Here is a 68553-nt window from a genome sequence, read left to right on the forward strand (position 1 = left end):
AGCGGAGGGTATAGAATGAGAGAATTTCCCAACGATTGCATAGCCAAGCTTCTCTGTGAGGAAAGTTGTGTCTGAGCCAGAGAAATATATGGAGGGCAGGCCTGCAGATTCCCCCACAAGGCCTATCTTTTTGATATTTTCCGGCTCAAAGTATAAAGGTTCTTTCCCTCCATTCTTGATGATGTCCACCAGAAACTGCTTCCGATCTGCCCCATTTGTACCTTTAGATGCCCCTGTTTTACTGTTCTGCTGGGGGACTGGGGGTTTGTTACCTTGCTGCACAAAGGAGACCGGTCTGCTCCCCCCATTAGCCTCATTCCTTAGTTCATCTTTCCCCTTAAGCTTAGGCGGGGGAGGAACCTCCTTATTCCTAGCACTACCATTTTTAATCCTTAAAATGTCCTTGTTCAGAGGGGGAAACTCCTCATTAGTAAACATCTCATTCATCAGACCATCGTGTTGGTTTACCTCCTTCAGCTTTGCCCATCTTACACTTCCCTCACCCACCTCACTTCCTTGAGTGAAATTCCCTGCATCCAAACTCTCCTTTTGTAAAAGAAACGCCATGTTTTGCAGAGGTTGGGCCTCACAGAGGTCCAAGGCACTATCGATGTCAACCATAACCACCATAGATTCATTCCTCACTGAAATTAGGCCTTCCTCAACCCCCCCACATACTTCCTCAGTAGGCTCCAGACTATCGATCTCCCCACCCAGCTTGGTCTCACCTAAAACCTCCATAACCAAATCGGCACCTCCTATAACTCCCTCTCTCCCACCCACGCCTTCCGCTATCTCCCCTCCCGCCACCACCATGGCACCCTCCTCCACATCACTCACCTCTGGAAAAACCTCCACGCCCTTTGGCCCTTACCCATAGCACCCCTTTTTCCCTTGCTCAATTTTGAATCAGATCTTTCCAAACCCTTCGCCGACGAAGTACACAGAGCTTTTCCTTTCAAACCACCCTTTCTCATCTCCACCATTCTCATTAACGGCGACCTCGGGCAAGATTTTGCGAAGCGACCCCTCGCAAAAAGAGATCGCGAAGATTTCCTCCTTTCAGATCGCCTAATTTTGGGTTCAATCGACTCCCCATCCTCAATCGGACTCAGGGGAAATTGGGCCTCGTTTCCTGGGGGAGGATCCCCGAAAGACACAACTCCTCCCACCGGAACCTTATCCAACGCTCCAGACTCAGCCATCCCTCCGACCACTCCCAACCACACCAACAGCTTCCCAAAAAAACAGCACCAAAAACTCCCGCCAGAGACGACGGCAATGGAACAGTAAACGAAAGGAACAACGAAACCAACAAAGAAAAGTAACAATCGAAGGGAACTAGAGAAGCAAAGAATTAGGAGAAGACACTGTGTGAAAATCGCACACGGTAGGTGTGAAAATCCCCTCTCATTGCGTCTCCTCGACCTAAAATGATCTTAACATGACATTAAACACAAATCTTATAATATGACCTAAAACTGCTTAATTATGACCTTCCGTGTTTTTGGTTAATTATTGACCATTAGATCATCTAATCCTAGAGCCAAGATTTGGTCTGCATTTCAAAATGATCTTAACATGACATTAAACACAAATCTTATAATATGACCTAAAACTGCTTAATTATGACCTTCCGTGTTTTTGGTTAATTATTGACCATTAGATCATCTAATCCTAGAGCCAAGATTTGGTCTGCATTTCTTGATTTAAGCACTTACTTATTTTGATCATCTCCCTATATATATATATATGGGTCCCTATATATATATATATATGGGTCCCTATATATATATATATAGGGATGTATTAAGATGACAACTCTCTTTATTGTAACACCATACCACCATTTTAGGCCATTGGATCTGAAAATCGTGTGCTTGTCATGCTGCCACGTGTAAAAACACGGAGGTGTAAAATAAGAAATTTCTAATTTTACTTTACCAGATTACAGTGTTGTTCATTGAATATTGCAGTCTTACCACAACAATATTGTAGTTTACCACGACTGCAATATCTAATACAGTAGACTGCAAACCCGTGTTTTTTCATGAAACTTAATCCTAGGCGTCCATAAATGAGATCTAACGGACTATATTGGTGGTATGGTGTTATCCTATCTATGGTGGCACCATAGTGCACCCCTATATATATATATATATATATATATATATATATATATATATATATATATATATATATATATATATATTAGGGCTTTTAGATCTAGTTTTTTTATGGATGAGATACAGAAATTTATAAATTATTTTCGCCTTCATCACGAGCCTATTTTAATTCATCCGAAGGTAAATAAGTCATACTAACATGTTACGAAGATTTAACTTCGTTCCAGAATATATTACTTCATTCTAGTAGGTTTTTACTTCATTCTAGTAGGTTTTTACTTCATTCCAGTAGGTTTTTACTTCATTCCAGTACGTAAATGTGGTTTCGCCGTCGCGTGCCGTTCTTTCTCTCTACAATATCTATCACCAACGCCATGGCGCTAATATGGTTTAATAAACACATGGAATAATGTAATAAATTATTGGAATGAAGTATGTGTAGAAGCATTTGAAGTCCTACGGGAATGAAGTAAAAATCTTATCCAATGAAGTAATAACGTTTCTGAATGAAGTAATAAACTCACTTGAATAAATTGCATTTTTAAATGTTAATCAAGCAAAAACCCATGTCAATGAATTTGAATGAAGCATATGTTGAATCATTTCAAAACCTATTGGAAGCAAGTAAAAACATGTTGTAGTTTCAAGGTATTGCGTACAGAATGAAGTAGTAAACCTATATAATGAAGTAAAATGGGCTTGTAATGAAGCCGAAATTTTTTTCACAGCAGCACATCTCATCAAAAAAACTAGATGTAATGGCCCAGATTTGGTCTCTAGTTCGGTCTTTAAAATTGGTTCGACATTGATCACAACTCTCTATATATATATATATATATATAGGAAAATGATCAATACCAAAATGCATCTCAATACAAAATCCAGACCAAATCCTGTCCATGAGATTTTTCAATCTAATGGTCAATAATTAAAAAAAAACACAGTGGGTCATTATAAAGTAGTTTTAGGTCATATTATAAAATTTGGGTTTGAGGTCATGTTAAGATCATTTTATGTCATGCTTATTATAATCACATAAAAATAAGCTTACGATGACCTAAAAATGACATATGTATGCTTGGTTCTGTATTTTGTATTAAAAATGAGTTTTACATAGATCAAAACTCTCTCTCTCTCTATATATATATATAGGGGCATGTTAGGGTGCCACCACCCCTTAAAATAACACCATACCACCATTCCTAGCCAATCATTTGTACACGTGGACGAATAATAAGCTGTCACGTGGCAAAAAAAAAAATTCTGAAAAAAGACGGTCAACAATTTGTTGGTCTTTATCTAGCAATTTTTCTTGTCCAGCAATATCCGACACACTATACAACAATCTATTGATTGTTGTGTACTGTTTGTAATATTGTTGTGTAACGTTTATAATATTGTTGTATGAGTGGTGTCACGAAGTCACTTTAAGAGGGGTTGTCATTTTAACACAAACCTATGATAACCCATAATTATGGTGATAACCTAATAACCCTCATTTTATGGACGAAAAGTATCATTTTATAGAACAGAATATCATTTTATGGATTAAAAGTATCATTTTATGTATGCTGAAAAAATATCATTTTATCGTGTATAAATATCATTTTTACTAAAAAAATGATACTTTTGACCCATAAAATGATAGGGTTATTAGATTATCACATAAATATCAGTTATCATATAACGCATATATATATATATATATATATATATATATATATATATATATATATATTATAGTTAAACCTCCAATGGCAGCATAGCTCCGCCCCTCCCCTGCATACACCCTTCTTCCAATTGTTGAGGTGCTTGAATGCTTTGTGGGTTATCGTTTAGAAGGCCATCATGGTGCCCGTGATCATATCGGCTTCGCTGGAGCCGCTCTCGGCCGTCTGTTGTTCCTCGAGGAAAAACCCCTGGAACTTCTGTATGTCCTTGCTCTTCCAATCGCATAGCACAACATACTCTGGTTGCGCTCCACAATTCCCCGTCGGACGCTTGGCGTTGTAGATGTTGCAGATGTGCTCCTAGAACTGTTTCCCACTTCGGTTCGTGCTAACGGCAACATCTTCGGACACCGAAACATAGGCCTCGAACATCTTCTCAATCTCGGTCAGAGTGTAAGGGGTGTCGACATTGGGATCACCGCCACCGCCATCAAGGGGGTTGCCCTTTGGAAGTTGGGACAACGGTTGCGTCGAGCCGGAGCCGGATTCGGGCGCCCACCTGTATTACCATTGGTGGCATTTTGCATGTCCATTGGGTAAGGTGGTAGCCACCCGGAATTTCCGAGCCTTGGGAAAGAGTAAGGGCCGAAAAACCCATATCCGGCGAGGCGGGTGACGGACTCCAGAACCAATTATGGTTCCGACCGTTGGAGGAATAGGGTGGTTGGTCGGACATGTTTGCAAGAGAGAGTGTTTGAGAATTTGATAGAGAAAATGAGATTGAGGGAGTTGTTTGATGTGATTTATAGATGAAAAATGTGAATTTTGGTGTTTAAAAAAAATGAAAAAATAAATTTAAAGTAGGAAAAAATGGATATGTTTTATTGTTAAGTGAGATTTTTTTTTTTATTCAAATCTATTTTTCAAATTTTCCCAATTTTTTTTTTTTTACTTTCCAACAGTTATATTGAAGCCCAATTGCGGGTGCATGGTGGGGCTTCACAGCCCAACGTGGGCGCGCCATTTAGCCCAGGCGCGTGCATCCGTCAGTACAGTACAGGAGCTCTTTGCTAAGAGCAATATTGGGGGAATCAGATAGCTAAATTTGATCGATTCTCTCTCACTTTCCCTCTATTCATCGTCACCACCACCATTTTCACCCTCTCCAGACGTAGATACATTTTTTACAGTAACTATCATCCTAGGATTCACATCCTATCCCGGGATTAGAAATATCCATTCACCATTTTCAACACAAACACGTCGCATCGGACGGTGCTGGATCTGATACAAATCAGAAACTGAAGCAAGATGATTACGGATCTGGCGGCTCCGACCGCCCATGGGAATCTGGACGCACAAATTTCTCAGCTTATGCAGTGCAAACCCTTGTCTGAGCCCGAGGTTTTATTCTCTTCCTTTTCCTTTCGTTTGGTATTTATCGTTGACGTAAACCTATAAATCTGATAGATTCTATAAATTCTTGTCTTTGATGTGGTACTTCTCTCTTTTGTTATTATTGATTGGCCACACCACAGCTAATGTTTTGTTAGATAATTTTTTAAATAAAAATTCTTTTTTCTTCGAGGCATTTGATATATACTTAGGAGCTACTACCATTTTGAAAGGAATCTTGGAAAGAACAATCTTTAGAAGCTTGAGACGGCAAGTCAGTTCAATTTCTTTATAATTGGGTCTCAAATTGTAAGAGAATTTCCTTATAAGATTTGTTGTTTGATTGGGATGCTAATAATGGGGATAGGAGAATAAGATTCGACTTGTGTACCCGGATTTGGTACAGATCACTATTGCGTATGAGGGATAGAGAATTCTAATGATGATTTGGGTGAGTGAGAGAGAGAAAGCATATGGAGAAGATGCTCTCGAGTTGTGTGCATAAGTGGGAGTCTGGTTTTTAGGTACATTTAAGACTTAATCAGTTGAAGACTTGGAGTCCAATCTTGCACCGTACTACCAATGCACTACAATTGTATTTGCATTTATGAATTATGATATATATCCTCGGCACAGAAATCTTGTAATATAGGAGACTAGGAGGACTAAAATAGTAGTAATGGAGTAAAATCAGCTATTAGAGTGGAAACTTAAATGCAGCAATGAAACCTTCCATATGATTATCCTTAAGAAAATTTGTGAGGAATCAGTATGATGGTTGAACTTGAATCTATTATCAGACCACTGATGGGCAAGATATTGGGTTTGATATTTAATTTCATAAACCTGGGAGCTCTAAAAGAAATACCTAAAATTGAGTAGAGTCTGTCTTAGTGCTGTATGTGGTTTAGTATTCTACTATTGTGATTAGTGAAGAGAATCAATATGGAGTTACTGAACTTAAACAATGCTAGACTAGTTTTCAGTAAATTCAGTTGCTAGACGTAAAGTAAAATTATTCAGGTACTCAGTCTTAGTGTGTAAAAAATATCATATGAAGAAAGTGAGAGTTGGATCGTACTTATTATGTGACATCTACTATTTCTACTGTCTCAGTCTTGCATCTTGTTTGGTCACTATTATTCTTGCATCTTGTTATAGATTGAGACTTTCTATTCGTTTAAAATTGTAGGTTAGAACATTATGTGAGAAGGCTAAGGAGATACTAATGCAGGAAAGCAATGTCCAGGTATGTATTCTAGTTTATTTCGATTTGGCTTTACTATAGGTTGTTTTCTGTTGCTAATTATCGCTTCTAGGTTACATGGATGAATTCTGTTGTGCCCTGGCTTTTATATTAATCTCTTTCTTACTTGATGCAGCCTGTAAAAATTCCTGTGACAATTTGTGGTGATATTCATGGACAATTTCATGACCTTGCTGAACTATTCCGTATTGGAGGGAAGGTACTTATTGACTGGGACATTCATCTGCTTGGATTTATTGCAGGATTGGGCTCGAGGATGAGCTGTTTTATCATATATTAACAGCTCGAAATTGAATACAATCTTCACGTCATTAGTAGGTTTCTGTACTTCTATTTGATACTTGTGTGCCTCTAAAATCTGATACAGTAAATTTTTTAAAAATAAAGACTCTCTAGCCTGCATCTTTCTCTATTTCTGGTTCTCTGTAAGCCAATTACTGAGTTCTGAAGTTTCATAAAGTATTTCATCTAGCTTATCTGATTTCATGCTGACAATTGGTCTCAATATGTTTATGCTTTTAATTTCTGTGTGCTTCCTCAGTTTCTCATAGTACCGTGTTCTTTATTGGCAGTGTCCGGACACAAACTATTTATTTATGGGAGATTATGTTGATCGTGGGTACTATTCAGTTGAAACAGTTACTGTAAGTTCTATAAAATACATGACCTTGCCTTTATGGCATTACTGGCGTCTTGCTTTTGGATGACATGCTATGATAATGTATATAGCTGCTTTATAACTCATACCTCTCTCTGTTCTTTGTATTGTGATTATAATTTCTTTTCCTTTATCTACCCTTTTATTCCCTTTATGGGAAAGGGAGAGGCTGCAGTGGTGGAGAGAGTTGATCAATGTTGTGATAATACTCTAAAATTAAGATAATGTTTGCATCTAACCTTGCTTATTTTTACCCAAAAACTTTTAGTGAGAGAAGCTTATTAAATTATTTCCTGCAGCTACTAGTGGCTTTGAAAGTGCGTCATCCTCAACGTATCACAATTCTTAGAGGAAATCATGAAAGTAGACAGGTATTGATATTTTGCTTGATACAGAAATATATCCATCTTTTCTTGTTTTCAGATCCTTTTACTTTTAGATTATTGTGATTTAAAATGTAGGTTCATTTCTCTGCCATAAAAGTTTTGCACTAGTCCTTGTATCTTACGATAGTTTTAATTTACTTACCTGCAGATCACACAAGTCTATGGATTTTATGATGAATGTCTGAGGAAGTGAGTTTCTATTATATTCCTGTGCTATATGTTCTCAACTAGCTCTAGGATTTGATCTTGTGTGTGCTTGCATTTTCCTTTCTCCAAGTCTTTATACAATTATTCCTGTAACATAATGAGACATATTCCAAAATTATGCGTTTCTACTTTCTACAATACTTTAATGAGATCATTTTAAAATGTTTATATGTTTGCATTTGCTTAAAGTGTATCATTTTATGTTTTCCTGAATACTGTAAGCACAAATGCGATGATTATGTATAAGTAATATATATTGTAATTTATAAATGCGTGTGCCTTGGAAAAGTTTAATGTTGTGGAAATTAGGCTTTATATCATCATAAAAGTAAGTTATTTCATATATTTATGACAACTTGATTATCTAAAGGGCAGTGTGTTGCAGCAAAATGTGAGTTTTCTTTTGAGAGTATAGAGCTAAAAAAAACATAACTGTGTGAAACCCGTGGCCTCTGGTCATAGTTACCGCACTTTCTTGCTTTAAATAACATGAACGGCAAGTGCGTGATGATATATTATTTCGGTCATGTGTTGTTGGATATATCTTAAAGAGCCACTTTGGCTTGTCATATGCTCATCTAGTTTTCATTTGTTTTCTCTTGATTTGGCAAATGCTATGTACCATGAAAGTCCCTGTTTGATTGTAGGTATGGGAGTGCCAATGTTTGGAAGACATTCACTGACCTATTTGACTATTTTCCTTTGACTGCTTTGGTTAGTAGAGCTTCTTCCATATTATTGTTCAGTGCATTTGGTTAGGCACATGTTTAAATGAAAAAATGTTTCAGGTAAACTGCAATTATGTTTCACTTCATATTTATGAAATCATGTGCAGACCTGGTAAATGAAAGACCTATTGAATGATGGTCTCCAAATAGTATGTGATGAGTAAATGTGAGTTCAAGTCACGAAAATAATGATGCTGTATACAGATCTACTAGTTTTTTTTTTTTTTGGAAGGCTCAGAACTTTGAAATGCATTGATATGAAACTTATTATGTTGACCTAATCTTTTGAGTAGGTTGAATCAGAAATATTTTGTCTACATGGTGGATTATCCCCATCCATTGAAACCCTTAACAACATTAGAAACTTTGATCGTGTTCAAGAAGTTCCACATGAAGGTCCCATGTGTGATCTGTTGTGGTCTGATCCTGATGATCGATGTGGTTGGGGCATATCCCCACGTGGTGCTGGATATACTTTTGGTCAGGTACTTTCATCTACTGACTGTAAATTCTGTTCCTGGTTCCTTTTTTCAGCTGGTTAATTAGCTTCTTCAACAGGACATTTCGGAGCAATTCAACCACACTAACAATTTGAAGCTAATTGCTAGAGCTCATCAGCTGGTCATGGAGGGATATAACTGGGCACATGTAATACTGCAATTTTACATTGTATCTTTATCATCAGTAGTAAAGACTGGTTTTCTTAGATGATTTGCACCTGTGCCGCAGGAACAAAAAGTTGTCACAATTTTCAGTGCGCCTAATTATTGCTACCGCTGTGGTAATATGGCATCCATTTTGGAAGTTGATGATTGCAGGGAGCATACATTTATCCAGGTTCTACACGTATCCAATCTTGTCTTCTCCTTCTATACCGCTATCTTTCTGTTACCTTGTGATATCGTACTTGCAGTTTGAGCCAGCTCCAAGGAGAGGGGAACCCGATGTGACCCGGAGAACGCCTGATTATTTCTTGTAGAGCTGACTGTTGCCATGTCTTGTTATATGCACGACAGTGACAGGGGCATTTACCGAGATCTGAGTTTCAAAGAGGCTTGACAGTAATACACAAGGTCGTTTAGGGTCCCTAGCGTTGGGAAGTTGGGTTAGGGATGATGCTTCTGTTTGTTGTCCTTCGTAATTTTTCTTTTTCACTGTTCTACTTTTTTCTTTTAATGATTTTATTTTGTACGTTTTCCTTTGTATTCACGTTTAATCGTTGCCGTTCAGTAGAGACAATTACAGACAGACGTTCTGTATAACAGTACAAGAGGGGAGCTTTCTCTTAGTTTCTTTCTCATTTTTGTCTTCTCATTCTAAATAGAGAGAACTGACTTCTTATTTATTACAATTGCATTTATATGATATAGCCAGTCAGTTTAAAACCCGAGATTTTATCAATTCCACAAGTTAAAATAATATTGAGCCATTGTTATTTACATTGCAATTGAATTTGGTAAGATTGAATATTGAAAACCTGTGTTTTTATAATTAAGAACTTGGGTTTTGAATTGTTATGGTATTGAAAAAGTAATTCCTATAACTTGGGTTTATACTATTCAATTTGAATATACTCTCTTTGTCCAAAAAAAATAGACAAAGAGCGTGAATGCCACGAGTTTTAATATATAATAGGTAAACTAATCTAAAAAGGTATTGCATCTGATTTGAGCTTTCTTATGGTATCAGAAAGGTAAACGCATATTTCTCTTGAAGTATATTACGAAATTATTATTTTTAATTAATAGGTCTAATAGACTGACTAAGAGCATCCATAATAGAGGACGTCCGACTGGCAAGCGGCTTGTCCGTCGGGGACGTCCACTATTGGAGCGGGCGACGGACGAGAGGTTGTCCATGGTCAAGCGTGGACGTCCGTCGGGTTGTCCGTCCTCTCGTCCGCTATTATGGTAGGCGACGGAGTCTCGGCGGACTAGAGCATTTTTTAAATTTTTCTAAATTTTTTTTTTCAAAACTCTATATATACAGCTCGTTGCACTTTGATAGGGCCCGTTTCAAGCATGGTTTAATTGTGGTTATTACACTAATTGGGGCGTTGATGTTAGAAATAGTGGAAGATTTAACTGTGCAGGAATTGAAAAGCAATGAAATGGTAGTGTGCAATGATCGAGTGGTGCAGAAGGCAAAAATGACCCAAAATTGGGATGAACTGATCAAGTGAACAAAATGACCATCCCGAGTAGCTGTGTAAACTGATCAAGGGAGCGATTGGACCATGCCAAGTAGCGGTACAAACTGATCAAGAGAGTCCGATACACACTGGAAGTTACAAAAGGATGAGTCAGATGAGAGAAAAGGAGTGTCCTTTTCAGCAAGAGCATTAATGCCAAATCATGAGGATCTTGCTATAGAGATTGGTGCCAAGCTGCCCTATATATAGAGGAATAAAATGGAAAGAAAGAGAGGACTTATTTCAAATCATCTACGATCAGGAGAAAACTCATCTTCATACACCACGTAATTAGCAAGCATGGAGCAAGGAGGTTAGACAGTAGTTGGAGACAAGTTCTACTGCAACAACACTCTCTTCTTCCTCATCTTGGAGGGAGAGAGCTTAGTTTAAAGAGAAACTTTTGTTCGTTCATGATTTTTCTAAGTTCCGAAGAGTTGATACACTCGATATCTTTTTTTCGTTTTAGCTTTATGGGATACATTTCTGAATCTGCTGTTATTTTAAGATCTGCTGTTATTTTAAGTTTTCCTTTAGTTAACTCTTGTTACAAGTTTATTTCGGCGATTTGATCTTTGAATCTAAAGTTTCGATTGTTGTTTAAATCTGAATTGTTGGAGATTTGTTGATTGAAATGAAGTTTATGATGGAAGTTTGTTTGGATCTGGAGTTTTCGAAGATGGCATTTGTTATGTTTATACTTGGTTATGTTTGAATGTTTCTAATTATTTAGATCTAGGTTTGCAGTATTACGATCATTATTCGTTGTTTAAGATTTAGTTGTTCCTATTTAGATTTACGTCGATCTAAGCTTTACACATGTCAGCTTGCATGAAATTAGAATAGACACCGTTGATCTGCTTTCTTTTCGTTTAAATTGAATGGATCAAGTTTTGATTTGTTTGATTCCCTATTTTGCGCTACATGCTCTGTTTAGATCTACCATAGTAGTTTAGCTAGTCTATTTTGGTTGTTTGGAGAAGAAGAAGATCGGAGTTAGTTAGCATAGCCATCTCTGTCACCTTTTGCTTGTTTCAGCATTATTTGCGGCACTTTTCTCGAGTCATTGGTCCCATTTCACTTTATGCAGGGTACCTTTCGTCGTTAAGTTTAGTTGATCAGTTGGGGATAGGAATGGTTCAGTCAGTTTAAGCCTAGTCTAGTTTAGTTGATCAGTTAAATAGAAGTCAGTCTTAGTCGTTCAGTCCAGTACAGTAAACTTAACCCACTTTCAAAGCGTGGCAGCAGCCGATTTCCAAAACGTCCCAAACACAAGTAAAACACCTTCATCTCTATGGGATCTGACCCTTACTTCCCTTTACTAATTAATAGTATTGTGGGTTAAGGTCTTGAAAGTCGTTCTCGTTCTCGTTTGCACACCCGACGACAAGTAGATTGTTTAGGAGTTGTCTTGATCAGTTGATCAGCATCTTCTCGATCAGTCTGCTTATATTTGCTTTTCATACTAGAGCAAAAGAGAGACACGAACTAAAACTTCCACACTTCATTTCATTTGCACCACTTATATTAACGAGTTTCTCTTCGCTCTCTACATTTCTCATTTGATCGGTAGATCCAAAAATGGCTAGTAGTAGTGGTGGGGATGCTGACGTAAGGCGGCGAATTAACGAAGAGTTGCGGGCTTATACGTCCGCGGTGATAAATCGGTTGATACAACTGCACTTGCAGCAGTTGGTAGTACCTTGCCCCATCCATAATCGAGCTGTAATACCCCGGGATCACATTGTTGTCCACCAACGGTTGTTTGACGACTACTTCGCTAGCAGCCACGGTTTAGGGAGAACTTTTTTCGGCTGCGTTTTAGGATGCACCGAGATCTATTTATGAATATCATGAACGCTTTAGAGCGTCGATACAAGTATTTCAGTAGCAGCATGGCTTAAGGTTTAGGGCTCCCTCCGTCCCTCTACTACAGAGGGACGGAGGGAGTACTATCTTAATTTTTTTATTTAATAATATTATTATTGCACTTTCTTCGTCCGTATTCGTGTCGAATTTTTAATTCTGTATTTGTGAATTTGTTTATTGTGCTAGGCTATTGGGATGTCCTAGTGCTAGTCCACTATTGTGCAGTGAGATGTCCTAGTGATGTGACAAGGCAGTGGGATGTTTTGGGGATGTACTAGTGCTTGTCCGCCGGGATGTCAACACTATTGTGGATGCTCTAAGTTTTTTTTGAAGGGGGCAAGAACTTGGGTTGGAAAAACCCTTCATCTTCTTTTATTTATTTTTTCATTCCCCTAAATGATGCATATGTGTTATCATGTTTTCGCATATTGAGATGCAGGTCGTCACGAAGAAGGTACTCCCTCAGTAGTCACCAAGGAAGTCGGACTTCTCACCTCTTAGAAGCAAGAATATCATTGTCTCACCCAATCTTCTAATTAAGCCAGTGAATCGTACGAAACTATCAAATGATACTACTAGTAGCTTTCTTGGTGATTTCAGGTTCCCCAAAAAGGTCTGAACTAAGAATCTTGTGTGACGATCTGCAGTCCGTGCATTAGAAGTTCACATTCGAAGGCTTGTATATTCTCTCTGTCTACATGCTTCAGCACCTGTGTGAAATTCTTGCATGCTACCTTGTTTTGAGGACATGCAGCTAAAATGCAAAGGGTGGGGCAGAATTTCTGCCATCGTTCATGTCAAGTTTAATGTTTTTTAATCCCCTTCATTTTTATATGCTGAATATTTACTCCCATGAAAAGCCATTTTGATATTGAGCGGGCAAAAGGTCTATTTTGTGCAATCATCACATGAACTCCTATTAGGTGCCACGGAATGAAATTCTAGCTTTACATAGTTTCATTCATCTAAATGTAAAGTTTTATGTTTTCTAGTCTGCTGACATTTTTTGCAGCATGTTCATAGAGCTGTGTGAGTTAGCAGATAAAGATACATCTGGTCCATTAGTAGAACAATTTTTGAGCGTTCATGAGAGCATCAAAAAGGCCTTTGGGGTTGTTAGAACCCTTATAAATATCAGGTCTTTTGATGCAAATGATAGTACTGATTCAGCTTTAAGGTTCTGAATCATAAATTTTCTTCAAGCTGCAGTTGAGACAGATATTTCCAACTTCTCTTTATACGGAAAACGAGGCGAAAAGGGCATAGAAAACAATTGTGAGAAAACTGACACGGTGAAATGTTCCATCAAAACCAAGCAAAGCCCTCTCATTTTCACGTTCCTGGTTCTTAGATTACTTGGAAGTTTCCGTAAATTGTGGTATTGGATTGAGGAGGGAAGGGACATCTCAGATGGCACGAGTAAACCAGTGGTTGATGGTGCGTTGAAAAAGAGATAAAGGTGATGAGAGGATAGAGATGCTGAGAAAAGAGTTATATCTGTTTCTTCTTGACAATGTTGATTAAGAAGCTCACTGCTTAATATAAAGCTGACCTAACCAAGTTACGGCTGCATCTGTTGCTGCACTGGTTCGCATTTAGTTTAGATCAGCTATTTGTCCAGGTTTTACTTTCTGGACTCCAATGATCTACTTTTAACTCTGCTGATTATTTCTAATCTTAACTTAGCTTGAGGAGTAGAGAAAAGAATTGTATAGATTGTTGTTCTTTCTCCAACAAGAGTAAAATTTAGCCTTTTTATGAAAGTATTAAACCTGTCTCTCTTTCTCTGTTATTATACTGTAATTACATTATACTGCTGCAGAGAAAGTGGTAACAAAGTATATTGTTCAGCACAAATGACTCCTAGAACTAGAAGAATGGACACTGTAGTAGAAGAGTTCTAACTTTTGTGAGTAGGTAGATATGCAGACACTGAGTCTTCGTTTCTGGATGATGTTGATTTCGCCTTGGCCAAGGCTTTCATCCCCTTGCAGGAGTTCATATGTGATTGCAGTTTCTCCGGTTTAAATGTCTTCCCACATTGCCTGCCATCAAAACATAAATCTCTATATGATCAAAGCATGCAAATATTTCAGCAGGAGGAAACGTACGAGCAGTTAGGCCCGTAGAGTGGCCAAGCAACATGAGGCTTCTCCTTGGCAGGCGCAGGATCCCTCACCCCGTCGGCTGAGTTACCTGAGCACGTCTTCAAGAGTGGCTTATACCACTGGCTGGCCATCACCACGACTGAGTCATTTGTATCTACGCCACCACAGCTGATGAAATTCCGGAATAGACCACCAGAACGGCTCTTTCTGTGATGGGGTTTATCGGATGTGGCAGCTGTTTTACGAATGCCCTTGATGCTGATTATCTCGAGTTTGTTAGTCTTCCTCTTCTTTTGGTTCGATACAGCTTCCCGGTTGGATCTGTGAGAGCTCTCTTCTAGTATGTGGTTCACTGAATCATCTGCTGAGGTGGATGTTTGTGATCCAACGCTTGGTGTTTCTGATGAGGCATAGTTGGAGCTGTCTGATGAATGGATGTCAGTGGCAGTGGGTGATGCTATCTGCATATCTTTTGATGAATCTTGAAGTGGTTTTTGCCTATGTGTTGAGATTTCTATCAAACAGCCAAGAATCAAGATCAATGATTCCTAGAAAATAAACATTTATATATGGAGTAGTTTTACCTATGTTGTGATTAGTGGAGAGAATTTCAGAGCCTTTGATGACATATTCATTGTCTGAGATGGGAGTAACTAGGTCGTCATCTAGTATGTCTTGCCATACGTAGCCTGCCTTGTATGTCCTGCAACAAAATCAGAGAGATTTTTTAAGTTGTCACATGGATGTAAGTAATAAAGTAAATGTTTGCCTACCTCTTGTAAGACCAAGCAAATGATTCTGGCATGTCTTTTCCTCGCAATTCTCCCAACCATCTCTTGATGTCTAGTTCATATAATTTCATTTAATTATTTATATAGTGAGAGAAAAATAAATAAATACATACGTACCTCTGAGTCGAACACCATTATTGGAGAGATGATGGATTCGAATAAGATGAGGATGTTCGTTGCAACCGTTTCGACTTAGAAAGTATAGTATTTGAAGTCGCCTCACTTGTGCACCACCTTTTGCCTCCATTATTCTCCTAATAATTCGATCATTTTATTTTATCAAATACTCAATTATTCAAACATTTAGGACGAAATGTAAGCTGAAAAATAAATGAGATGTATGGAGGAGAAGAAGAAGAAGATATGAATGATAGTGATAGAGATGGAAAATCTCATACCTTCTGACTATTCGTCCATTGTGAAAATCCGTATATTCCATCTGGCCAAAATTTCCAAACCGAATGAACTTAAAACTCAAAATATTCTCACAATCAATCACCTGCAATTACTTAAACGTTTTCTAATATACTCCTGTTCCTGTATAAACATAAAAACTTACAGCTGCTGATCCTTTTCTTGAAGCGGGGTCAAAATCAAAATTTGATTAAGAAAGAATTCAACTTCTTTGTCTTCCCTAAAACACACAAATACGAGTGAAAGGAATGAATTCATTTATGCAAGTGAAAAAGAGAAAGTCATTACCTAGGATATTCAGATGATGCTAAGATATTACCAAAAACAAGGCCAGATACGTGCGTGCCGTTTCAGCTGTGAGGAATATATATAGTGGTGAATGATACAAAATACCTGTCTCTTATTATACTATGGGCCATGGAATATTTATGGTCTGATGTTGTTCGGGTCAAATAGATCGGTTCAAGTGTATAAATCCACATTTCATTTACATACACTTGGAAAATATTAATTCTGACATTTGTTTTGTTGATTTGGACTATTTCATCAAACCAAGCTGATCCTAAATTGGTTAAGCATGCATACAAGAGGTTATATTCACTACTTTAATTTAAACTATATGAAATGAAAATTATGAAATAATATAGGTTATTGTTTGTTTACTAGTATATAGTATGCAGTTGGGTGGTCGACCATAATTGTGAACATACCATCTACCATAACCACAATTTTGAATCCATACAGTTTTTGGTTTGGTTGGAAATTTAGTTTATTAGTAATATATAATGAGATTGGGTGATAGTAACATAATAACAGCTGCCTCTGCAGAAAAGAATGAAAAAAAAAAAAGAAAAAAAAGAATTAAGGAATAGGAGAAGGTGATCGGCCATTATTAGAGCAGATATGCAGATCCATTATTTTAATTAAATTAAGTATGTAATTGTATATTTGTTTAATTAGGTTGAAGTTTGGTTGTGATTGTTCTATTTCGTCGCTGGTTCGTTGCCCATTACATTATTGTTCCCAAAACATAATTTTTAACTCTTCTTTACATGTACTCCACAAACACGAATCCTGACTTCTTGGATGGTTACTAATTTTAAGATAGTTATAACTTGGAATATATAAGTTGATTTATAGTAGGATTATAAAAATACAAGAAACTCAAAGCCACCATATAAGTAAAACGAAGAAACCCTCACCATTTTTGTAGATTTCTTTAAATAGTATTTCTCCATAATCAAACAGAATTTACAAAAAATGTAGGTTGGTTACCAAACATGTTTACGGTAATTACCAGATAGTTTGAGCATAAAGTCAAGCTAAAACAAATTATGGAGTAGATAGAGTGTTTTTTAAGAGTTTAATTATAAGCTTTTGAATAATATCTATCAAAATGAGTTTTAAATTATATTGATTATATTCTGCAAACAAAATCAATAAACGCATCGAGATTCTTTATTTTTCATATCAGATATAATAGGTCTATTACTTTTAGATTATTTTATACTAGTACTCCACTATTTAAAAATAAACAAAATGTTTTGAATAAGCCCAACCTTTGAGTGGGCTATCATTCCCATTTGGGCTATAAAGCCTCCTAGTATGTCCTCTAATTTGGTCTAGAAAGCCCAATTTGCATGATTAACTTTAGAGGGTTAAAATTGTTTTAAACCTTATTTTTTTAATTGCAATTTAAACAGAAAACTAGTGTCACACCTCAACCAGTTTTAATTTTTTTCACTAATTTAAAACTTTTAATTAAATAAATTTGTAACTAAAATAATACGATTACTCCGGAATACTACTGAATTTCTGTAGGACATTATATTATATAGTTGTACATTTTATTTTAAAATTTTAATTAAATGATTTAAATAAAATTAACATAATATATGGTCGTTCAAATTAAATAAAAAAAAATGAAGACTGCTATCGATACGATATGATTAAATTACATCACTAAAGTATCACAGACAGTCTAAAGGTAAAGTAAACGACGACATAAATACAGCAAGCTACTCTGAAATAATAAAATGATTCATTACCAGGAGAAGTTGACAAGTCAACCATATTACATGAATTGATAAACAGAACCCACAATAAGAACAGTTCAGCTGTTATATATCCAGCAACTATTTACCCCCTTCTATAGACAGGAACTCTGCTACATGGCCTACAACTGGCCTTCTGCCACAACAAACTTGAACTACGATACTATACAACAAGGAATGTGAAACGATGTTGCTTCTGATTGCATGAACTCGGTTTACTTAGTTTCGTCATGTTGGGCTATAACGTAAATGTTTCTCATAAAAGTCTATGAGCTGCATCATATTTGGAGAAAGAATAACAGAGATTGGTTATGCTTTCAGAGATATAAGGTTCATAGATGATCAAGTGCATGATTTCTCAAAGAAAATATACAGGAAAACTTACCAAAAGTGGATTGTTAGCTTTCAAAAATTTGTTATCCACTATAACTTTGGTTCCATCAGACCTGCACCAGAATGAAATCATTGTAGCAGAAGAAACGTTCACAAAGTTTGCCTACATATGGGAAGAACAAAAAGGTAGTACAAAATTTAATCCAAAACATTGCAGACTAACTTTGCGCTTGCAACCCCCATTTATCATCATATGGACCATATCGTTAGGTTATTGAAAGGATTTTGAACAATTATGAATGTAAAAAAGCCAATAGCAATGGCCCCACTGAGGAAATAATTTAAGAAAACTTTATTGGTCATACAAGTCCATGTAAGTCAAGATATGGGTGTCTTGAGGTTGTGTGCCTCTCAGACTAAAATTACATTAGAAGACATAAATAATCAAATTATGTTTAGGGCATTGGTACTTCTATAGATTATAACATGGGAAGGAACAACACATAGAATTGTATGGTCAAGAGAATAACAAATGCATAAAACTAAAATGAACACTTGTGAAAAATAGTGGTGAAGGCCGTGACTTCATAGCTATTTCCCTTTTTAAATTATAATACTATCATCTTTAGTGTATATGGTATACTTGAATAAGATAAAAAACAAAATTATGCAATTTATTAAAAGAAATGAAGTGGCAATCGGCACTGAATCACAAACCTTATGGCCTCGAAGGCTACCAGGACTTCTTGGGCATTGTTAGATATGGAAGCCTTATAGCTTATGGGCTTGACAATTTCAGTGATGGAGCACATGCTTTTGGAATCTTCATGTTTACTCTTGCAACTCATATTGTTTCCAAGAAACTCTGGCTGTTGAACAAGTGAAGCACATGCCAAGATTTCATTTGATGCATTATCCATGGAGCAGAATTCTGGATCTTTCTTGAACCTCTTGACAAAACCAGATTTCCTCTTTTTAGCTCCAGTGAAACGACCTAAATGGACTGAATCGATCTTACTCAATCCATTCGCCAAGGTATCTCCTCCTGCTAGTTGGACTTCTTGGGATGTTTTAGCAACTCTATCAGTGTCTTCTGAACTTACCACCATCGCTCCTTTCAGTTCACACAGTTTCAAATCCAACTCATTTAGCTCATTATCTTCATCTCTTGTAGCAGAACCCATTTTCACACCATTCTCATTCACTCTGTTGGAGGTTTTTACACTTTTTGTGACACTGATATTATTCGCATCAATCCCATTTGTACAACTCAAGTCATTTAGCGTGGAAAAGGAGATTGGCTCCTCTGGAATCCTGATTACATGAGAGGGCATATTATAAGTAGCAGCTGCTGCAGGAGAATTCTGCTGCTGCTGATGTTGTTGTTGATGATGATTATGATGATTCAGTTTTTTCTTGGTTTGAACGTTTGATACACCAGCCTTGCGCTTTCTCTTGCGTGTCCACCTACTTTTCCCAGATTTCAGACTACAGCAGATATTACAAGACAATGATTCGAAGCCAGAAAGAGGAAGGGGCAAAGAAAAGCACTAGTCAGGAACTCACAAATTACTGAATATTACTACTGATTAACAAACAAAGTAGCTAGAACTAAAAAGATAATAGAAGAATTTAGGAAAAACTATAGAAAATAGAACCTTTCTTCAAATGCATCAATAATATCAGAACACTGCAATAAATTCTCCACCGGCTCCCACGTATTCGCCGCCTCCGACCAGCCTCGCCTATTCAAAAACACCCAATTAACCGATTTATATAGAATTGAATGCATTTAAAGTTCCAAATCACTCACCATTTAATAAGATACTGCAATTGACCCTGCAATTTTGCCGCATTCCAATTAATCACTCAAATCCACTTCAAAATGTACTCTAAATTGAAAAGTAATTCACCTTCCGAACTCGTTTCCTGCGTACGGCTTCCATCTCGTAGAATCCATCGGCGAGCTTCGTCCGCACGCCCTCAATTTGAGCGTTTTCGTCCTGTTCGGAATCCTCTTCGTCCTCAACAGCATCCCCCGCATCTTCGCGCCTCCCGCTGTCCTCTGAACTTTTTTGGCGGTCCTCATCGCCGGCGTCGTTGAGGGCGGTTGGGAGCTCGGGCTGAACGGGGTCAGAATTGGTATTTCTCTTTTTCCCTCCTTTCATCTTTCTCTCTCGCAACAGAGCGAATTTCTCTCTCTAGAGTCGTGCTGAGGGTTTTACAATTTTACAAGCCTATTTTCGATCTTCATTACTCAATCAACTTTATCTCAATGGAGAAATTTATTTATTTTCTAGTAAAGTCACTGCTAATAAATCAATTTTTAGAGTGTTTTCAAAAAGATAAAAATGTGGAGATGAAGAAAGAGTTTTTTTTTTTTTTAGATTAATCAATCACTTCATAAATACTCCTTTGCTACTTATACGGTTGCTAGTGCGCTGCTCATCGACAACCCGATGTGGTGCTCCTTACCCAGATTTATCCGCCCCATCACCGCCGTATCACCTTCATCACTTACTATTTTATGCCACCACGGAGTTTCGGCGGCACCGGAAAAACTAGAATATAGCACCCAACTCGTCACACGGGAATACGCTGACCTAAATCTCTCCAACAAAGATTGCCAGGTTGCTCAAATTAGTGGAAAAATCAAAATTTGAATGAAATGCTAACATCTGTTCGATTGAGTTTTGCAGGAGGTTGGCCATGTTAGGGTCCGGCAGCATGTTAATCCTCTCAGTTTTTCCAAAATGGTAAATTATGTTGGTGCATTTTTATAATTTTACACTTTGTGTGTGTGTGAGAGAGAGAGATCCATATTTGTGTTTTGCGTAGGTACCGGTGGAACTCCCAGATTGGAATGCTGTTTATAAAGATGCTAAGCTTCCATTGATGGTGGATATTGGTAGCGGTAAGAGCTTATTTATTTCATGATATCCAAATTGTTATTTTGTTTATCTTATGCTTAGGCCATCTCCAACCATTTACGCCAAACTCAAACCCATTTTTGAGTATACGTCACACCAAAAAGTAGTTTTACTCCAACCATTTACACCATCTTTAAGTTTACACCATTTTTGAGTATTTGTCTAACAAAATTTTGGAGTAAACACCATATTTGGTGTTATTCCATTGAAAACCCCAAAAATGGGTTTGAGTTTGGTGTGCGGTTGGAGAAATTATCTACACCAAAAATGAGTTTTGGTATACGATTGGGGATGGTCTTAGGGATGGAAGCATGCAGTTCACTGGTAGTGTTTACAACTAAGTAATTTTAACCATATCTCTATTAATTTACACTTTTTCTTGTTTAACATTTTTGTGTTTCTGATCAAGAACATGATTGGATATTATGATACAGGAGCAGATGAAATCATGCGAAATTTGCATTTCTAAACTCTTATAGTGCTATCTTGTCACTAGGAACCTAATCTCACAGATTAGGTAAAAATTTCAGGTAGTGGGAGATTTCTCCTATGGCTTGCCAAAAGAAACTGCGGATTGAAGAATTATCTAGGATTGGAAATACGTCCTAAAGTATGCTATACATTCCTTTGAGCATATATCTAATTGCACTTTTTTACTTCGTGGAACCCAAACAACTTTAGAAATCTATTCCTACCTGACTACTTATTTTTCTGCAGTTGGCCAAACGTGCTGAGCATTGGGTACATGAACTAGGGCTGAACAATATGTAAGGATAACTTTACTTTATCTTGCTTTGGGAAGTCCTTAGAATTAGAATAATGGTTGACATGTTTGTGAATGCAGCCACTTTATGCATGCCAATGCAGCGGTCTCCTTCAAACAATTTATATCCACATATCCAGGTCCCTTGGTTTTAGTTTCTATATTGGTGAGTGTTTCTCATATCCAGGTCCCTCAGTTTTAGTATCTATATTACCCCCATTTTATGATTGTAGCTAGCTGTATTTTCTTATGTCGGAGAGTTATTTGCTTCATGTATGCAGTGTCCAGATCCTCACTTTAAGAAAAAGCATCATAAAAGAAGGGTTGTGCAGAAGCCTCTAGTCGATTCCATTGTAAAAGGCTTAGTTCCTGGAGGACAGGTAAGGGATTGCTCAGTGTTCTTTTCTGACCTGATACAATCTGATTAGGTCTTCTTCAATATATGCCATACTTGACACCATTTCCTGTTCTTTTTTTTCCTCAATACAAACCCAATTGTAAGATAACCGAGTGTAAAATTCGTTTCCAACTGGACAGTCATACACAACCCACTTTTGAAATGTCTTTAAAATGACAAGACATTTAGAACCTGCGGTATTCCAGCATGCGTACATAACTATTAAGTGTCATCTTCATTTTTTCTGTTGAGCAGATATTCATACAATCAGACGTCCAGGAAGTAGCAGTTGACATGAGGAAATATTTTGATGCTGAATTTGACAAGCTTGTGCATATTAACCATGTTGATCCTAATATTCTTTGCGACAATGATGGGTGGTTGTTGAGCAATCCAATGGGCATAAGGACAGAGAGAGAGATCCATGCAGAACTCGAAGGCGCAAGTATTTACAGAAGAATGTATCAGAAACAATGGTAACCAGCTGAAGAATCTTTAGACTAACCAGACCTCAGAACATGAGACCTGCACTCATTTCTGCTTGGAGTTGGAAGAAGTGGTTGATTTGTCAAGGAATGGAAACACGGCCTGGTGCAACAGTCTCCTTTCGCCGTTTCAGAGTTTCCCCGTGTCAGGATTTTGCAGTTGCTCCTCTACCCCCCACATCAATCTCTGTTTACATTCTCATTGTGAAAATATCATTCATTTTCTTTCCTAGTATTAATATATTCCATTTAGAAAGTTTGATGTTGACTATAAAGCACTTTCTTTTTTCATTGATGAAGTGATATAAATTGAAGAATTCATAATATTCATCTCTTTTTATATGAGTTACCCTTAAATCATTTTTTTATTTGTCCTTAATCACGAACAAATATAACAGTTCAAACTAATACAAAAAATAGCAAATATTACTACAACTTGAAAATGCATTAATGTACACAGTGATAGCCACCGGACACTAATCCAATGATGTATAACTTTCTACGAGCCTCGTTCTATCAGCCGGTGTACCACCATGTAAAAATGTTACAACAAACAAGCATACAACTAGAATACATTAACTTGTACACTTCATACATTCACTAGTGTTTTCGCTCCCATTTTCCTTCACGTCTACCATCGCGTTCTTTCCTGTCAATTATCTGGCGCGATTTGCTGCCCCTGGATCCATGCCTCTGACTAGATCCAAAACTAATGGGCTGCCCCTCCATGTCTGGATCCCCAACACTACCTGTATCACCTGAATCCTTGCTTCCATCAAAATTTTCTTCATAACTGCTGCCACATTCGTCTGTTCTTTCACGCGATTGCAGAATGGTGGGAAGTTGTCCCAAGAATGAACCCCTGCCAGGTAGAGCTGTTGTGGTGGTAGCATCAGCACCACGACTACTTGCTCTTAAGCTACCTTCGCCCCCATCCCTGCTTGCTTCTCTTTCACGATACCTATCCCGTGTTCTACTGGTTAAAAGCAATAAAGGTCACTTCACGAGAAAAAAGTCCTACAATTATCATGAATCTTACGTGGCTAAATATGCTCGATAGAATTTTTATCTTTTCAAGATTACTGTTCATTCATGAGTTACCAACACTCAGAAGGATCACTTTTTTTCCAGTTCCCTTTCATGAGCCTCAAAAATTATGTTTGGGGTTTTTCTACCATACTATCAATCTCTCTGCAGAACCATGGCTACTTTTTAGGGATAACAATATGAGAGACACCATGATAATTAATTTCAGCAACCTTAAATCGTAGCAAAAATAAGTATGTTACTCTCTCCGTCCACAAAAAATAGTCTCATTTGGATGCCATGGGTTTTAATGATAAATTGGTAAAGTAGGAGACAGGAGGAGAATAAATGAATAAAGTATGAGAGAGAGGAGAAAAAGTGGATAAAGTGTGAAAGAAAGTTTCCATTTTTGAAATGAGACTATTTTTTGTGGACATCCCAAAATGGCAAAATGAGACTATTTTTCGTGGACGGAGGGAATAAGAAACAAAACTTATAAATCTTTTCAATAGAATAAAACTCACCTAGTTTGACTGGAAGATGAAAATTCTCGTCTTGAAGGTCGGACTCCAGATTCTATTTGCTCAAGTTCCCGCTGGAGATCTCTCTACAAAAAAATTCATCTCTGTTAGTTAAGGAGCGACATGATTAGATAAATGAAATTTGAGAAACACGGATATCAAGTGCGGAGAGGAGCTCAAGTTGAACTCTCCCATTTATCAAAGCATATATAACTCAGGAGCAGGGATACAGACCAAAAGTTTGTCAGGATTCAAACTCATTATTGAATTATAAAAGCAAAGAAAATCTCAAAGAGAGAGAACAAAAGGGAAAAAAAAATTAAGTTAGATAACATAGAAAAGCATAATACATTCTAGGTCAGGATTGAAAGGCTGATAAAGCAGAAGGCTCCAACAATCAGAATTTGTGCCTAGCAATGCACGGATGAAGATTCATAAGCAAGCAGTTCTCATGAATTTCATAAAATCTACTACCTTCGTCCAAAGGTAGATGTCACATTTGGGAATGACACATGAATTTAGGTAGATGTCACAATTGTTTACTGGAGTGATAATGAAGAGAAAGTGTGATTGAATGTATTAATAGTTACTTTTGTCCAAAAGAGGAAATGTAACATGGGACAACAAAAGAAAAGAAAGTGAGACATCTACCTTAGGAAGGAGGGAGTACAAATTAGCTTATGATTATATATTCTAGTAATCATGGTGCAGTACGATAAGGCATTCTATTAAGTTATCAGTTACTCATGATCCAAGGATGATTTGCAGAAAAGTTGGCAACTGGGATGAGGCATGCAAATGTGACTCCTGAATCATAAACTTCTTATTCATTAAGAAAAATGAAAGCACGACCATCTTGCAACCAGTTACTATAGTAATCCTTGCCTGAGCCTGCTTTTCTTTCTCCATTTCAAGATTGTTCCGTAATTCTCTAGTTTTTGCTCGTTCAAGTTCAAGCAACTGCTGCCTCTCGAGCTCCTTTTCTACCTCTTCTGCTCTCTCTCTGATAATCCATAATGCAGATTTGTCACTACAAATAATATTCACATACTATATATATATAGGGGTGCATTAGGGTGCATCCTTTCTTAAAATGACAACGTACTTCCAACCTCGTGCTGCCACATGGCATGTAATATGCAAGATTGTTCCATAATAAATCTAGTCGGATTGCATTAACAGATAGTTTAGTTTTGCATTAAACATAAATTGTCTATAATGCAAAATAAATTGTGTTATGTCCATAAGGCAAAATAAACAGTATGTCTATATTTATAACGCAAATTAAACAGTATATGTCTATAATGCAAAACTAAATTATCTATGATGCAATTTGTCTACATCTATAATGCAATATGTGGAAATCCATGTTCAACGTCCATTAATGTATATTGCATTTGTAGCGTTTATAATTTTGCATGTTTAAGTGCCACATGGCACCACGAGGTTGGAACTTGGAAGTAGGTTGTCACTTTAATATTAGTTGTCATTTAAGTACATCCCTATATATAGAGAGAGAGGTGTGATCCGTTGTTAACTCTGTTAACTCATCAATGCGGTGTATTAAAAATGTCAATACGATAATATTGAAATGTACATAAATTTAGTTGACATTTTAATACATTGTGTTGACATTGATATTTAAAATGTCAACACACTAACACAGTATATTAAAATGTCAACCCAAATTTGTATTAACATTTTAATGAGATCGTGGTGACATTTTTAATAATTGCGTTGACGAGTTAGCAATTTAAGAAAAGTTAGCATTATAACACACTCATATAAATATAGGGGTGTGTTAACATCAAAACCAATCTTACATGTAAAACGTCATTAATGTACATTAAACGGCATAAAATGTACTCTACATGGTTTGACGTTTTGACAAAAGATAGGGTTTTGATATGAATGCCCCTATATATATATATATGACAATAAACCAGAAAAAAGGTGAAACCTATCAAGCTTCTGAATGAGTTCTGCTTCTCGTAAAGTTGCCTCTTCTAAAAATTGTTGACGGGCACGCCTCAAAAGAAGCTTTTGTTGCCTGCGAGCGACTATTTCATCCCTGAGTTTTGCCTTTTCTCTGGTGAAAGAGTCCAGAAAGGGCAGTAATAAGTACTTGATTATTCAAAATATTGATGTGGTTATACTCCTGTTTCTATTCTATTCTTTGGTAAAATTAAGTACTTAACATGAAAAAATATTAACAAAATAAAATATAAAATGTGTTGACAAAAATACATTATTTATTAATTTCATATAATTCCACATATTCAAATGGAAATGTATGCATATTAATATATATCTCATTAAACACTAATGTAAGAAGACCAGATATGAACAAGCATTAATAGCACTTACATAGATTTAATTCCTTCTTTAATTTGTTGCAATCGAAGATCATCCTTTGAATAGGCTGCAAGGAACAGAAATGAGTATAAAAATTAATTAATCTAAAGTTGCACAAATAACATCTCACAGAATTAGTTGGTAGTACACTATCAAGTGGAAAAACTACTATTTGCCTCATATATATTAATGACAAGATAAATCTCTTTCTGCAGATCTGCTCCTAAATAGCTAGTATTAGTAGTAATATTGCAGTAAGAGAAAACTACATCAGGGGCAACTAGTATTACTGGACATAAATGGAAATTGGCGCCAATCTTTGAGTTTGAAGGTTGAATCAGGTAGTGGGTGCTCCTTTTGCAGAAATTCCATTTCCATTTGAGCTTCTTCCAGCTCCTACAAGAATAATAAGAAATTACTATGTGGTATAATTTACTAAAATAAGCAATGGTTAGGGTTCAAAGGCTGACCATGAGCCTCTGTTCAGCATCCTTTGAGAAGAAGTCCAAGTACGATTTGGCAGAGGTTAAATTGCCAATAACCTGGAATTAATGAAAGATAAGTGGACGCCAAACCATAGTGAAGTGCAGTACGAACGTAAACAACAAGTCAACTTATGTTTCATTTGAAAATTTCAATATTCATTATCAATTATTTGAAAGCTGCACAAGTTTCTTAATATGTTTGAAAAAATAATTTTAGGGAGAAAATAAGAAATTCTGTAAAATTAATTTTAGGGAGAAAATAAGAAATTCTGTAGTTTCAATTAAGAGCAATTAGCAAAATGACACATAAAGTTGCAAATAATGTTCAGTTTCATGTATTTGCCTTTCAAATTGGCAAATTTGTTTTCCAGACAAAAGATTAACTTTCATATAAAGTAGTGAATCCTTGATGAATACCATAAGAATGGAATCGCGGGTAGTTAAAAAGTCAGGAAGTTGCTGCTTTGGAGGAGTTGAAGAAAGCACTTCCCTCAAGACCTACATCCAAGTAGAAAAATGAAGGGAACGAAAAAAAAAATATTAAGTACATTGGTAAGTTCTAACTGATACAGAATTGAAGAAGAAACGTAGAATAAAGAAAGAAGATTCAGATACTGATAATTCAATTGAAGGCTATTGCATTTGGACCGTATTTTACCATCTCAAATTGTAAGCCCTGTTGGATATTATAATGCGTATCAGACTGCAATACCTGTTTAGCCTGTTCCCCGTCGCTTTTAAGACTGCATAGTGCTTCACAAGCCTTTTTCTCTAGGCTGGTGCAATACCTATCTACAATTAATAAGAAAAATGGAGTACTTTTAGATATATGTCTGACAGCATTAGATTAGCTATTTTTGTTGATAAGATGTGTGAGGATTACCAATTTTAGACATTCCAAGAGCTTCAATACTTCTCCAAATACTTTCTGGAATCAGTGAAATATCTTCAGATGGACAATAAAGAAAAACACTGGCTATGAGCGCCAAAGAGAATTGTGTAAGTGGGCCATAACGTGTTGGTTGTGAAAGAGCCGTCAAACACTGAAGAATGTTGTCAGCAGATGCAAGAAACGATTGCAGTTTAGACCTTGCAGAAAATGGTATGAAGTTGATAAGAAGTGCAGTTGCATTTGTTCTCAGGAGCAGTGATGTATCAGAAGATGCCATCAAGGCTACGTTGTCCCATGTGGCTGCAACTAAAGAAGATAAAATCTGCTCATTAGCAGAAATGGGTGAAACAGGTGTAGCTATAACAGACTCGATTGTTGATGATAGAATTAACTTTCCACCATCAACATCCTGGCCCACAAGTCTGCCCAAGTGCTTTAGTGCAATATATCGTTGTTCCGGCTCAGGATGCACAAGCATGGCACAGAAAAGATCAACCAGAGGGACTTCATTCTGACAGACCTTATAGATACCTCTTGCTAACAACAATTGTATCAGTTTGTCAGTTAATATTCTCCAAGAGATGTTTGGAGCACTGTTAGAAAAGTTCTTAACCGCTAAGCATATGTCACTTATCACATTATCCAAACAAAAGTGCTGGGGCACTCCCAGGAGAGAGTCGAGTAACAGAGATGCGACCTCCCAACAATGCTTATCCTGAAGCAGTAAGATCTTTTTAGATAGTCCTTCAAGACTTGTCCTCCAAATATCTTGCACATCATCAAAAAGTTTGCTCGGATGGAGATCCTCTACTCCTGAAGAGACAGAAACTCTATCAGCAATCAACCATAAGCACCTTGAGTATATCAAACACTCAGCACATGTGGAGGTCAGTTTCTTGGACAGTTTATTATGTAGTCTCCAGCACTGTTCCAAGGTCGGACTGAGTTTCGAAATAATGGCCTCTATTTCTTTTGGTAATGTCTTTACTTCTTCCAAAGTCAATCGACAAACCTTTTGACTGACATCAGCAACTGGTTTATCTTGATGCTCTCCAGATACATCAGTAGGAGAGGGGGAATAGCATATATCATTGAGAAACCAGGAGGAGAACTCAGGAAAACCATTAACAAAGCTAATGCTAGCATCGGAATCTGGAGAAACTTGAAGTGGAATAATACCCCAGACTTTAGAAGTAGCAATTAGTAGGTCTCTGCAGTTCTCCATGAGAACCTGATATGCGCAAATATAATCAAGCAAAGAATTTGTTCCATCAGATGAGGCAAAATCGGCCCATAACAGGGCGGACTGTAAGAGTTCTGCTTTCCTCTGGAAGGACAAATTACCAAAAACAGAAGCTAGAACATATATTGTTAGTGCCTGGCATTTTCCTTTTTCCACAGAAGTGCCTAGATCCTCGCCAGTAGACTTTATAAATTTAAATAGCTCACTGAAGCATAAAGATTCAAAATTCTGGCATGATTCATCTACTAATGAATCTTCCCCAGTAGGCACCTTATTAAGGGAGTATGCTATAATGGGCTTTAACAAATGCAATATCGATTCAAGAAATGATACGTCGCAGTATGATGTCTGACAAAGGGATACAAACACTTGCACCACTCTCGGTATCTCTGGAACCATTGCTTCCATATGCTCAACTACAATGGTTTCAAGAATGTAAAGGACAACAGCTTTTGCGTTCTTGGCAACAAAACCTTTGTAATAATCAGGCTTGTCTTTGGATAAGGCCTGGGTATTCTTACTCTGCACAAAGGGACTTAAGCATAAATCAGAAAACCAACACATTAGATCTGGCACCATATAGGTAGAAAGAAATTTCATTTGCAGGCCAACTGCCTCCAAAATAGTTTCACCAAAACCTATAAAGTCTTCCTTCAAATTAGGAAAATATTTGCTGATAACAGGATACAAGACATGAAAAGATTGCCATCTATCTTCACATCCTAGACCCTTGCTTCCATCCTCACAATTTATATCTGGGTGAATACTCAATTTCTCAATCTGCTTGCCCACATTTTTCTGATCAGCGATGTTATCAACTACAGAGAGGTCATCCGAGAATATGGATAAAAGATATGTTAACTCTGGCAAATCAGAAACTAGGAAGAGACGGTCATCAAGATATTGCTTGGAATTGCGTGCAACTGCCATCCATCCAAAATACCTAACAATCGGGAAAGGAGAAGAAGAAAAGGCCGGTACTTTCTGCAGCCAAACCAAACTAGGAACAAGATTCGAGAACCGAAAACCATTTCTGACATTAACTGGTAGTACAGATCTTTCATCATTGCCACTTGAACCAATGACCAAGTTTTGAAGGAGAATCCAGCAGCGTTGCACCTCATGCAGCTTTATATTGGGTAACTGTGGGTCGCCTTCCTTTGATTGGTAACAAAAGGATGTCAAATGCATGTTCAAGGATTCAGCAAACTTTAATATCACATCAACCACAAACTCAGGTGCACAGAATAATCTAGTTGCAGAATGCAACAGAAAAAGAAGGCACCACATTAGAATCTCCTGCCTTGGATGCTGCTCCTGATGTGAGTCTATCTGCAAATGATGTATCAAGAAATCGCACAGTAGTGCTTGATTCTGCCTAACCAAGGTAATCGCATCTGCTGAGAGATTATCCTGCAGGAACAAATTAACAGCATCCTCGCCCCCTTCAACAGACAATCCCAAAGTTTCGCCCTCTGATGCCACTTTGCGGTACTTCCTGTCTAAGTCAGCTGCCTCAATCAGGATTTCAAGAACAACTCTGTCCCTTCTCCTTTCAATATCTGCAACAAGTTTCAAATCATTATCTTTTTGTCCAAAAAATTTCTCCATATCTGCTGCTCCGTGATTATTAGAATTTCCATGGTAGATATTGCTCACACTGGATAAATTGTCCTTGAGATAGACCATAAAGTAGGGATTTATATAACATTCTGCAGCAAGAAGCAAAGCATCTATGGCAACGTCATGACTCTCCTGAGTAAACTTTTTCTGGGAGATCAAGTTCAGAGCTAAACGCCTAAACTCAGAGGCCCTTAGCTCACAACCTCTATAATTTGCGAGTTGTGAATAATCAGCCAGCAAATTACTGAATTCAATACCCTGGTCAGCATCAAGTGCAGCATCATTTCGAAACTGGTTGACTGAATTTTTAAGACTGGCGTTGTTGACCTCTAAACTTACATTCAGATGGTTAGAATCTGAAATATTTTTGTCTGTGCTGGATGGAACATGAATGAGGGACATTCTATTCAGTTCTGGTGGAGCAAAGAGAAGATTGACATCCTCCAATACATCCACTTTCCCGGTAATGTCAGTAATATCGACCTTTGTATCAGTAGTCTCTTGGCTATTTGACCGAGAAGAGATTACCCCATGATGAGAAGAAAGAGGTAGAGAAGCTAATGACTGTGGCTCCACCTTCCCAGGAGAAGGGAACTTGCGATTGTCAATATCAGGAGGTAACTGCATCTGAGGATCCAAAACTGATAGAAGTACACTGCACACAGAGCACCTCAAGGTGTTATCAATGTTTAATTGCAGAAAGAGATCAGTAGCAGAAAGGCGGAGCATGAGTAATACCATAAACATCCAAGTTTCACAAAACAAAGGCTTAGCATAAAATATACTTATGACTTACTAAACTACAGCAATATTATAGTAGAAGATGCTATAATCCTCATGTGAATTACGAGCAACACTAATGAGCTTATCTCAGTGAACATCACAAGCAAGGAAAACTTATAGTCCCTTGAGTCCTTGGCATTATTAAGTTACAAAAAAACTGTATTCCTGTTATATATTGCTCTTATTCAAACCAACTTCCTGCTGAACATATGGCATGTTCAAATAAGGGTGCCTATCAAATTATGCAGGGGCCAAACTGAAACCAGGGAGAAGATAACCCCCCATGAGTTCCTTCTATAACTGGAAACAGTTCGGAATATTTATGATTACTTGAGATGTGTCAACACGAAACAGTCAACTGGATCACAAAATAAAGGGTGCCTATCAAATTAGTATGCAGGGGCCATACTGAAACCAGGGAGAAGACAACCCCCCATGAGTTCCTTCTATAACTGGAAACAGTATGGAATATTTATGATTACTTGAGATGTGTCAACACGAAACAGTCAACCTAATCATAAAATAAAGAGTGCCTATCAAATTAGTATGCAGGGGCCATACTGAAACCACGGAGAAGATAACCCCCCATGAGTTCCTTCTATAACTGGAAACAGTTTGGAATATTTATGATTACTTGAGATGTGTCAACATGTAACAGTCAACTAGATCACAAAATGGTCGCAAGTCGCAACCTCTAAAAAGAAAGCAGATAGAAGAGATCTCTAAGCAAAAACTCATAATCATTAAATAATAATTAATAAAGGTGCCAATTTTCACAAAAATGAAAGCCCTGCATACCAAATGTATATTAATTCTTATATGCTATTACCTAGGAGCAACAGATACACGTCTCCATTCAGCCTCAAGAGACGGAAGTACCGCAGACTTCCTTACCGCTGTGCGAATGACATTTATTGCAGTAGCACAATTCTTTTCTTGATTTTCACTAAAAATGGAAGATACATTTCCAAAGGCTATCATGCCCTTCAAGGGGGTTAAGGAAGGATCCAGATAAGGTTCGAGCATCTCCACCAAGAAAAGTAACTGGTATTTAGCTTCCTGAAACATGTCATTATTAAGAAACCAGTGAAAGAATCATTTAGTGAGAATTTTTTTCTTTGGGAACAGAATCGGATACGGACAAACTTAAAGCAATTTCAACACTTTGTACATTAACATGTTGCTAAAAGCACTACCTTATATTTTGCCATAATATCATCCATGTTTCCAGATAGCATCAGGACAATATACTTGAGGGCAGCACGTCCACGGGAGAATGAAACATGAGTGCCCTGTAAATGATAACAGTCAGGCCTTAGTTAGCCTAAAGCATCGCAGGTCCACATCAAGAGAGATGGTTGTATTAAATGGACCATCCAAATGGGAACAGATAAGTTACACCAATTCATCGACTGCTCTAATGGCCAAACCTAGTACTCATCTCTAGCAATATGAAACAGGCCAAGAAAAGGTACACTGATGACACCAATAAAACAGCTTACTGTAGATATATGCTACTTTGTAATAAGACACCAGAAAACAGATGATAGATTTATATATTCCAGTTCACGTTTCTTTCCCAGTCCCAGGTCAGAATAACCAATCAGAAATACGAAAGGAGAAACAAAAGTCTGTCTTTAGCTTGAACCCTCTCTGGTAGCTCCAATTTCCAACAAAGATATTAAGTACACAGAATTGGAAGGAAAATATTTAATATCATCTGCAACAATAATAGCATAATAGATCATGTTCTTTTATACTATTTCCTCAGAGAAACAGAAGGACTACTCCACTGAAAAGACAAGAAAATAAACTATAGTCATCCAAGAAAAATGGAATACCTGGATCACACCCAGAAGGTCCTCCAAGAGCTCAATGGTCAAGTCCACCTTCAATCAAGAACATTACAACAAATTAAAAAAATGGTAACCCAGACAAAATATATGTGGTCCATTCTATTATGACAATACGCATAACCTTTGCAATCACTTGAGCAGTCCATGGTGCCAACACACCACAGCACAGATCAATAAGAACACACGCTGCTTTAGCCTGCAATTGGAGATAGTTGGTTTAATATTATGAACTAAATGCAGAAGCAAATGGAGTTGCTATGGGATATGAATTTTGTCTCCTACAATCCTCTCTGCTACATAAAAACATATAATGTTAATTATGTTATGCTACATCGATGTGTTTAGTTGATCAACCTATCACACATATGAAACTAATTGGCATAAAGCCGTAGTAAACGTGATCTTATCATCAGACTTGAGAAAGAAGAATAATAATATGAATACGATTGCTGTTAAATTGTTAAGTTTCAAAAGTTAACCAACTCCTGAACAGGCAGCAAGTACAACTTCTATGCTTGGTCCACCTGCAAATATATCAAACACAACCTAGCCTAAATTATGAAAGTCTTAATGAGTGCACAAGCTATGGAAATGAGTATTTCATACAACTGGGTGGGGAAGAAGGTGGTCACAGCAAAGAATATGCTTAGTAACTGTTCCTTTTTAACAGAAATTATCATCAATTATATTCAAATCATAAGAAGTAGCATAACCAACATGTGATGGTGAGAAAGATGCTAAATAGCCAGCACAAGCCCGAAGTAAAGGACAGTAGATCGCTGAAGATGAAGTTGCCACAATCTGCCATTACAATTATATAGATTAAAAACTGAGTGCACTTTGAAAAATGTTTCAGCAGAACATTGCACATAGAACGCATGATACCTGAGAAAGTGCATTTTGTACAAATGGTTGTTTCCAAAGAGAGAACTTGTCATCAATCTGATAAGGACTGCTTGAATTAGGTCGAAGTGCTGTAGCAAATCAGAAGGGATAGAAGAATTGAGAAATGCCATTGAGAATTAAAACATCCTTCCAAATAACAGATTTATTAAAGTTTTAAGCAATTACAGTTTAATATTGTATACATTCGATAATAATATCCATTTAAGACTTGAAGTGTAATTCTGAAACCTGAGTTGGAGTAAGTCTAAAACATAGCATCAACATGTATATCATAAGTCCAAAACATAGCATCAACATGTATCTCCAAAATCCAAACGTGAATAAGTTCATCTTTATTTGCAAATGGTTGAATTGTACCAATTTAGATGAGAATAGACTTGAGAAAGAGACCTTTATTTCAGTCTTCTTTCAGTTATTTATGTGGGTTTGTACTTTGTATAAAAGTTAAATGAAACTCTGATAAGCATATAAGCTAGGGAGCCCTAACTTAACCCAAAGCCATGGTGAAAGGTGAAGGATTGACTCCCACTTATACGCCATTCCACACTTTCATGTGGAACCGATGTGGGATTCGTATCAAACTGGTAGTATTATATTTGAATTTGACATAAAATCAAAACCAAAGAACTGGCTATCTTATTTCAACTGAATCAAACTTACTCATATTAATATTCTGATACAAAGAGCCAAGTCACAAATCGAGTTTTAACTAAATAGGGCTGCTTTTCCACTACAAACACAGTGATTTATATCGCCATACACATCTACATAAACATCAATCAGCCAAAGGCCTAGAATTTCTGTGATAATCTGTTACCATTCTTTAAAACCCAAATCATAAAGCATTCAGAAGTCTACAATGTAAGTAGATCTAATTACATGTTACAGGAGGAAATAGTATGGTTAAACAACAAGGACCTGTAAATGGATGCAGAAGTAGCTAAAATAACTAACTAAGCATCAGTGCAAAGAGATAAGGATGATTGAAAAAGTAGTCATAGACTGGCAAAATTCTTGAAATGGTACTATTTAAGAGCTAGATTCCCGAAATGGGATAGTACCATATTGAGAACTTTCCCTCATAGCCTTCACCCTGACAAAATCTATAGAACTTTTTTGATATTTTTATTTAAGAGTGAAACAATCTATATCTTATTTGGAAAAACAGAATATTACAGGAGAACAATGTTATAGTTTTGATGTCAGAACTTAACATTCTACGAAAAGGGCTGCGTTAATTCAAGGCTCATTAATTCTAGATAGAAGAGTGGTAGTAGCAGTAGGACCTGGAAGCAAGGCTTGAATTAGTGGTAATGCCAGCCAAAGATCTGAAGTATTTTCAGCAAGCTTACTACAATGTGATGGCTGAAACAAGAACAAACCATTGCTAATTACATTTTGATAGAAATTCACTACTTCAGGTTCAATGCCAAACAGACCAGATCAGGCTTCATGTAGCAAACCTGGGAAGTGGAAGCATAAAGAACATGCATTAGTCCTTCTTCAACAGCTGCAGAATCTAACACGTTTAGGTATGTGAGGTCCCAAGAATCAAATGGAATTTGAAATTCCTCCCCGAACAAATTCGAGTAATCAGGTAATGAAATAGGATCACGATGATCAGATTTAGGACTCTCATCATGAACAGAAGATGTAATCTCCGAAGCTAGACCAGATGCAGATAATTCGTGCATCAGTATAGGCTCCATAAACTTCAAAAGAATTCTTGATACCTGTTAACATCATGGGCCTCAGAAGCAAACCTATACAAAAACCAGGATATACATAAGGAAGTAGCACGCATTTCTCACCGTCCTGCAGACATTCCCCAGGTTCAAATCTTTATAAGCCTTTCTGAGTAGTAAAAGGACTGCATCAGCACGGAAAACCAAGTGCATAGATATAGGTAGGGAAGCAGACAATGTAGTCCTTGATCTCCTTGGCTGAGCATGGAAGAACAGAAAAATTGCAATTAGCCATAAACATTGAATCAAATGTAATAAGGTGCCAATATGGAACATTTCAAGTACAAATTGGTAGGAGCATTTATACTACGAATTTCAGAAGAACATTTTCTCATCCTTTTTTTCCACTAAGTAATGATTTGATTTCAGGAAACCCTTAATGCTTTAATAATTAATAGTATACACAAGCCATAATTCTTATCTTCTTTTTTTCTTTTCTTATTTTTTTGGGGGGGTGGGGGTGGGGGATTATACTGTGGTAGTGTGGTCATCACAGTACAAAAGTCTCGATGCTTCCAAAATCCAATCAATGACAAACACGCCAACACTCTTGTTACAGTCTTTAACATCTACAATGTTGAAAATAAAATTAAAAAGCTAACAGAGTCAGAGCAGACGCTTAAGAATATCACTGTCATCGTCAGCTTAAAACTAACCGTTTTGCAAAGTAAAAGAAGTAAAATTATCTGAATTGTTTTACCCCTTGTAATATATAAAATGGATTATGCAAAGAATGTCGGCATCAATCTGTCTATGGGGAGCAATTTCACAATCTCACCAGACACACATACAGAACTTAAACCAGAACTGAATCACAAAAAGAAATGGATTGCTGATCAGGAAAAGATCAGAGAACTTGTATAGCTCAACTACAACTATGAACAAGATGTTCATCTTTTTACATTATTCTGATGTATCCGAAGTAATTGAACTGAAAAGAACCTCCATTTCATGCGAAGCAAATTTCAAAATGAGTACCAGACACAGAAAGAAAAAACACAAGGAAACACAATTACCAATAAGAACATTAGTAACAGGAATCACACATACTCTCAAAGAGCTGACAGCATCACAAACATATAATATAGGATGACTATTGCAGTACCTCAAAGTTTGAGGAAACCGTCAGTGCAGTAGATGACATATTGGTCTTAGAAGCTTCATGGTCAGGAAAATTAGGAGCCAGCCTTGCATTCTCTCTGTCATGTTACGACAAACACTCTTTAGGTTTAATGTTTAATGCTGAACAGCTTATAAAATTTTCTGGTAATAATTCGATGTAAAGAGTGGTATCATTTGAGGTTCGAGACACTTAAAGCTGGCAAGTCATTAAGTAAGTTGATTCAGCATGGTATTTTAAGGCCAAGAAAACATGAAAACAAATACCCTTAAGAAAGACTGAACAAAAAGATCCTAACATAGCTCGTAGAAGAGACAGGACTACATAGAAATCCGGAGGGAGTTGGACAACCTCTTAGAAATCGAAATCATATACTTTAACATAGAAAGGATAGATCAGTCCGCAATTAGCACTTTTAGCAGCCTCAAGTCTACCTTTCAATATGCTATGGCACAGGATGGAAACTCAGATGAGTGACTAATTGGTACTTTGAATTCACAACAAATGTTATGACCACGAGGGATTTCTTTTCCAGTAAATTAGCAAGAAGCCTTGCAAACCATACCTTTTAGCAAAACATAGGATAAGATGACTTCTTTTCATATAGCCAATCTCTTATTCCTCCTATTAAGGATATCTCGCTATGTGTTCCTCTCTTAACTTCACTCAACACAAACAGAAAGATTCTAACCCAACCAGTTCACAACATGGGCTTCCCTAGTAAGTAACTACTTAAGTAGATGTGGATGCATAGATATTTCCCTATTCGCAATTAATGGCTATACATTGTAAGTAGCTTTACGGGGCATGTACACTGTTAAGCACCAACTCAAACTTGCAGGATACAAATTTAGGAAATTAAAACCACTGAAACCTATAGCAATAATTGAAATTTCGTGCTCAATGTAAATCAAGTATGTTCTCAACCTAGGACCCTATCCTGCTCCTTTAGCAACCCACCCAGCATAGACCATGATCCTAGTGTCAGAAAAGTCACTATGCTTCTTGAACAAGGCATTCTATTCATTCAGCAACACATTGCAAATTGAAGATCAGATTAATATGTAAGGGATAATGACCAGATGAAACAGTAAAGTACGTGAACTACCAAATACCAATTGTCAACCTACTTCTCAAGCAGTACGCACTTGTGGCAGAATTGATACACAGAGAACCCTCATGATATATAAATGATGTTGGTTAAAACCTTTAGTGAGAAAAGCACCAGCATGTTAAGGGAAGCTCAGTGCGGAACTTCGCACCTATATGCTAGGTTCATGTACCTTTCGCTTGAAATCCGAAGGATAGGATAAAATGGACCGGCAAGCATAGCCAGAAAACGCATAGTAGGTTCTGCAGCTTCTGCAAAGCTATTAAGATCAGCCTGCAAATATTAATCCATATGTGCAATAAAACTTCAGTTACATGTAGACTACAACACATACTTTTCACTAGATAAACTGGTCCGAATCTATACCTCAAGGTGAGGAAGAAATCTTGCCAACCGGCTTGTAACGTCTTGAAGCAACTACAAACGAACAGTTAGAAAAGAGAACAATAACAGAATTATGAATAATGCATTAGCCATGTAAGTCAATGTTAGCTAATTCACCTGGAGATGCATATCCACAGCATCTTGTTTGTGTGATATAATGTACGGTAACAAGTAGTTAGCAACAGGTTGGAACTCTGGCTCTAAACCAGGAACCGAAATCCCAATTAGCTGCAATTGAAAGGGCACTCGGGTTGTTATATTATAAACATAAAATTTTAGCAGCATGGGTTTCAAATCTTCGGTCATAATTAACATTGATCTGTACTGTAATGGAAAAAAGTGCATTGACAAATATGGCTAATAATGTGAAAAAAAAATCGAATTGCACACAGAACAGAAAATTAACTGAACATATCTGCCTTAAATGCTTAGACAGTTACATGTTACAGCTCAATCATGATCACCTAGAAGCAAGAACAAGGAGTACAAATTCAATGATTACCTGAACAAAAAACAAAGCAATTGGGTTTCCACGCATACAAGATATCCGCACAAAGCGGCAAGGCGTGTAATTCATTGGGTACATCATGTCACGCCGAGGAGCTTCACAGCGGGGACGAACCTTAACAAAGGTCTCTGGCTGTCGAGTGAACATGTAAATTGGGTGAAAAAATTATCCACTTCAAAGTCACTAAGAAAATATATCACTCTAAGACTACATGAGAAAAGTAAACTGTGAGTCCAAGGGCATAAGATATGAGGATTGACAAAACTTCAGATGCCAGGCAAAAGAATCGAAGATGACAAGTAAAAAACAAAGGATAAAAGAGCTAATGTGTAAAACAGTATCTAATATGTTCAAACAATCAAAATAGGTAAATTAGTCAGTCATTGCCATTCCCCCAATGGGCCACTACCATGCAAAGTTCATGGCAACTAAACCAGATATGGTTCATGGCAACTTGTGCTCTGATTAAAACTGAAGAGAAGATGAGATGTCTGTAACAGGAAATACAATCCTAAAAAGCCCATGAAATTGCCTTTTCCCAATAGTAAGTGTGACCAGATAAAATATAGCACAAAATATAATCTTCCATTTATATTGAAAGAGAATTAAATAACTCGTCCTAGATATGGTTCCAAATACAAAATCACAAACAAAAGAAAGAAAAATTACAAAAATAATCATTAACATGTCTAGTCTTCTCTCTACAGGTGGTGGGGTGGGAGGAGGGGGTAAGGATATAATGTGATCCATGAAACCGACTAACTTTGGCACAATAATTTACATGAAGTAAAGTCCCCATCATTCTTCTTCGTGCCTAATAAGTTTTAACAAAAGAGAAAAGATGCGACGAGGAAAAGATGTGACGGTGAAAAGATCAGATTTTGTACACGATCAAATAAGAAGATTATATACAGATACTTGGCATACAGAAATTCTCAAAACTCATGTTAAACAAACCTTATAACGTAACCCAGCTGAAATTTCCCATTCCAGAACTGACTTATTATATATCCGTATGTGTGAGAGCAGACATGGTTCCTGTGAAGGAGAAACACGAAAGCATTAGACAACAATTGCAAGTGTAACATATTAGCATTAAAATTTCCAGGTTGTTAGCTGAATTAAGCAGTGAGTGAAGTATATAACCAATTAAAATTCAAAATTTTAACACCCTTTTTGCAAATACAAGATATAAAATACAGTATGTGGCAGCATCCCAAATTAAGCACAGCCTCAAGATTCTCTCACACCAACTACTTGAATCAATAAACTAAGCACAATCAACTGAATTCAAAACAAGAATGCAACACTAGAATTCAATGGGGGGGGAAAGAAGAAAAAATTCGCATGAGCAAAACATACATCGAGCTCAAGCAAGATCCACTCTTTGGTGTTAGTGGCGGTCGACCAATGGTTGCGGAGGTCTGTATCGAGCAGGTGAGCAGCCTTCTGTGCAGGTGATTCTCTAGACATCGCCTTCACTTTGTAAACCAATGGCTTCACCCTTGGCTCCAACTCTACCTCCATCTCTCTCTCTCTCTCTCTCTAGATGTAAGAGTAAATATATGTATGTGAGAGAAAGTCGGTATATGATTCGGCGCTGCGGATTCTTGGGGGTTTTTACAGTGGGAGAGAAACTTGTCGTAGTCACCCCTTGAAATTCAATTTTCAGAATTTGAGAAATCAAGATTGTTAAGACCGTGTTTGGATGTTGAACTAGCACATAGTACTATTACAATATTAATTTATACTCCCTATTCAGTCCTTTTAATCATTATTATTAGTACTGCATTTTAAGTACTTTATGTCATTAATTTTAGCGTATGCATCTCTTTTATTTTGTTGTAGCATTAGATGATTAATAGTACTACTACTGATTTACGAGTCAAGTCTCTTCCAAAGATATTTAAATGATTCGGTAAGATTTTAAGGGTTAAACCATTCAATTCGCATCTTCAGTTTAATAATACTATAAACTGTAAAGAGTTGATAAATGTGTAGTACTACTATGCTACGAATATGGTCATAGGATAATGATAAAATGCAAACTTATATATTATACAAATTCAAAACTTGTCGATACAGTTTTAACACTGTTTTAATACAATATCAACACAGTATAAAATTTCAAGGTTTTAATGTGTTTCAAGGTTTTAATGTGATGCCTTTTTGTGATTTGTTGATATTTTTCAATGGTCCAAATCATGGTTTTGAATTTGTACAATATTTAGAGTTTTTATTTTGATCACATTCCTATGAGGATATATATATACATGTGCAAAGTTGCAAATCCATCTACCATCAAAGATGAGTAGCTAGGATACAGATTACCAAAAGATTTTACCAACAGATAATCACAACAACAAAAATCTAAATAAAAACATGAAATGCCAATATGGTTGAATCTAGTCAATTTCTATGGTCGACTCCGATGTCATACCATCGCCGTGAGCAGGGGCGGATCCAGAAATATAAATTAACGGAGGCAAATTTATATATAAGGAAAATTTAAGAATTGGAGAAGGGGCAAATATAAAGAAATTTCAAAAAAATTGCAAAATTAAATTAAAAATAGCATATGTTAAAATATTTGAGGAGGGGCATTTGCCCCACCTTTTGATAAGGTGGATCCGCCCCTGGCCGTGAGTATCAGGTACATTTGCCTCCAATTCAGGCGGCAAATACTCGATATTCCTGAGGATGATGACTTTGGGCCTAAAACTCTCCGTGCTGGGCTCCATCACATCAAATATCCAAGCATCACCAAGTTCCAGTTTGTTATCAGCTACAAACATCGGCGGGTCCAGGTGGGGTCGAGTGGGGTCGGCCGACCCCACCATCGCCCCCGGACTACTGCCGGAAAGTTTGCCTTCGACCCTACATCGTCCATCCCATCGCCCCTTTACCCAACACAGAGAATTGATGGCGAGGTGAGCAAGAGATGAGGAGGAACTACGCTGTGGCAGCCGTGTTTGAAATCCGGCAGCGGCATCGCGGCATCGCGGCAATGGAAGCGGCGACCAAGAAGGCGAGAATGAAAGAGGGAGAGAGGCCTTTTCAGATTTGTTTTCAGACCAAGAAGGCGAGAATGAGGAGAGAGGGATTACTGCGTCTGGGGAGGAGTGAAAGTCCTCTAAACATTGTTTATTTCCAATAAATTTAAATAGAAGAAAATAGGTGTCACCATTAAAAATTGACACATTCCTAGTGCTTCAAATTTTATAAATAAACTTTAAAATTTTACTATATTTCTTTATTTGTAGTATTTCAAATTAATCAAGCAAAAATGTATTGATATTGGCCTAACTTCACTTTTAAACAATTTTAACTATTTAATCAATTTTGTATATAAAATACTTTATTGATATTTCCACTAATTAATTTATTTAAATTAAACACGTACTTGAATAATGATACTAATATATAGTGATATTTCTTTATTTTTTTCTAAATTTTTTACAATATAATTTAATATTTCAACCTTATTATACATATTTGAATTATTTTAAAAAATTATAATTTTCTAAACTTTTATATTATAGATAATTATGTCATTTCCGAATATAAATACTTAAATTAAAAATATTTTTAAAAATTAATTATTTTACTATTATACTTAATTTTTTTTCGACCCCATGATATTCAACTCCTGGATCCGCCATTGGCTACAAAGCTTCTCCACCCACTAGCCTCAAACCTATGTTGCTTCGCTTTTCCATTGTATGACGTGTTCCACTTCTTGTCACCGTGTGTGAGAATCATAGGCACAACTCGACAAGGAAAAATGGGAACTATATATGATGGCACTTTCTGTTGGAAGCGAAAATTATACACCATACTAAAAAGCAATATGCATCCTATAATGGTTTATAGTTGGGGAAGTGTGTTTTGTATCAATAGTCAATTGCAATACGAAGATCTCACCAAATCAAGAATTGAGTTAATTATAAACAACGGTAATCCAAGATCAAAAAGTCATAGTTGTAACTTGTAATGTATCTAGGTTATACTATGAGCATTGCAAAAAGTTCACAGTTTGCAATTGTTTGAGAATACATCCAAATGGGATGAATGTGTATGGCAACGAGAATATAATGGAAAACGAGCAAGTACCATGTTATAGGGGGAATGGATATGTGAGTTTGTCATGATAACATGGAAAAATGGCTTATCCTCCGAGAGACAGCGAAGTCCATCATCGACTTCTACTTCAGCGGCTATGGGACTTGGGATAAGTCCAGCTTGACAAGTTTCTTCATTCGCTAGGATAACCGGAACAAAGTTGTAAAATTGATCGTCTATTTACTTCCCTGTATGGACTAAAACAAAAAAGATGAATCAAATTTAAGATTCTTCATTCAACTTACCACGACATAGAGTTAGAGGAAACCAACTCCATTATTAACAGCCCCACAACCTAAATTGGAATGATAGCATGATATTTGTACACATTGATTGCACAATCAAGGTGATCATACTCCAAATTTGAAGTTTTGTAAGAAGTAATCCTAATTCTAAACATATAACTTGTCGCATTGTTGTTATCCTTGATCTTACAACTATCAACTTTAGTTGGGAAACAATTAATGAAAGAAGATGAAGATCTATAGACTATATTTTTAAATAATTAGCACTCCTTGTATCCATTACAAATCCAAAATCAGAATAATTACAATAATTATGATGGCGGTGATGGTGTTGGTTTACCTCCTCCTTCACGAGAGTTGGGCGAGCATCTTGTTTGGAAGTGTTACCGTTTGTATACTAGAAATCACGTTTTGAGTGATTGAATACTGTAAAACTCTTATTTTATTTTCCAAGGAATAAAACAGATTATTTTTTCATAATGTTGTTATGCTTTACATTTAATGGTTGTTTTGCATGTTTAAATGTATAAGTAAACTTAACAAAGTCTAAATCTTTGTTTTAGTAGACCGGTTGTGGGCGTCGTCCACTTTAAGATAACACGGTCAATCCTAAACAAAGAATAAGAAGAATTTCACGACCTATATGGAATATCCATCGTGAAAGATTGCAATGTCAGTCCGCATATTTCTAAGCCTTACCGAAATAAGATGACATTGGTGTGGTAAAGCACCGAACGGATCTAAAAGCAAGACGCGTCTTTATGCTATCTACTGAAAGACGAGGTCTTGATAAATATTTGTTTCTTAATCAATGTAGGTAGGGATGTCAATGTAGCCCGCAACCCGTGGACCGGCCCGAATAGCCCGCCAAATTTACAAGGTTAGGGCCGAAAATTTATAGCCCGATAAAATTACAGCCCGATTAGCCCGCACCCGATTAACCCGCAACCCGTTAGGGACAGACCTGAAAACCTGATGGGCTGGCTCGGAAACCTGATAAAATTTCTATCGTTCTATTTGTTTGATTCTAATTCGACACTTCATTGGTTATTTTATAACATAGATTACTGAAAAAATAACTTTCAATGTTATATATTAAATATATAAATTATTTATTAAATTTTTACTAACATAATAATAGATATATAAATTAGATACTTCAAATTCACTAAAAAATATATTTAAATTTCTAAAACATGCTTTAAAATTTCTTGTTGTTTATGTTTTATTTTGCATAAATCTCAAATATTAGTATCTAATCATGTTTTTGTTTGAGTTTATGCATATATCTCAAATTTATCATAATTAAATATTTTACATTTTATAAATATAATTAATTTTTACCATTATTTATTGGATTGATCGCATGTTAATTTTATGGGCAGCAACCCGATTAGCCCGCTGGACTAGCCCGAAATCCGAGCTTTTAGGGTTAGGGTTGAACTTTTATAACCCGAAAAAATCACAGCCCGAGTAGCCCGCACCCGATTGACCCACAACCCGAATAGGGTTGGCCCGATTGACATCCCTAAATATAGGTTAGCATTGAGCATACGGTATTGATTATGCACTACTTTAACTTATCAAATGGTGCGGGTTTTTCGTAACCCAATAATCATGATATATTGGGTAGTGGTGATTAATATCTAGCGGTGCTAGGATTGCTATTATGTTGAATCGTGCGCGGGGTGAGTCTCGTTTGATAATGTCCTCAAGAGGAGCGCGAAACAAGGTTTTATTATTCGGAACCTAGCTAGTTGGAGTTTGATTACTCTAAGAATAATAAATAAGCGTTTCATGCTAAGTCCACTCTTGGAATTAATAAGATGTTAATTAATTAAGTCCATAGCAGACATTAATTAATTAATGGACATTTTTATCTTAAGTGCGGGAAATAAAAGTTAAAACGGAAACCCAAATTACTTATAATTTCGGATTTGGATGGGGAGAGTTCAATATTACTTCTGTAGTGGCTGCTCGTAATATTCCAATTAAAGCTTGTATTAAATTGTAGGTTCAATTTAATTAGTAAAAAGTGAATTGGGTGAGCCCATATCCAAAACCTTTCATAGATCCTTGTTTGGCCCCAGAAGGAACTTAATATAAATAGGAGAATAAATGAGACAGAAAATACACATTATTATTTACCAAAATTTTTGATCACTCCTTCATAAATGAAATTTCCGCCCAATCTCTCCTCCGTGGATTTGAATTTCTATCTCTTTTATTTAAGTCCTAGTATTCCGGTAAGATCAGCCCACACTGATATTGGAGTACAGTTCGGGAATCAGAGAGAAGATCTGTGGTCTAGTATTCAAAGCGTCATGTGGAGAAGTCGCTAGCCATCGTCGATTATTTGGAGAATCAACAAGGTATTATTTCTGCTCCGTAGAAAAGCATGTTTTAGGTTTCAATTATACTTAGCATGATTAATTCAAGTTATGAGCATGATACATGTGATGATTACGCGAATAGAATTTGTATAAATAATCTGCTAAATAGATCTGATTATTATTTGATTTATTTGTTTGAATTAATCGAACGCTTCCGCTGTCAGTTCCTTCAGGAAGGAGCCATCATACAGTGTTGCAGCCGTCTCGTCGCATGGAGGTTCGCGCGAGGGAGAGAGAGTTGGCAAACTAGCACGCCACGCGCTCCCCCCACGTGGCGGGCTTTCATTGGGCGGTGAATATATATGATTTATGCATGAATATCACCAACTATTCAAGCAGCAAGATTTATACCTTTGGAGTCTTGAATTTTCGTTTTCATTTCTTATGGAATCTTGATTCTGATCGATTATTTTAAGAAAAATAAAACCCAATATTGAACAATGTTACTATTTGACTCTAAAAATCGATCGTACAATAGCAGAAAATCCAATCAAGCTTCAAAATTATCTGCTTCCCCCTCCCACTACCTGCAAATTTCGCAGTTTCGTGCTGACGTTGGCATGGCGGCGAAGCAAATGGAACAAGTGCAGAAGAAATTGACGATGTTGAATTACCCGAGAGCCAATGCACCGGCGCAGTCACTCCTCTTTGCCGGCATGGAACGCTACGCCCTTCTCGAATGGCTCTTTCTCTTTTTCAAGTAGCGATACTTCGCCTATTTGGATTTTATCATTGTTCGAATAATTGAATGAACAATTACATAAAGCTGCTCTCTACGATGATTAACCGAGAAAGATGGTGAAGGAGCATAAACTGTAGAGCGGAAACGTACCTTGATCCATAATGAATTGAAAGGTGGAATTGCTTTGCAGCGGCTATGGATCTTCCAAACGATCAGAGACGTCCTTCACAGTAGTCTGCCGAGAGAATACATAGATTTCGAACTGACGACTGGGGACCATAACCCTAGTTTATATTTATATTAAATATAAACCCTTTTATTTTCTATTCGGTCTCTCATTCACTTATTTTCATAACAATTAAATACACTTTTAACTCAAACCTTAATCTTTATTGAATCACTGGACAATTGAAAGATCTATACACATACACCCCAAAATTCCAACAACTATGCCATCATTTTGTTTCAATTTCGATGATGGATATTTTGCAGATTACTGGGTGATAATTCTCCATTTTCGCAGCAGAATCTACAGGGAGATGCTGTGGATCGAGATGAAGAGACCTCCAGGATACACTGTAAATCCCCTTTTTTCTTTGTTCCATTTTTCAGCATTGTTATTGAAGGCCACCCTTTTTATTTTAAAGTTTTCTTTTTCTTTTTATTTTGAGAATAATTTGGTGTAGGCTTTGTCTGCATTGTGTTCAGATTGACAACTTGACAGAATTTTTATATGTGCTGCAATATCTGCAGCTGTTGGTGTATATTTTGATTATAATTTTGAATGGAACATGTAAATTATACTTCAACTACATTTCTTTTCATTTTGTTTTGTTTCTGTATTGCAGATTTGACAGAGATTGCAAAGTTTTTGGGTGTTACCACTACTATTGACACTAGAGCCATCCAATTGAGTTCGAATTACGTAAAGTTCATTTTCTAAGTCTTTGTTAAGTCCTATTTCTTCAAGTCCCCAAAAGCCCCATCCATTGTACACTGTTTAACCACAACGCTACAACTACAATGATTGTTCAGTTTATGTTTATTTTATTTCTGCATTTGTGCATTTGGGTGAATGGAAAAGAGAAAATATATTGATGAAGCATTCCCTTAGCTACTTACAAACCAACTATTTATGCTCAAAATTTAAATTCTCCAGTCTCGTGTTCTATTTGTTATAAATATGTGAAATTACAATAAACAAGTGTTTCTTCTTTCGTTTTTGTGTTCTCTTCAACTGACATTGAAATAATTTTACTGGCATGGGTTGCCTGGCTATGAAGTTTTCAACTTTCAATTGCTTCTAAAAATGTTTAGGATAGATGCATGCTATCTATACATATTTCTAGCTAGTGATAACTTTTATTGCAGGGTCGAGGAAGTTACGAAGATCGTACTGAAATGTTGCGTCTTATTGTGGATCTTGTGGAGGCAAGCATCTATGCTGATAATCCCGAGTGGAGGTGTTTATGTCTAGATTCCATGTTGTCATTATGAGTATATTCTTTTTTTTTTAAATGATCATTAGATGGTATATTTATCCTGCTAATGTTTAGTGTCGTCATTTTGTTCAGTGTAGATGAGCAAGTAGCTAAAGATATTCAGCTTATCGATGCTATAGCTGAGAAACAAGCTCAAATTTTCTCTGAAGAATGCAAGTTGTTTCCAGCAGATGTGCAGATCCAATCAATATATCCACTGTAAGAAGTAATTATTTTCTAGATTAGTGTCATAACCCTTCGTTTCACTCTTTTCAGATTCCCTTTGTTGCTAATAAGAAGTAATACTGGTTTGAATTCCATTTAGCCTTTTAGAAATGAATCTACTTTGTTGGTCGTACTTATTAATATGCTGTTGCTTCTGGAATGATTGGCATTCTTCTTACTCGTCTTCTTATTATAAATTGTTTATGTTAGCAAAGTATTATTATCTACCTGGGGTTTTCATTATCAGACTTGGACTCGGTGTTTTCCATTTATCTTATGTTCCCTAAATCAAACACTACTTGTAGGGCAGATATATCTGATTTGGAGAAACAACTTTCAGATCAAACAAACAGACTTCTAAACCTTCAAGAGATGGTTGATGATCTAGCTTCTAAGGTGCTTATCAAGTTTCTATACTCTAATTTCATTAACAATGCAAGCTTCATTTGATTTTGGCATTAGCTTCATCTCTTTTCTCTGCATCAATATTATCATTTTGTATGGGGTTACCCTCTGTAGCATCCATATAATCCAGATGAAGATTACATGGACGCTGAAGCAAAACTACGGGAACATCTGGAATCTTTCCTTGAAACTGCTAGATAGCTCAACACCATTTACACCAAGGTTTTGTTTTTCATTAATCTTCTCTGAGTTGCCTCTTGGTGTACTGCTCAATGATCAATTTTGTACTATTAATCTGTTTACATCCCTATTTATGTTTGTAAACTTGATATAACTATTTTACTATCTGCATGAAATACGTCCTTGGACACATATGATGGAGGTTCCTCAACTTCATGGTTTTGGACCCGCTGCAAATAGATTGTTGGAGGCATACAAAATGCTTTTGAAGGTACCTAATACAAATATAATTGTATCCCACAAAGCAAAGTTTCTCATAGCTTACAAATTTAAAATTTCAGTGGTTGTCACAATTTATGATTTCTCTTTTGGGACAGTTGAAAAACTTTGGCTTAGTACTAGTAGTTTATGAGTCCAAGTTTGCCAGTTTTTAGATTTACAACCTCAACTTTTAGATATCCTGAGAAACATGTTTGATGGGTGAGCCCAGTCAGATTTCAGATGCTGGAATTTAAATCGCAAATAAATAAAAACATTTAAGATGGGGATCATAAGCTAGTATATTAAGTATTAACCCTTAAACTTTAATGTGTGAAATATTTAAAGGCATACTTGTCTCTTTATTGTGACAGTTCTTGGGAAACTTGAAGAACCTTCGAGATTCACATGCAGCAGTAGCTGTTGGATCATCTGAAACAGTTGCCGGTGATCCATCTTCAGTAATGAGAATAATTTCAGAGTGTGAAACTGCACTGGCGTTCCTGAATACAGATCTTGGAATCCTGTCTGCATCCATTGCTCGTGAGAAGGGCGAAGATGCGTCTTCGTAAATTTAGATAGGAGTTGTTGGTCAATGCTTTAATGTGTATCTCATTCTTTAGTTCATTGTGTGTTATGGTACTCTCTCTCTCTCTCTCATTGTATTGTATTGTGTTGTGTTGGGAAACTTAATCAATTAGTCCCTTGTAACATACTGAATTATGATATCTACATTGACTAGCTAGAGCTATGAATTGAATTGAAAATTTATGGCTAAGCTGCATTATTTGATAGTATCTCATAGTACTCCATAAAGCTTCCTTCTTCATTGTAAATCAAGAGCATAGAATATTTTATATTGGTCTAATAATATTATCACACCAAGTACATTGTTCCATCACTAAAGAGTTACAAATTGAATAATCTTGGTAGTGTAGAGCTTTTGAGACATTATAACCATTTTCTACCAATTAGAATACACCCTTAAGGAGTTACAAGTTGAGTAATATTGGTTGACTTTAGAGACATTATAACCATTTCTATGAATTCAAGAGTAACAAATTGAATAATATTGGAGTTGAGCCATGTGGCCCATTTAAAGAAGTAGACCACATGCCTCTTAATGCGGAGAGCACCGCGCCAGGCTGGCTTCACATAGCAGCGTTAAACTTCCCGCTCTCTGCAGTGGAAGGATTATGGACCGGTGCTATTCAGCCCGGTAAAGTTGAGTTGGTTGGCCCAATTGAACTTTCACCTTTTTTCCAAAATATATTAATAACTACCTTTCCTAATTTGATGTCCTTTCGATTTTTTCTGAATAAATAAACACTACTCCATTTTTAACAGTGTATGCCCTAATCCACTCGACAATCTTAGAATTTCGACGTCCCTGGATTTGAAATTTCTCCAAATTAAATGCACAGTCTGTCAATTGAGGCAATCATATCATAACTCATATTTATGTGATAACCCTATCATTTTATGGGTCAAAAGTATCATTTTTACTAAAAATGATATTTATACACGATAAAATGATATTTTTTCAGCATGCATAAAATGATACTTTTATTCCATAAAATGATATTTTGTTCCATAAAATGATATTTTTCGTCCATAAAATGAGGGTTATTAGGTTATCACCATAAATATGGGTTATGATATGATCACATCCCTATATATATATATATATATATATATATATATATATATATATTAACTTAGAGTTATGATCAATGCCGAACCCTTCTTAAAAACCGAACTAGAGACCAAATTAGGACCCTCCATCTTCTTAATCTTGTGTTTAGAATTAATTTACCATTATTTTATTATTTTATCCCTAAAAAACTTGTTGAAGGGTATTTTGGAAAATCATTTATTCACAAACATAAAATACTAAAATATGTGTTTCCTCAATTTTTCTCTCAATTCTTCGATCGCCGATCTCTTATTCAATCTTCATCGATCTCCTTCTCGCAATCACCTTCATCTTCATCCATCTCCTTCTCGCAATCACCTTCATCTTCATCAATCTCCTTCTTGCAATCACCTTCAATCTTCATTGATCTCCATCGCATGACAATTGTGTTGCCTCAATTCACGATCGCCGGACAATGGCCTCAATCGCGATCTGCTTCAATCGCGACCTGCCTCAGTTTTCGCAATCTTCTAAATCTCATTGATAAGGCTAATTTCATGCATCGGTTATGTGGTGAAAAATCACCTTTTTACTGGGTCTAACACAAGTTTTAAGCCAGGTATGTGAAGGAATCACTAGGTCTAGGAAGAGCTGAAGGCAACGGACCAGCGAAGAAAAGCGAAGGAAAGTGAGCAGAATTAAAGAGAAAAATGGCTGGACGAAGAGAGTCAAAACCTGAGGGTAACGAAGACTAATCACACCCTGCTGGACCCACTTCCACGCCTATATAAAGAGGAGCATGCAGCACACGAAACATACATGATTTGCTCTCAGCTCACACACTCACACACACTTGGGAAAAGGGGGATTCTGGGGTAGTTAGAGGTTTCATCTTCGGAGAAAGTTAGTGGTAACACCGTCCTCACGAAGGGCGAAGATACAATCAGTTTACATTCAGTTTTTACACTGTTATTTCGTCGAACTTCAACGTTTCTGAAGTCGAGTGGTTGTTTGCTACTTACCGTTGTCTATGCATTTCGTTTACGTCATGATGGTGTTTATTTTGTGTTGAATTACGTTGATTATGTGTTTTGAGGTTTATTTCAGAAGTTAAATGTTATGCTCTGTTTGGATGTTTCTGTGCTTGATCTGGGAAATAGGTTGTGGATTTGTGATGTTGTTGTTAATATGTGGTGAATCAGCGAATCTGTAGTTATGGATATAATTTTGGAAGAAGTTTGTTTCGGATGCTTGGATCTGGAGTGGATTTAGCATCCGGAGTGTGGATCTGAAAAGGGGAAACCAAGTTTTGCATGGATTTTGAACTTTCTGCTTTCTTTTTACTTTACTTCGTCTAGTAGCCGTAGATCTGCTTTAGTTTTAATTGTTTTTTCGATTTCGTCGCCTTAATTTCTGTTGCTTCGCTTTGAATTACGTTCTCACTCTGTTTTACTGGAAGTTTCATGCTATTTGTTGGAGAAGATGATGTCGCTGTTAGTTAGTTGACATACTTGGATTTTACATGGTTTTAGAGGGTGGTTATGTATGAATTTGATCATATTTTGTCTATTATTGGACGTGTTTATATCTACTTCTCTATTATGTTGGTATGTTGACCATTTTGTTAAGAATGTGTAGAAAAAGGTACCAAATATGTGGATGTGCAGCAGCTTTGGTTTGAGACAATATTTATTGGAGATTTTGAAGTCCAATCAGCCCCTAATGCATACCAATCTCTTCGTCTTCGAAAGAGCTTCGCGTGGGTATCTCGCACGCCTCAATCGGAGTTCGGTAGAAGAAGTTATGGCCGTTATACGATCACTGCGCTGTCCAGAAATTCCCACCCGGCCGGGTGGCGTAATTATGCCTGCGAGATTCCAGAGAGTACCAAAGAAGTCCCACCCGGCCGGGTGAATTTCCAGTGGATTAATTCCACCCGGCCGGGTCCGTCATTTTGGCGTTTTTTAGAGCTGAAACGCAATTTTTTGAAGAGAAAATAAGAAGGAAGAATTAGGTCAATTCTATTCATTCTCGACAAGCGACAAAACACACGCTCTCTCTTTGTGAAGAACTCTTGGAAGAAGATTGAAGATTCAAGCTTCAATTCCTCCGCCAATTGCGATTCGCATCATGATTTCCACTGTTTTTCCTTGTTTCTATTTGTTTTCTACCATGAACATGAGTAGCTAAACATCTTTTATGTAGAATTCTTGGTGAAGATGCATTGATTTATAGTTTTAATCCAATTGACTTCGTTTTTATCTTGCTCTTGCAATTGTTTGAATTATTCTTGTGCTTTTTCCTAACAATTGCTTGATCACCAATTGGGAGTGTAGGGTTTCTTAGAATAATCGGGAGATGAAATATTTAACCTTGAAAGAAGAATTATTCACACCTTAATTCAATAAAACTCGGGAGAGTTGAGGTTTTGAGTGAGATCTTTAATCTAATCGAACTATTAGGAGTTAGGTCTAAGAATTAGAAGGGGACTTCAATTATTACACCTAATCTACGGATTTCTCACCTCGGGAGGGGGTTTAATCTATATTTGTGATTGATTCAACAATTCTGGAGACTTTAAATGGTAAATCGGTTTCAATTGGGTTAGGCTATGAGTTGTGCATCGGATCCTTGAATTCTGCATATTTCTCTATCATTTTCTACAACTTGCTTAATTGTTTTCTTGTTTAAGTGCTTATTTTAATCTCTGATTTTATATGCTTTTAGTAGTTGTTAGTTTAAAACCAAAATTCTCGATCGTCTGGATAGTAGTTGAAATTGGTTCGTGGTACTTAGGTTTACACTTAATTGTCTCTGTGGGATACGATATACTCTTGCTTGCTATTTGCTACAATAACCCTGTACACTTGCGGGTATTATTTGGGTAAAATAAAGTTGAGTCAAGTTTTTGGCGCCGTTGCCGGGGACAATTTTTGTGTTAAATAGCTTGATATCGTGATAATAATCAAGATTACTACTTCAGACATTACTGCTTTATTTTTCTTTTAATTTTTCGAGTTCTCACATTTGTGTTTCTTGTTCAGGTGTATGCACACACGTTCTAAAGGCTTGCCTCTAGAACCTTTCGACTCTGAGATCGAAGCATCGAACCGGAAGAGGAACGCATATAGGAGACTCACAAAGAAGATTCAAGCTTCTTCGCCAAACCGCGTAGGAGCATCTTCAGATCGGAGGGACCTCTCACCTATTCGATCACCAGTTCAGGATCATATTCAGCTTGATCCCGATTCTCCTATTCTGATGGAGCACGAAGAAGGGAACAACAACGGAGGCAACAATGGCCCACCACCCCCTCCTCCCACCAATGCTGAGCTTCTACGACAGCTGGAGGAATTGCGCCGACAGGTTAATCGTGAACCAGCTGTGCCGGTGCAGAATCAATATGTATACCACGGAGTGGCAAACCCAACCGTCTTCAACAATATTGACGCCAACAACTTTGAGCTGAAACCAGGACTGATCCAGATGGCGGAAAACAATGCTTTTAGGGGCAAATCCTCAGATGACCCTAACAAGCATATTACCAAGTTCATTCAGATCTGCAACACGACGAAAATGAATGGAGTGACAGATGATCAGATCCGATTGAGACTGTTTCCTTTTTCTTTGGAAGATGCAGCAAAGGATTGGCTCGAGAGTTTGACACCGGGGTCCATTAGAACATGGGACCAGATGGTCCACAAATTCCTGGAGAAGTTCTATCCCCCTAGTGAGGCTATTAAGAGGCAACACGAGATCATTGCCTTTCAGATGATTCCTACGGAGACTATCAGAGATGCATGGGGGAGATTCAAAGCCTTGCTGAAGAGGTGTCCCAATCATGGTCTGTCCCCAACAGTGCAAGTCATTACATTCTTCAAGGGATGTATACCTGAAGCACAACGGGAGTTAAATCTTAGCGCGGGAGGTAATCTTCTCAAGAAAGGAGAGGAGGAGGCGATGAGAGTGATTGAAGAGCTTGCATCCAGTGATGAAGGATGGAGCAACGAAAGGAGTAAGGTGCATAGGGTGGCTTATACCACAGATCATGATACAATGAGCACCTTATCCGACAAGCTGGATGCCTTAACCATGAAGTTCGACTGCATGGCGATGGGGCAACCGTCTCAAGAGCCCCAAGGAAGTATGGAGGATGTGAATTATGTGCAATAGGGGGGTAACATGTATTACAATAACCCACGCCCGAACTTTAATGGGGGAGGATACAACCAATATGGGAACAAGGGGCATCCCAATCTCTCTTATGGGAACCACAATAATGCTCTGCAGCCTCCTCCGGGACTCACAGTTTCTGATGGGATGATGAACGACCCCAAGAAGATGACCACGGAGGACATACTCAAGTCCTTCATGCTACAATCTAATAAGGTCATGGAGCAGAACAATCAAAGGATGGAGAAGGTCGAGGCGGATGTACAGGGAATGACCACTCATTTGAAGAACATTGATATTCAGATCAGCCAGATTTCCCAGACTGTGAGCACTCTTACGCAACCGGGAAAATTCCCTTCTACCACTATCATCAATCCCAAGGACTGCAAAGCTATACATCTGAGGAGTGGAACAAACTACGAGGGACCTTCAATGCCATCCGAGAATGAGGGTAGAGTAGCAGAAAAGAGAGCTGAAGAGGAGGAATTGGTCAAAGAAGATGAGACAGTGCAAATTTCTACTCCACCTAAGGAGAACACGACTATACCTTCACCCACACCACCTACAGCTCATACTCCAGCTGAAGTGAGGATCCCTTATCCTCAACGTGTTCAGAAGAAGAAGACAGATGCTCAGTTCTCGAGGTTCTTAGACATCTTCAGGAAGGTGAACTTGAATATCCCATTGGTGGAGGCACTTCAAGAAATGCCTACATATGCAAAGTTCCTAAAAGATGTGCTCTCCAAGAAGAAGAAGTGGACTGACTATGAGACGGTGAACATATCTGAAAACTGTAGTGCCATAATTCAGAAAAAGCTACCGGCCAAGCTTAAAGATCCTGGGAGTTTCAACATCTCATGCGTCATTGGAAATGACAGACAGACAAAGGCACTTTGTGATCTGGGGGCGAGCATAAATTTGATGCCATTATCATTTTTCAGAAAGATGAAGATCGACACTCTCAAGCCGACTACAATCACACTGCAGATGGCAGATAGAACCATCACCTATCCTAAAGGAATTGTTGAGGACGTTCTTGTGAAGGTACACGACTTCATATTTCCCGTCGATTTTGTAGTGTTGGATATGGAAGAAGACGTGAATGTACCGCTTATCCTGGGGCGTCCATTCCTTGCAACGGGAAAAGCATTGATAGATATAGCGAGGGGAGAGCTCACTCTTCATATGGGCAACAAACGCCACATCTTATCTATCTACAATGCTATGAAGAGTCGTGAGGAAGAGGAACTGGTTACGAAGAAGGAGTGCAAAGCTGTGCATGTTGTAGAAGTCCAAAAGGCACAAGAAATTGAGTCCACATTTGGGGATTTTTCTTTGCCGCAGTGGATGTTTGGTTCATGTGGTGGATCAATTTCTAAAGAAAAGGCTGCATCGAATTCTAAAGTGAAAGAGAAGAAAACAAAAGCTGAAAATTCACCCGAAGTGGAAACCAAAATTTCTGATGGAGCTCTGAAGAATACTTGGTGGAAGAAGAGATTGGCGAGATCCTATGCTTCCAAGATTGACAGAAAAGCCAACACCACCATTTATGGCGTGACATGATGCAGCTCATGGAGGACGTCGAGCCAACGACGATAACCAAAGGCACTGTAGGGGAGGTAACCCCTAGTAGGTAACTTTTAATTTTATCGTTTTAGTTTGTTTTTGGTGTGTTTTGTGTTGCTTGCATACCATGTAAGTCTCCCTTCTCCACCAACTTTTCAAACTTATTCTTTGCATAGCTTTGAATAAGTTTGGGGGGATGATATGGTGGATAGGGATACTAACGAGGTACTTATCTTATTGCTTTAGATTGATTAGTTGTCTTTTGTTGCTTTTTATTTTGTTTTAGGATAGAATTGTTTTGTTTGGTTGTGATTGATTGAAAATTTTGAGGCTTGAATTGAAAAAAAAATTTGGTTTCTTGGGGTAAAGACTAGTTGTTAATGATAAAAACATCATCCATCTTTTAAGCTATCATGGTCTTTGACTTAAGAGTTTGAGTAATAGGTGCATAAGTAATGAATTGCTTGTTTGCCTTGATTCATGCTATTACCCGAGTGAGATTTGAGCCAAAACTTCTTTTTTGTGTGATTTTTTTATCATATGCTTGTTGTTGTTTCTAGAACTTGCTCCTAATCATATTAAATCTACATAGTGAATGTGAATTTAGGAGATGACGTTAGGCATTCTTTGTTCTCCCCTTCACAAGTGTATATACTTTTGTCTTAATCCCTAGTTAGCCCTCCTAGCCTAAAAAGTGTCACAATGTCAAATATTTGTTAAGTCACCATCAAGAGTGATAAGCCTACAAACTTGGAAGCACATATGGGGCGTTGTAAAAAAAAAAAAATTATAATGGAGGTATAAGCTAGACGAAGTCTAGTTTAATTTCCTCAACCCAAATTGCGTGGCAGTAGCCAACCCAAAAATAATCCCGAGTCTTTGAACATGTTTACTTGCGCATTCATCTCTGTGGGATCGATCCCTACTTCCCTGTGCTAATTTTAGTATATGTGGTTGAGGGTTTTGAAGAGGTATTCTGTGTGTCCGACGACCGAGATCTTCCAACGTTCCGTGAGTTCCTAGACCCCGTGCTCTAGTGGATTCGCTGGACCCAGGAAGCTTGATATTCCTTACAAGTCACACAAAACACCCACTTCAAATGGCGCCGTTGCCGGGGATGGATGGTGTTAATTGTTTATGCGTTTGAGGATTTGGTGTAAATAGTTTAATTTCTGTTATTTTGTTTTTCTTGACAGTTTATGAACACGGGCTTCCATTCTGGAAGTTGGGCTAGTTCATCTGGGTCAGGAAACGCCCGATACAAGTGGCAAGTCAAGGAGTCTACGTCCACTGTCACTACCAGATCAGGGTTAAGGACAGTAGACCCATTCCCGTTCGAATCAGAAAGTGAGAAGGAGTGGGACTCGTTAGGAGAAGAAGACCTGAAGTCGTCCACAGAAACAGAGCCTTCCGAGACTGAGGAAGAGGAGGACGTGAATATGGCACATTTAGTGGATCCCGATCCGGAGATAGGTCACTCACCGCGCATCTGGACGGTGAATCCGCCCATGCCATAGTCTCAAACCCGCGTCGGAGGTCTATCGATATTAAGACAAATGTGCTTGGGGTTTTGCCTACATTCTCTGGACGAAGGAATGAGTGTCCTTACGAATTTCTAAACGAGTTTAGTAAGCTGTGCAGCATCCAAAAGCGACCCAACGAGGCGACTGAGGAGGACTACCGTTTGCGTGCAATCCCGTTTGCCCTTAAGGGGGAGGCTAATACTTGGCTGCTGAGGCTCCCACCAGACTCGATCAACACATGGAAGGATTTCAAGCTGGAGTTCTTGGATTATTTTTTCCCGTCCAACAAGACGAACGCTTTGAAGAAAGAGATCCAGGAGTGCAAGCAAGAATATGATGAGTCTCTGAGCTCTTATTGGTCCCGTTTCAAGGGACTGTTGGATGTTTGTCCGAACCACGGGATGATCGAGGCGAGAGACTTACTATTTGTTTTACGAAGGTGCAAACCCTGAATCAAAGGATTTGATGAATTCCTCGAGCGGGGGAAATTTTACCAAGAATAAAGCAAGTGAAGCCAAAGAGACCTTGGGGAGATTGATCGAGGCAAAAAAGGCCTATGATAACCCGCGGAGCATTTTGAGAAGGGGATCGGCCAATGCAGTAACAGAACAAGATGACAAGAAAGTGGAGGACAAGATAGATAAATTGGAAAAAGCACTGTTGAATGCAATTGAGAAGTACAACCCTCATGCTCCATCGGAAAATGAGAAACCCCCTAGTCAAGAGGAAAGGCAACTTCAACCTTATTTCGGTCAACCTTGTGAAGGGGAGTGCCAAGCCCAGGCGAACTCGATGGGGAGCTGGAGAATCCGGATGGAAGTTGGAACCAAGGAAGGCAAAGAGAGGCCCCATGGAGGACTCACCCCAATTTTAGATGGACTGACAATTATCAAAGTCAGCCGCCCCCACTGCAGATCACAAATTATGCACACCCTCCAGAGAGGCAGTCCAACTGGTCAGGGAGGAATCAAGAGGGGCAACTGCAATTGGGATACAGGAATCAGGACCATACTAATTGGGGAAGCAAAAATAAGAACAATTCAGGGAGCTCCTATGTGCCACCTCACCAGAGGAATAACCAAGGAAACTATCAGAATTCCCAACCAAATCACCAAGGAAATCAAGGGTCTAGCAACCAATACAATAACCACCAAGGAAATCAAGGGAACTATCGGCAAAACCAAGGACAGAACCAAGGTCAATGATCAAATTCAAATCAATTCAACTCCAGGCCACCAAGGAGTTTGGATGACATGGTCCACGACCTAGTGAATTCGCAGCAGTTCATGCAGAATAATCTGCATTCTAACAATGACGTGGTGCATAAACTGCAAGACGCCCAGTTGGAGCACAAAGCAACCATGGACATGATGGCAAAGCAGTTGTCTCAGATTGCGGTTTCTTTGAATGAGATGCGGGGGAATGAAGGAAAACTCCCTGCCACAGTCAAGCCACCTGATCGAGCAAACATTAGTCAGATCACCTTGAGATCAGGGCGGGGCTATGAAGGCCCGACGCTGGAGATTGACGAAGAAGTACCGCACAAGCAAGTAAGGGGAAGGAAAGTCAAGAGTTTCAAGGGGATAGCCCTAGACCCAGAGAAGTTCATGCTCAGGATGACCTCCAGAAGGGAGATTTAGAGGGATCTTTACCTCGAGCAGCTGATCCATTTTTCCTAGATCCAGAGCCTGAGTTAGTAAGTAAGGAAGGAAGTAGGCAAGCTGGCGAAACCCCAGCTGGGAGTTCCACAAATGCGGTAAAGCGAGCAAAGCCGTTTCCATACCGAGGGGAAGCCAAGAAGAAGAAGGATGATACAGAGGACCTCATGGAAATTTTTAGCAAGCTGGAAATCAACCTGCCCTTCTTGCAAGCCCTGAAGATGCCTGCCTTTAGCAAGTTCATCAAGGAATTCATAGCTGGGAAGACCAAGCCAGATGGAAAGATTGTGATCGGGGAAAACATGTCTGCTGTGATACAAAAGAGAAGGATGCCTTCGAAATGCACAAACCCAGGTATGTTCACATTACCCATTTCTCTAGGAGATATCAGAGTCGAGCATGCTATGTGTAATTGATAAGGCTAATTTTATGCATCGGTTAAGTGGTGAAAAACACTATATTTTACTGGGTCTAACACAGTTTTTAAGCCAGGTGTGTGACAGAATCGCTAGATCCAGGAGAAGCTGGAGGAAACGGACTAGCGAAGGAATGAAGGAAAAGTGAGCAGAATTGAAGGAAAAGGAGGCTAGAAGAAGGGAGTCAATAGCTGAGGGCAACAAAGACTATCTATACCTCGCTGGGCACCACTTCAACGCCTATAAATACGGAGCATGCAGCACACGCCAAAGAGATACATTCTCGCTCTTAGCTCACACACAACACACACACTTGGGAAATGGGAGTTCTGGGGTAGTTTAGGGTTTTAAGGGTCTCATCTTCAGAGAACGTCCGTCGTAACACCGTCCGCGTGAAGGGCGAAGATACAATCTATTTACTTTTGTTTTTTTATGCACTTTATTTCTTTCGAACTTCGCGTTTCAGAAGTCGATTTGGTTGTTGCTGTTACTGATTATCTATGCATTCCTTTAGTTTCTGTTATATTGGTGTTATCTCGTGTTCATCTACGTTGATCCTGTTGTTTGAAGTTTTATTTCGGCAAGTTGCATGTTAATCTCTGTTTTTGTCACTTTGGTGCTTGATCTGGGGAATTTGGCTGTAGATCTGTGTTGTTGTTGTTAATCGGAGGTTGTTTGTTGAATCTGAAGTTATGGAATGTTTTTGGCCGGAGTTTGTGTCGGATGCTTGGATCCGGAGTGGATTTAGCATTCGAGGTTGGATCTGAACAGGGGATTCAAGTTGTGCATGGATTTTTTTTAGTTTTCTATTTTCTTTCTGTTTTACTTCGTCTAGTAGACGTAGATCTGTTTACTTCCTAATTGTTCTTCGTTAAATTGCTAAAATCCAGTCTGCTCTGTTTTCCGATTACGCTTTGTACCTGTTTCTTCTGAGTTTTTGTGCAATTTGAATTGGAGAAGATGATGTCACTGTTAGTTAGTACTTTAGTTAGTTGTTTTTCCAGCTTTTCGTCCGTACTCTACTTTTTCAGCCATGGTCCCCACCGTCAGTTTATTTCCCAGGTCTAGGTAATTTAGAATAGTTTCTTAGATCTACTGATTGTCTCGATTTCAGTTACATGCATGATTTCTGTTTCTGCCTAGATCTAGCTGTTAGCGTAGCAGATTTCAATTCCAAGTTTAGTCTAATTTTCTCAACCCAAAAAAATGCGTGGCAGCAGCCAACCCAAAAACAATTTCCAAATCCTTGAGCATGTTCATTACGCATCCATCTTTGTGGGATCGATCCCTACTTCCCTGTGCTAAGTTTTAGTATAAGTGGTTGAGGGTTTTTGAAGAAGTATTCTGTGTGTCCAACGACCGAGATTTTCCAACGACCAGTGAGTTCCTAGACCACTGTGATCTAGTGGATTTGCTGGACCTAGGAAACTTGTTATTCTTTTCTGTGCACACAGTCTAAACAAAAAAGTAGCATCTTCAGTAATCTAGGGGCGTCTATAAATGTTTTACCGCTTTCGATCTACAAGAAACTGACAGGGGTGAGGATGGTCGCCACCAAGGTGGTAATCCAGTTAGCAGATAGAACTTGCATCTGTCCCGAAGGTGTGTTAGAAAATGTCATAGTTAAGGTGCATGATTTTCTATATCCTGCTGATTTCTATGTTATCAAAATGAATGATAATGAGTCTGCTGAGTCTAGTGGCGTGCTTTTAGGGAGACCATTCTTACGCACTGCTAAGACCATTATCGATGTCTTCGATGGAACGATTTGCTTGGACTATAATGGGGAAAAATATACATTTAGCATAGATGAGGGAATGAAAAGGCCATTAGATGTTGAGAATTTGTATGCTATAGATGTCATTAACCCCCTGGTCCAAGAATATCTTGAGACAGAATTGATACAAGAACAAATTGACAACTCGGAGTTGAGCCATTTGATCGACCGAGAAGTTGTAAAGTGGTGTGCAGCAATGAATACAATGGAATTGACAGATGAGGAACTAGCAGAAGCCATCATGGAGTTTTGCAAAAATCCCGAGTTAGCTAGATCAAGGGGATCAGCCCATGTGGCTAGTCTGGAGAATTCTCCTGGGTCTGGGAAGGAGACATTACCTGATAGTGCAAAAAAAAATCCCTTGCCCCAGGAGACGAACAACACCAAGAAGGAACTGAAGACACTCCCACCAGGTCTCAAGTATGCTTACTTGGAAGAGAATGAGGCATTCCCAATAATAGTCAACAGTAACTTGACCAAGGAGCAGGAGAAGGAATTATTGGGAGTGATCAGGCGGAACAAAAAAGCAATAGGGTGGACCCTCTTTGATTTAGTAGGAATCAACCCTGATCTTTGTATGCACCACATCCGTTTAGAAGAGGGTGTGAAGGCTCACCGAGACGCACAACGGAAACTGAATCCGAACATGCGAGAGGAAGTTCTGAAGGAGGTGTTGAAATTGCTCTCTCTAGGGATCATTTACTCCATTCCGGACAGTGAGTGGGTCAGTCTTGTCCATATGGTGCCCAAAAAGTCTGGAATACAGGTTGTCAAGAATGAAAAGAACGAGTTGGTGCCCACTAGGCTGGTAACGGGGTGGAGGGTGTGCATCAACTACAGGAAGCTGAATGAGGCCACGAAGAAGGATCACTTTCCCCTACCTTTCATTGATCAGATGTTAGAAAGGTTGGCTGGCAAACAGTATTTTAGCTTCCTTGATGGATACAGTGGCTATTTTCAGATCTACGTTAACCCCGAAGATCAAGGGAAGACCACATTCACGTGCCCTTTTGGTACGTATGCATACCGAAGAATGCCGTTTGGGTTGTGTAACGCACCAGGAACGTTCCAGCGGTGTATGATGAGTATTTTTTCGGATTTGCTTGAAGTATGCATTGAGATATTCGTGGATGATTCTACCGTATACGGGGATTCATTCGACACTTGTTTGGCCAGCCTTGACCTAGTATTGAAAAGATGCCAGGAGAAGCACCTAGTTTTGAATTTCGAAAAATGCCACTTCATGGTGACTGAAGGTATTGTCCTGGGTCACGTGGTTTCTGAAAGAGGAATACAGGTGGACAAGGCAAAGGTAGATGTGATATCAAAGTTACCTTACCCCACGAACCAAAAAGAAGTTAGAGGCTTCCTGGGTCACGCGGGTTTTTATAGGAGGTTTATCAGGTATTTCGCGAAAATCGCGCAACCGCTCACTCATTTGTTGCACAACGATGTAGAATTCGTCTTTGACGAAGGGTGCAAGAAGGCCTTTCAACTGCTTAAGGACAGACTCGTGTCAGCACCAATAATCAGGGCGCCAGACTGGAATCATCCTTTTGAGATAATGTGCGACGCGAGTAATTTCGCTGTGGGAGCTGTCCTAGGGCAGAAGATAGACGGGAAAACTTCTATGCATCCAAGACTCTAAATCAAGCTCAGAAGAACTATGATACCACGGAGAAGGAAATGTTGGCTGTCGTATACTCGTTCGAAAAATTCGACCCTATCTTCTTGGGTCGAGGGTTATAGTTTTCACGGATCACGCAGCAATAAAGTACTTACTAGCTAAGAAGGAGTCTAAGCCGAGGTTAATCCGTTAGGTGTTGCTTTTGCAGGAGTTTGATTGGGAAGTGAGAGACAAAAGAGGAACAGAGAATAGAGTAGCCGATCACTTGAGCAGAATTTTTCAAGGGGAAACGGAAGAGGCCATACCCGATGCTTTTCCTGAAGAGCATTTGTATCATCTAGGGGAATTTCCTAGACCAATCAGTTGGGAGGCAGTATTGGCATTAACCGGTCTAGAAAAATCCGACAAAGGGAAGCGAACACTAAACGCAGAACCATGGTTCGCTGATTTGGCAAACTACTTGGTCACGAGAGAGGTGCCAAGTTCAGAAGAAGTTTCCCGGGCCCATAAGTTGAAAATTAAAAGTGAAGCTAAATATTACTTTTAGGATGATCCGTACTTATGGAAGATGTGCTCAGATCAAGTGATCAGACGCTGCATTCCCGAATGGGAACAAAGAGATGTGCTGAATCATTGCCACACTTTGGCATGTGGAGGTCACTTTGGACCAAGGAAAACAGCGAGGAAGGTACTAGACGCTTAATAAAGATGCCTTCGAGTTTTGTCAGTGTTGCGAGAGGTGCCAACAGACAGGGGGAATTTCAAGGAGGGACGAGATGCCTCAGGTCCCGGTGATTATCTGCGAAATCTTCGACGTATGGGGGATGGACTTCATGGGACCTTTTCCATCATCCTGTGGGAACACATATATATTGGTTGCAGTAGACTATGTGTCTAAATGGACAGAAGCTAAGGCCACCACGACATGTGAATCGAAGGAGGTGGCAAAATTTCTGAAGGCCAATATCTTCAACAGATACGGAGTTCCTCGAGCCATCGTCTCAGACCAAGGAACACATTTCTATAATCGCACCATCGAGGCTCTGATGAAGAAATATGGTGTTCACCATAGAGTATCTCCCCGTACCACCCTCAGTCAAACGGCCAAGCAGAAATTTCTAATCGCGAGTTCAAGGCAATATTGGAGAAGACAGTTAATCCGTCAAAGAAAGACTGGAGTAAGAGGCTCGGTGATGCATTATGGGCCTACAGAACTGCTTTCAAGACTCCTATCGGAATGTCGCCTTATAGGCTGGTGTTTGGAAAAATGTGCCACCTGCCCGTGAGTATAGAGCACAAGGCGTACTGGGCAGTAAAAGAGATGAATATGAAGCCTTCGGCTTGTGAAGAAGAAAGGAAGTTACAGTTATAAGAACTGGAGGAACTGAGGCTGGAGTCTTATGAGTCTGCTATGTGGTATAAGGAAAGGACAAAGTTATGGCATGACAAGAATCTCCGGATCAAGGAACTCCATGTGGGACAGAAGGTGCTCCTTTTCCAATCCCGGCTCAAGCTGATGCCGGGGAAGTTGAAGTCTAAGTGGATCGGTCCATATACTATTGTCGGCCTCCGCGCGAATGGAGCTGTAGAGATCCAGGGAAGTGCCTCTAACTCTATCCCTTTTCTTGTTAATAGTCACAGAGTAAAAGTCTATAGGGATAATTATGAGTTGTGTGTAGTGGAGGAAGTGCCACTACGCGCACTCCCTATTATCACCTAGTCGGACAAGGAAGTATTCTCGATGAATTCCTGGGTTAGGTAAATTGGCTTACATTTTAAATATATACACTGAACCAGGGGATCTCGGGAATACTCAAAAGGAATGTGTAAATAGTTTAATTGCGTTTTAAACATAGGAAAAATCGAAAAAAATATATATAAAATGTAAATCTTCCAAAAATATTTTCGAAGCACCAGACTCCGCAGGAAAACCGTTGTCTTGTATTCTATCCTTGACCTAGGAGTCTGGCGTCTTCAATTTCTTTTTAAGTGTAAAGTCGTGGTCAGGGAAATCAGCTAGGGAAGGAGAGTCTAGAGAAGGAATTTTAGGAGGGATGGAGATAATTCAAATTTCAAATTGGCCGATATTTATGGGAGGTGTACTGTTGCTTACATCACGCCTGCAACCGCACCATCTTTTCACCAAAAAGGCCAACCGGCAGTTTCTCTCTCCAATAATCCCCAAACGACGAACTGCATTTTCTCTCCCTTCTCTCTACTTTGTTTCTCTCTCAAGAAATACAAACCCTAACCCGATTCTGCCTAGTTTTTCTTTTGATTTCAGATTTACGGTGATGGATCAAACTCAGGCCACCAGAAGTTCGCAGCCGGAGGTGTACGACGCGGTTCTACTGGCAGCCTGATGACATCCACGGCGGCCATACCACCACCGACGATCCCAGCGGATTCGACGGTACAACCCGCAGTTCCCCACGACGAGAGGCCTCAAGATTCAACCAGGGTACCGGACTCTGGTTCTCAACAAGCAGAAACCGCTCCAAGCACGAGTACACTGGAGGCGGACAAGAGGGAAGAGACGGGTGAACTGGCGGCGGATGGTGGACTAAGTGATGGTGATAAGAAGGTGGAGTTGCTGAGGGGGAAACCCCTATTCGAGAAGAAGTTGCTGTGGGGGAAACCCCTGTTATTGTAGAATTTGTTGAGGGGGAAACCCCTGGTTTGGTAGAGTTTGCTGAGGGGGAAACCCCTATGGAAACCGGGGATGAAACCCCAAGGGATTTTAGGGGAGCGACCCCTGAACCGATGGAGGAGGGGGCGACCCGAGTGATGTCAGGAGGGAATCCCCTGTTTATATCGAGGGGGGGACCCCAATGGTGGATGATGTGGGGGAAACCCCGGAAAAACTTTTGGAAGAGACAGACCTAAATACTACTGGAGTAGCGGAGCTCGTCGAGGAAGGGCAAGATCTGATTATGGACCTGGTGGATGACCAGGAAGAAGACAAACCCCGGGTGGACGAGAGAGCAGAGAGGCGAAGGGCCAGGAGGAGTCTGCTAGACGAAGTAGATGACTTGGTCTATTCCGAGAAAAAGTAATTCCCTGCCCGAGGGACAGAAGCTGAAGAGGCGGAGGATCGTCGCCTGGCCTAGGAAAGGGCGAGGAAAGGTAAGGCAGCTGCGACGCAGTCGAAGCGGTCAAGGAAAGCTCCCTCCGTCAAGGAGGTTGAGGAGCCCCTTTCCCCAGTGACCGAAGCTCCCTCTTCCGAGGAACAAGCCGAGCCTACTCCTGGGTCCAATTCCAAACTTGGAGAATCTGATGAGGAGTTTAGCCATGAGCGCCCGGAGGTGTGGCTGACTAGGGAACTGCTGGAGTCAATGAGGCGCTTCGACGATCAGAAACGGGCCACGGCGTACAAAGAGAGATGCAGTGCAGGGAAGATGGCTAAGTCTGGCAAGCAGTACAGCTCCAAAGAACATAGGATGATCGCATGTGATGAAGACTTCCGCGCGTGTATCTACGCAATCGGATTTGAGTGGTTATTGAAGCACAGCCAGGAGAAGGTGCCCGTAGACTTAGCTCGGGAGTTTTTCTCAATGTTCCGACTAAAGAACACTTCTGACCCCGACGCGGACTCCATCACATTCAGGATTTTCAACGAAGAACATGAAATAAGCATCAGAGAGTGGTCATTAAGGATGGGGTTGTTTACCAAGGCTGAAGATGACGAAGGAATCTGGAATGAGAGGATGGTCGGCGTACCAAAGAATACGCCAGGGTTTAAAGTGCAGGAAACATGGGAGCTGGTCACCCACTCCAAGGCAGGAACGTTCAAATCCAGCTATTCCAAGGCCTCACACATTGAAGACCGCATCCTTCGATTCGCCCAGACATTTATCATCTATAATCTAATGGGCACAGCGAACTCAGCCCTGACAACTACCGACCTCTACTTCACTTGGTGCATGGTGAGAGGCGTGAAGGTGCATCTAGGGTACTGGCTGGCTCAAGCATGTCATCAAATGACAAGCAACCCTACTCGACATATGTATACCTGCCACCTCCTCAGCGCCTACCTCCAGCGGAATATCAACCTAAAGATTGCAAAAACCGTTCCTTTGGTCGTAAAGTGCGAGCCCCCGGAGACTTTCAGTGTTGAATACTTTTTCAACAAAAGGTTGCTCCAATCTCACGGCAAAGAGAATTTCTTCTACGAGGTAGGAGACAAGGTGAAAACGGAGACGGAGGCAGTGGAGGCTGTGCCCAGTGAGGAGGTCGAGGAGCTGAGGAAGGATGTGCAGGAGTTGAGGAAGGAGATGCAAGTGATGAGAAAGGAGATGGTGAGAGAGCTTGGTGGGATGCGGAAGGAATTAAGTGGGAACAGAGAGGAGGTGAAGACACTGCGGGGGAACATTGCAGACTTGGAGGTGAAGTCATCCAAGCAGAATGAGCGGATGACGGAGGCTGTGGAGCTGATAATGAAAATGTTGAAATGGTTGGAAAAGACACTCCCCCTGACCCAGCAGAAGGTTCTTCCTGGATCAGGCAGTGAGGTCAAGCAGCCCGGCCAAGGCAGTTCTTCCCTCCAGCAACCCACACACCAGCTCAAGCAAGTGGTCACCCCATCCGTGTCTAAGCCAGTGTTAATCTCATTCAAGTCAAAGTCCCTGATGTTAAAGATGCTGGTGCTGGCAGCGGAAGCGTGCGTTCTTAACAAATCACATAATAATCAGATCTATTTAGCAGATTATTTAGACAAAATCTATTCGCGTAATTTTCACATGTATCATACTCATAACTTGAATTAATCATGCTTTAAGAATATTGAAAACCTAAAACATGCTTTTCTACGGAGCAGAAAAATACCTAATTAATTCTCCAAAGAATTGAAGATGGTT

The 68553-nt window shown here is 38.5% G+C and overlaps 6 protein-coding genes and 1 pseudogene across 11 annotated transcripts; 4 read left to right on the forward strand and 3 right to left on the reverse strand.

The window, feature by feature from the left end:
• Positions 1-4866: 4866 nt before the first annotated feature.
• LOC125222244 (serine/threonine-protein phosphatase PP2A-2 catalytic subunit-like) lies at positions 4867-9782 on the forward strand. The gene is made up of 11 exons (XM_048124755.1): positions 4867-5200; positions 6384-6440; positions 6574-6657; positions 7031-7102; positions 7416-7487; positions 7651-7691; positions 8357-8423; positions 8731-8922; positions 8996-9085; positions 9167-9274; positions 9351-9782. The coding sequence occupies exons 1-11, from the start codon at positions 5108-5110 to the stop codon at positions 9414-9416; spliced, it is 942 nt and encodes a 313-aa protein (XP_047980712.1). The 5' UTR covers positions 4867-5107; the 3' UTR covers positions 9417-9782.
• A 4532-nt stretch (positions 9783-14314) lies between these two features.
• Positions 14315-16224, reverse strand: LOC125223916 (protein SOSEKI 1-like). Of its 3 annotated transcripts, XM_048127224.1 has the most exons (8): positions 16099-16224; positions 15956-16030; positions 15795-15835; positions 15514-15650; positions 15379-15448; positions 15190-15308; positions 14609-15119; positions 14315-14542 (listed from the first exon to the last, which is right to left on the reverse strand). In XM_048127224.1, the coding sequence occupies exons 3-8, from the start codon at positions 15833-15835 to the stop codon at positions 14398-14400; spliced, it is 1023 nt and encodes a 340-aa protein (XP_047983181.1). In that variant the 5' UTR covers positions 15956-16030; positions 16099-16224; the 3' UTR covers positions 14315-14397. The 3 variants fall into 3 exon arrangements, with proteins under 3 accessions (XP_047983181.1, XP_047983182.1, XP_047983180.1); XM_048127225.1 differs by having other exon boundaries at positions 14315-14529; positions 15956-16157; XM_048127223.1 differs by having other exon boundaries at positions 15956-16149.
• Positions 16225-17829: 1605 nt separating this feature from the next.
• Positions 17830-20542, reverse strand: LOC125221819 (chromo domain protein LHP1-like). 2 transcript variants are annotated; one of them, XM_048124089.1, is made up of 6 exons: positions 20111-20542; positions 20011-20036; positions 19856-19942; positions 18915-19685; positions 18250-18310; positions 17830-18137 (listed from the first exon to the last, which is right to left on the reverse strand). In XM_048124089.1, the coding sequence occupies exons 1-6, from the start codon at positions 20363-20365 to the stop codon at positions 18093-18095; spliced, it is 1245 nt and encodes a 414-aa protein (XP_047980046.1). In that variant the 5' UTR covers positions 20366-20542; the 3' UTR covers positions 17830-18092. The 2 variants fall into 2 exon arrangements, with proteins under 2 accessions (XP_047980046.1, XP_047980047.1); XM_048124090.1 differs by lacking the exon at positions 20011-20036 and having other exon boundaries at positions 20111-20242.
• A 34-nt stretch (positions 20543-20576) lies between these two features.
• LOC125221821 (tRNA (guanine-N(7)-)-methyltransferase-like) lies at positions 20577-23098 on the forward strand. The gene is made up of 8 exons (XM_048124091.1): positions 20577-20827; positions 20897-20953; positions 21036-21111; positions 21658-21737; positions 21845-21894; positions 21972-22056; positions 22172-22270; positions 22543-23098. Exons 1-8 carry the CDS (start codon positions 20657-20659, stop codon positions 22765-22767), a joined length of 843 nt encoding a protein of 280 aa, XP_047980048.1. The 5' UTR covers positions 20577-20656; the 3' UTR covers positions 22768-23098.
• A 79-nt stretch (positions 23099-23177) lies between these two features.
• On the reverse strand, positions 23178-40985 carry LOC125221818. 3 transcript variants are annotated; one of them, XM_048124088.1, is made up of 26 exons: positions 40693-40985; positions 40288-40368; positions 39325-39462; positions 38940-39050; positions 38805-38855; positions 38611-38711; positions 37313-37406; positions 36274-36405; positions 35926-36195; positions 35749-35827; positions 34442-34530; positions 34274-34357; positions 33678-33752; positions 33542-33589; positions 32897-32992; positions 32530-32759; positions 28043-31572; positions 27872-27951; positions 27577-27657; positions 27145-27216; positions 26965-27070; positions 26687-26741; positions 26280-26408; positions 25205-25322; positions 24323-24405; positions 23178-23733 (listed from the first exon to the last, which is right to left on the reverse strand). In XM_048124088.1, the coding sequence occupies exons 1-26, from the start codon at positions 40855-40857 to the stop codon at positions 23373-23375; spliced, it is 6459 nt and encodes a 2152-aa protein (XP_047980045.1). In that variant the 5' UTR covers positions 40858-40985; the 3' UTR covers positions 23178-23372. The 3 variants fall into 3 exon arrangements, with proteins under 3 accessions (XP_047980045.1, XP_047980044.1, XP_047980043.1); XM_048124087.1 differs by having other exon boundaries at positions 23178-23745; XM_048124086.1 differs by having other exon boundaries at positions 23178-23748.
• A 5665-nt stretch (positions 40986-46650) lies between these two features.
• On the forward strand, positions 46651-50081 carry LOC125224362 (annotated as a pseudogene).
• A 5058-nt stretch (positions 50082-55139) lies between these two features.
• On the forward strand, positions 55140-56693 carry LOC125220757. Its single transcript, XM_048122901.1, has one exon. The coding sequence runs from the start codon at positions 55140-55142 to the stop codon at positions 56691-56693; it is 1554 nt and encodes a 517-aa protein (XP_047978858.1).
• Positions 56694-68553: the final 11860 nt, after the last annotated feature.

The sequence above is a fragment of the Salvia hispanica genome, chromosome 4, assembly GCF_023119035.1.
Source record: "Salvia hispanica cultivar TCC Black 2014 chromosome 4, UniMelb_Shisp_WGS_1.0, whole genome shotgun sequence".
Classification (NCBI taxonomy): domain Eukaryota; kingdom Viridiplantae; phylum Streptophyta; class Magnoliopsida; order Lamiales; family Lamiaceae; genus Salvia; species Salvia hispanica.

What these genes read in the sequence shown, in the direction of transcription:
- LOC125222244 (XM_048124755.1), top strand. Translation starts at nt 5,108, where the DNA reads ATGATTACGGATCTGGCGGCTCCGACCGCCCATGGGAATCTGGACGCA. An exon ending in TATTCCGTATTGGAGGGAAG is followed by an intron (nt 6,658 to 7,030) that starts GTACTTATTGAC and finishes CTTTATTGGCAG; the next exon opens with TGTCCGGACACAAACTATTT. An exon ending in CTGGATATACTTTTGGTCAG is followed by an intron (nt 8,923 to 8,995) that starts GTACTTTCATCT and finishes CTTCTTCAACAG; the next exon opens with GACATTTCGGAGCAATTCAA.
- LOC125223916 (XM_048127224.1), bottom strand. Translation starts at nt 15,835, where the DNA reads ATGGAATATACGGATTTTCACAATGGACGAATAGTCAGAAG. An exon ending in TAATGGTGTTCGACTCAGAG is followed by an intron (nt 15,449 to 15,513) that starts GTACGTATGTAT and finishes TATATGAACTAG; the next exon opens with ACATCAAGAGATGGTTGGGA. An exon ending in CTCCACTAATCACAACATAG is followed by an intron (nt 15,120 to 15,189) that starts GTAAAACTACTC and finishes GCTGTTTGATAG; the next exon opens with AAATCTCAACACATAGGCAA.
- LOC125221819 (XM_048124089.1), bottom strand. Translation starts at nt 20,365, where the DNA reads ATGAAAGGAGGGAAAAAGAGAAATACCAATTCTGACCCCGTTCAGCCC. An exon ending in TTGCAGTATCTTATTAAATG is followed by an intron (nt 19,943 to 20,010) that starts GTGAGTGATTTG and finishes GTTTTTGAATAG; the next exon opens with GCGAGGCTGGTCGGAGGCGG. An exon ending in ATTGATGCATTTGAAGAAAG is followed by an intron (nt 19,686 to 19,855) that starts GTTCTATTTTCT and finishes TATCTGCTGTAG; the next exon opens with TCTGAAATCTGGGAAAAGTA.
- LOC125221821 (XM_048124091.1), top strand. Translation starts at nt 20,657, where the DNA reads ATGTGGTGCTCCTTACCCAGATTTATCCGCCCCATCACCGCCGTATCA. An exon ending in GATGGTGGATATTGGTAGCG is followed by an intron (nt 21,112 to 21,657) that starts GTAAGAGCTTAT and finishes TAAAAATTTCAG; the next exon opens with GTAGTGGGAGATTTCTCCTA. An exon ending in GAACTAGGGCTGAACAATAT is followed by an intron (nt 21,895 to 21,971) that starts GTAAGGATAACT and finishes TTGTGAATGCAG; the next exon opens with CCACTTTATGCATGCCAATG.
- LOC125221818 (XM_048124086.1), bottom strand. Translation starts at nt 40,857, where the DNA reads ATGGAGGTAGAGTTGGAGCCAAGGGTGAAGCCATTGGTTTACAAAGTG. An exon ending in ATATTATGGCAAAATATAAG is followed by an intron (nt 32,760 to 32,896) that starts GTAGTGCTTTTA and finishes GACATGTTTCAG; the next exon opens with GAAGCTAAATACCAGTTACT. An exon ending in CCCGCGATTCCATTCTTATG is followed by an intron (nt 27,217 to 27,576) that starts GTATTCATCAAG and finishes CATTAATTCCAG; the next exon opens with GTTATTGGCAATTTAACCTC.
- LOC125220757 (XM_048122901.1), top strand. Translation starts at nt 55,140, where the DNA reads ATGTATTACAATAACCCACGCCCGAACTTTAATGGGGGAGGATACAAC.